Below are 72,089 nucleotides of genomic sequence, written 5' to 3' on the forward strand. Positions count from 1 at the left end.
TTAGCTCACATGGGTTTACCTGACAGCTAAGTATGTAGTATTTGGAGGCTGAAGGTACATTAGGCATTCACAGGATACAGAAGTAAGTGTCAGCCTGTATAGTCCCCAAAAATTAGCCCACATGGGTTTAACTGACAGCTAATAACGTAGTATTCTGTGGCTGAAGGTACATTAGGAATTCACAGGATACAGAAGTAAGTGTCAGCCTGTATAGGCCCCAAAAATTAGCTCACATGGGTTTAACTGACAGCAAAGAACGTACTGTATTTGATGGCTGGATGTACATTAGGCATTCACAGTATACAGAAGTGTCGGCCTGTATAGGCCCAAACAATTAGCTCACATGGGTTTAACTGACACCAAAGAACGTAGTGTATTTGATGGCTGGAGGTACATCAGGCATTGACAGTATACAGAAGTAAGTGTCGGCCTGTTTAGGCCCCAAAACGTAGCTCACATGGGTTTAACTGACAGCAAAGAACGTATTATTGGATGGCTAGAGGTACATCAGGCATTCACACAGTATACAGAAGTAAGTGTCGGCCTGTATAGGCCCCAAAAATTAGCTCACATGGGTTTACCTGACTGCTAAGACGTAGTATTCTGTGGCTAAAGGTACATTAGGCATTCACAGGATGCAGAAGCAAGTAGAAAATGATAGGTGCCGACCCTAAATGCCAGTAAGCCAAGAAAGGTCCTGCCACATCCCTAAGGACATATGAGAAAAAAGTGTATCAAGTAGTATTGGTGTTCCAATACACCAGAGCCTAAATGAGCCCCACAGGGAACTGTGTATTCTGAGGAAACACCCAACCTGGGACTTTGTAGGCAGGAGTTACTTGGCATGATAAATAGATAAATAGAAGATCAATTTAATATATAATGATTTTATTAATACATGTGTACAAAATTGTTAAAAAAGACACAGATGCAAAGGCATCAAAAGACAGTCAATATATAAAATATGTGATAAATAAAATAATGAACCATATCCTAGAGTAGTGGGGTCACCCAGGTCCAACATGTTTCGCCGACTCTGCAGACTCTGACTTAAAAAGGCTTTTTAGACACTTGGAGACCAAAATAGAGTCATTTTGACCAAAAACTTTTTTCAGGCCATTGGAGCCCAAATGGCCTGTTTTAGACAAATCAAGTCTAAAAACAGCTTTTTAAGGCTCTAAAAGACAAAAATACAGTCATTTTGACAAAAATAATTTTCAGACCTTTGGTGACCAAATGCCGTTATTTTGACTAACAAAGGGTTTTTAGACACTTGGAGACCAAAATAGAGTCATTTTGACCAAAACATTTTTTGCAGGCCATTGGAGCCAAATGTCTAAAATCTTGTCTAAAACCGGCTTTTTAAGGCTCTAAAAGACAAAAATATAGTCATTTTGACTAAATTTTTTTTCTGACCTTTGGTGACCAAATGCAGTTATTTTGACTAAAAAAGGATTTTAAGACACTTGGAGACCAAAATAGAGTAATTTTGACCGAAAATATCTTTTCAGGCCATTGGAACCCAAATGGCCAGTTTTAGACAAATCTTGTCTAAACCCAGCTTTTTAAGGCTCTAAAAGACAAAAATACAGTCATTTTGACAAAAAAAATATGTTCAGACCTTTGGTGACCAAATGCCGTTATTTTGACTAAAAAAGGATTTTTAGACACTTGGAGACCAAAATAGTCATTTTGACCAAAAAAATTTTCAGGCCATTGGAGAGCAAAATGCCGTTATCTTGTCTAAAACTGGCTTTTTAAGACTCTAAAACAGTGGTTCTTAACTTTGTTGGAGGTACTGAACCCCACCAGTTTCATATGCGCATTCACCGAACCCTTCTTGATTGGAAAAATAAAATATGATTTTTTCAAATTCAAAACACAGCTTGTTTTATGAGTGTTTCACCAATGGTGTGTGGTTTGCCCTGCTTTGCGATCAGGTAAGCAACTTCGTACGATGCTATGAGGATCGGTTTGTTGATGGGAACAGGCAGACTAGCCTTTTCATCGAATCTGGCTCTCCTCAGCTTGGATTCAGCGAGCGTTGTGTTCTTGTATTTTCCATCTCCATGCAGCTTAAGGAAGTGCTCTCTTAGTTTTGCCGGTGCTAGACTAGAATTGCTCAACTTGGCATTGCAAATCATGCAGTTAGGACGCTGGCTCCCATCACGTTCCGTTATACATGTGAATCCATATTGTGCATATTGGTCCGACCACTTTCTTTTTTTGCTCAACATAGTTAGTATGAAGGGATTAAAATATTAAGAAAGAAATCACACGACGTACCATCACGACAGCTACAATTCGACTACTGGGCGCGCCAAATTCCCTGCAGCACAGATAGGCCAAGTGATGTTGCATGATCCCCTGCAGCCAATGAGCGGGGCCTGTCATCACGAATCATATGAGTCGGATGTGTGTCTTGACCTCCGCCGAACCCCCGAGACTGACTCACCGAACCCCTGGGGTTCGATCGAACCCAGGTTAAGAACCACTGCTCTAAAAGATAAAAATACAGTCATTTTGACTAAAAAAGTTTTTCAAACCTTTGGTGACCAAATGCAGTTATTTTGACTAAAAAAGGCTTTTTAGACACTTGGAGACCAAAATAGAGTAATTTTGACCGAAAATTTCTTTTCAGGCCATTGGAGCCCAAATGGCCGGTTTTAGACAAATCTTGTCTTAAACCGGCTTTTTAAAGCTCTAAAAGACAAAAATACATTCATTTTGACTTAATTTTTTTCAGACCTTTGGTGACCAAATGCAGTTATTTTGACTAAAAAAGGCTTTTTAGACACTTGGAGACCAAAATAGAGCTCCAATAGAATGAAAAAAAGTTTTTTTGGTCAAAATTACTCTATTTTGGTCTCCAAGTGTTTAAAAAGCCTTTTTCTAGTCAAAATGCATTTGGTCACCAAAGGTCTGAAAAAAAATGTATTCAAATTGACTGTATTTTTGTCTTTTAGTGCTTTAAAAAGCCGGTTTTAGACAAGATTTTAGACATTTTGGCTCCAATGGCCTGAAATTTTTTTAGTCAAAATGACTCTATTTTGGTCTCCAAGTGTCTAAAGTGACTTTTTTATTATAAATAACTGCATTTGGTCACCAAAGGCCTGAAAAATAGATTTAGTCAAAATGAATGTATTTTTGTCTTTTAGAGCCTTAGAGATTTGTCTAAAACTGGCAATTTGGGCTCCAATCGCCTGAAAAAAAATTTTGGTCAAAATGGTCTGGAAAAAAAATGGCCTGAAAAAAAATGGCCTGAAAAAAAATTTTGGCCTGAAAATTTTTTTGGTCAAAATGACTCTGTTTTGGTCTCCTTTTGTAGTCAAAATAACTGCATTTGGTCACCAAAGGTCTGAAATTTTTTTTAGTCCAAATGACTATATTTTTGTCTTTTAGAGCATTAAAAAGCTGGTTTTAGACAAGATTTTAGACATTTGGCTCCAATGGCCTGAAAAACATTTTTTGGTCAAAATGACTCTATTCTGGTCTCCAAGTGTCTTAAAAGCCTTTTTTAGTCAAAATAACTGCATTTGGTCACCAAAGGTCTGAAAAAAATTAAGTCAAAATGAATGTATTTTTGTCTTTTAGAGCTTTAAAAAGCAGGTTTAAGACAAGATTTGTCTAAAACCGGCCATTTGGGCTCCAATGGCCTGAAAATAAATTTTCGGTCAAAATGACTCTATTTTGGTCTCCAAGTGTCTAAAAAGCCTTTTATAGTCAAAATAACTGCATTTGGTCACCAAAGGTCTGAAATTGTTTTTTTAGTCTAAATGACTATATTTTTTGTCTTTTAGAGCCTTAAAAGCCGGTTTTAGACAAGATTTTAGACATTTGGCTCCAATGGCCTAAAAAAAGTTTTTTGGTCAAAATGACTCTATATTGGTCTCCAAGTGTCTAAAAAGCCTTTTTCTAGTCAAAATAATTGCATTTGGTCACCAAAGGTCTGAAAAAAATTAGTCAAAATGAATGTATTTTTGTCTTTTAGTGTCTTAAAAAGCCAGTTTTAGACCAGATTTGTCTAAAACCGGCCATTTGGGCACCAATGGCCTGAAAAAAATGTTTTGGTCAAAATGACTATTTTTGTCTCCAAGTGTCTTAAAATCATTTTTTAGTCAAAATAACTGCATTTGGTCACCAAAGGTCAGAAAAAAATTTAGTCAAAAAGACTATATATTTGTCTTTTAGAGCCTTAAAAAGCCGGTTTTAGACAAGATTTTAGACATTTGGCTCCAATGGCCTGCAAAAAATGTTTTGGTCAAAATGACTCTATTTTGGTTTCCAAGTGTCTAAAAACCTTTTGTTAGTCAAAATAACGGCATTTGGTCACCAAAGGTCTGAAATTTTTTTTGTCAAAATGACTGTATTTTTGTCTTTTAGAGCCTTAAAAAGCCGTTTTTAGACTTGATTTGTCTAAAACAGGCCATTTGGACTCCAATGGCCTGAAAAAAGTTTTTGGTCAAAATGACTCTATTTTGGTCTCCAAGTGTCTAAAAAGCCTTTTTAAGTCAGAGTCTGCAGAGTCGGCGAAACATGTTGGACCTGGGTGACCCCACTACTCTAGGATATGGTTCATAATTTTATTTATCACATATTTTCTATATTGACTGTCTTTTGATGCCTTTGCATCTGTGTCTTTTTTAACAATTTTGTACACATGTATTAATAAAATCGTTATATATTAAATTGGTCTTCTATTTATCTATTCATTCCAAGTAACTCCTGCCTAGTGCCTACAAAGTCCCAGGTTGGGTGTTTCCTCAGAATACACAGTTCCCTGTGGGGCTCATTTAGGCTCTGGTGTATTGGAACACCAATACCACTTGATACACTTTTTTCTCATATGTCCTTAGGGATGTGGCAGGACCTTTCTTGGCTTACTGGCATTTAGGGTTGGCACCTTTTCTACTTACTTCTGCATCCTGTGAATGCCTAATGTACCTTTAGCCACAGAATACTACGTTCTTAGCAGTCAGGTAAACCCATGTGAGCTAATTTTTGGGGCCTATACAGGCCGACACTTACTTCTGTATCCTGTGAATGCCTAATGTACTTCCATCCTTTAAATACTACGTTCCTTGCTGTCAGTTAAACCTATGTGAGCTAATTTTTGTGGTCTACAAAGGCCGACACTTACTTCTGTATACTGGAAATGCCTAATGTACCTCCAGCCATCAAATACACTACGTTCTTTGCTGTCAGTTAAACCCATGTGAGCTAATTTTGGGGCCTATACAGGCCGACACTTCTGTATACTGTGAATTCCTAATGTACCTCCAGCCACAGAATACTACGTTATTAGCTGTCAGTTAAACCCATGTGGGCTAATATTTGGGGACTATACAGGCCGACACTTACTTCTGTATCCTGTGAATGCCTAATGTACCTCTAAACAAAACGATTCAGGATGCTCATAATTGTCCGTTATGTTCCGCGGAAAGACCTTCTCTTTGCCACAAGTTCTGGTCCTCTCCCTATATCACGACATTCTGGGACCAGGTACTGACCTTCATCGGGGAAGTGACGAAGTGGCACATACCCAAAGACCCTACACTGTGCTAGGGGTTAGGCGGGGCTATCTTATATACTGTGGGGCGTATTCACTTCTGATTGGAACCTGGTCTCCGTAGTCACTCCAATCACGTTCCCAGAAGACTCCTGCCCCCTCATTGGCTTTTGCTGATGTTTCTGGGCCAATCACGGGCTTTTAAAGCCCAGTTCCTGTACCCAGGGGCGGACTGAGCGGTCGGGCACTTCGGGCGTGGTCCGAGGGCCCGGCCGAGAGGGGGACCTGCCGCCCAGGTCAGCATTAATTCACCCGAAGTTTGTCCCAGTAACCGAACAGGAGCAATATATTTGGGTATGTGCCACTTCGTCACTTCCCCGATGAAGGTCAGTACCTGGTCCCAGAATGTCGTGATATAGGGACAAGTCATGTCGTGATATAGGGACAAGGCATTCACACAGTATACAGAAGTAAGTGTCGGCATGTATAGGCCCCAAAAATTAGCTCACATGGGTTTACCTGACAGCTAAGTATGTAGTATTTGGAGGCTGAAGGTACATTAGGCATTCACAGGATACAGAAGTAAGTGTCAGCCTGTATAGTCCCCAAAAATTAGCCCACATGGGTTTAACTGACAGCTAATAACGTAGTATTCTGTGGCTGAAGGTACATTAGGAATTCACAGGATACAGAAGTAAGTGTCAGCCTGTATAGGCCCCAAAAATTAGCTCACATGGGTTTAACTGACAGCAAAGAACGTACTGTATTTGATGGCTGGATGTACATTAGGCATTCACAGTATACAGAAGTGTCGGCCTGTATAGGCCCAAAAAATTAGCTCACATGGGTTTAACTGACACCAAAGAATGTAGTGTATTTGATGGCTGGAGGTACATCAGGCATTGACAGTATACAGAAGTAAGTGTCGGCCTGTTTAGGCCCCAAAACGTAGCTCACATGGGTTTAACTGACAGCAAAGAACGTATTATTGGATGGCTAGAGGTACATCAGGCATTCACACAGTATACAGAAGTAAGTGTCGGTCTGTATAGGCCCCAAAAATTAGCTCACATGGGTTTACCTGACTGCTAAGAACGTAGTATTCTGTGGCTAAAGGTACATTAGGCATTCACAGGATGCAGAAGCAACTAGAAAATGATAGGTGCCGACCCTAAATGCCAGTAAGCCAAGAAAGGTCCTGCCACATCCCTAAGGACATATGAGAAAAAAGTGTATCAAGTAGTATTGGTGTTCCAATACACCAGAGCCTAAATGAGCCCCACAGGGAACTGTGTATTCTGAGGAAACACCCAACCTGGGACTTTGTAGGCAGGAGTTACTTGGCATGATAAATAGATAAATAGAAGACCAATTTAATATATAATGATTTTATTAATACATGTGTACAAAATTGTTAAAAAAGACACAGATGCAAAGGCATCAAAAGACAGTCAATATATAAAATATGTGATAAATAAAATAATGAACCATATCCTAGAGTAGTGGGATCACCCAGGTCCAACATGTTTCGCCGACTCGGCAGACTCTGACTTAAAAAGGCTTTTTAGACACTTGGAGACCAAAATAGAGTCATTTTGACCAAAAACTTTTTTCAGGCCATTGGAGCCCAAATGGCCTGTTTTAGACAAATCAAGTCTAAAAACAGCTTTTTAAGGCTCTAAAAGACAAAAATACAGTCATTTTGACAAAAATAATTTTCAGACCTTTGGTGACCAAATGCCGTTATTTTGACTAACAAAAGGTTTTTAGACACTTGGAGACCAAAATAGAGTCATTTTGACCAAAACATTTTTTGCAGGCCATTGGAGCCAAATGTCTAAAATCTTGTCTAAAACCGGCTTTTTAAGGCTCTAAAAGACAAAAATATAGTCATTTTGACTAAATTTTTTTTCTGACCTTTGGTGACCAAATGCAGTTATTTTGACTAAAAAAGGATTTTAAGACACTTGGAGACCAAAATAGAGTAATTTTGACCGAAAATATCTTTTCAGGCCATTGGAGCCCAAATGGCCAGTTTTAGACAAATCTTGTCTAAACCCAGCTTTTTAAGGCTCTAAAAGACAAAAATACAGTCATTTTGACAAAAAAATATGTTTAGACCTTTGGTGACCAAATGCCGTTATTTTGACTAAAAAAGGATTTTTAGACACTTGGAGACCAAAATAGTCATTTTGACCAAAAAAATGTTCAGGCCATTGGAGAGCAAAATGCCGTTATCTTGTCTAAAACTGGCTTTTTAAGACTCTAAAAGACAAAAATACAGTCATTTTGACTAAAAAAGTTTTTCAAACCTTTGGTGACCAAATGCAGTTATTTTGACTAAAAAAGGCTTTTTAGACACTTGGAGACCAAAATAGAGTAATTTTGACCGAAAATTTCTTTTCAGGCCATTGGAGCCCAAATGGCCGGTTTTAGACAAATCTTGTCTTAAACCGGCTTTTTAAAGCTCTAAAAGACAAAAATACATTCATTTTGACTTAATTTTTTTCAGACCTTTGGTGACCAAATGCAGTTATTTTGACTAAAAAGGCTTTTTAGACACTTGGAGACCAAAATAGAGCTCCAATAGAATGAAAAAAAGTTTTTTTGGTCAAAATTACTCTATTTTGGTCTCCAAGTGTTTAAAAAGCCTTTTTCTAGTCAAAATGCATTTGGTCACCAAAGGTCTGAAAAAAAAAATGTATTCAAATTGACTGTATTTTTGTCTTTTAGTGCTTTAAAAAGCCGGTTTTAGACAAGATTTTAGACATTTTGGCTCCAATGGCCTGAAATTGTTTTGGTCAAAATGACTCTATTTTGGTCTCCAAGTGTCTAAAGTGACTTTTTTATTATAAATAACTGCATTTGGTCACCAAAGGCCTGAAAAATAGATTTAGTCAAAATGAATGTATTTTTGTCTTTTAGAGCCTTAGAGATTTGTCTAAAACTGGCCATTTGGGCTCCAATCGCCTGAAAAAATTTTTTGGTCAAAATGGTCTGGAAAAAAATGGCCTGAAAAAAAATGGCCTGAAAAAAAATTTTGGCCTGAAAAATTTTTTGGTCAAAATGACTCTGTTTTGGTCTCCTTTTGTAGTCAAAATAACTGCATTTGGTCACCAAAGGTCTGAAATTTTTTTAGTCCAAATGACTATATTTTTGTCTTTTAGAGCATTAAAAAGCAGGTTTAAGACAAGATTTGTCTAAAACCGGCCATTTGGGCTCCAATGGCCTGAAAATAAATTTTCGGTCAAAATGACTCTATTTTGGTCTCCAAGTGTCTAAAAAGCCTTTTATAGTCAAAATAACTGCATTTGGTCACCAAAGGTCTGAAATTGTTTTTTAGTCTAAATTACTATATTTTTTGTCTTTTAGAGCCTTAAAAGCCGGTTTTAGACATGATTTTAGACATTTGGCTCCAATGGCCTAAAAAAAGTTTTTTGGTCAAAATGACTCTATATTGGTCTCCAAGTGTCTAAAAAGCCTTTTTCTAGTCAAAATAACTGCATTTGGTCACCAAAGGTCTGAAAAAAAATTAGTCAAAATGAATGTATTTTTGTCTTTTAGTGTCTTAAAAAGCCAGTTTTAGACCAGATTTGTCTAAAACCGGCCATTTGGGCACCAATGGCCTGAAAAAAATGTTTTGGTCAAAATGACTATTTTTGTCTCCAAGTGTCTTAAAATCATTTTTTAGTCAAAATAACTGCATTTGGTCACCAAAGGTCAGAAAAAAAATTTAGTCAAAAAGACTATATATTTGTCTTTTAGAGCCTTAAAAAGCCGGTTTTAGACAAGATTTTAGACATTTGGCTCCAATGGCCTGCAAAAAATGTTTTGGTCAAAATGACTCTATTTTGGTCTCCAAGTGTCTAAAAACCTTTTGTTAGTCAAAATAACGGCATTTGGTCACCAAAGGTCTGAAATTTTTTTTGTCAAAATGACTGTATTTTTGTCTTTTAGAGCCTTAAAAAGCCGTTTTTAGACTTGATTTGTCTAAAACAGGCCATTTGGACTCCAATGGCCTGAAAAAAGTTTTTGGTCAAAATGACTCTATTTTGGTCTCCAAGTGTCTAAAAAGCCTTTTTAAGTCAGAGTCTGCAGAGTCGGCGAAACATGTTGGACCTGGGTGACCCCACTACTCTAGGATATGGTTCATAATTTTATTTATCACATATTTTCTATATTGACTGTCTTTTGATGCCTTTGCATCTGTGTCTTTTTTAACAATTTTGTACACATGTATTAATAAAATCGTTATATATTAAATTGGTCTTCTATTTATCTATTCATTCCAAGTAACTCCTGCCTAGTGCCTACAAAGTCCCAGGTTGGGTGTTTCCTCAGAATACACAGTTCCCTGTGGGGCTCATTTAGGCTCTGGTGTATTGGAACACCAATACCACTTGATACACTTTTTTCTCATATGTCCTTAGGGATGTGGCAGGACCTTTCTTGGCTTACTGGCATTTAGGGTCGGCACCTTTTCTACTTACTTCTGCATCCTGTGAATGCCTAATGTACCTTTAGCCACAGAATACTACGTTCTTAGCAGTCAGGTAAACCCATGTGAGCTAATTTTTGGGGCCTATACAGGCCGACACTTACTTCTGTATCCTGTGAATGCCTAATGTACTTCCATCCTTTAAATACTACGTTCCTTGCTGTCAGTTAAACCTATGTGAGCTAATTTTTGTGGTCTACAAAGGCCGACACTTACTTCTGTATACTGGAAATGCCTAATGTACCTCCAGCCATCAAATACACTACGTTCTTTGCTGTCAGTTAAACCCATGTGAGCTAATTTTGGGGCCTATACAGGCCGACACTTCTGTATACTGTGAATTCCTAATGTACCTCCAGCCACAGAATACTACGTTATTAGCTGTCAGTTAAACCCATGTGGGCTAATATTTGGGGACTATACAGGCCGACACTTACTTCTGTATCCTGTGAATGCCTAATGTACCTCTAAACAAAACGATTCAGGATGCTCATAATTGTCCGTTATGTTCCGCGGAAAGACCTTCTCTTTGCCACAAGTTCTGGTCCTCTCCCTATATCACGACATTCTGGGACCAGGTACTGACCTTCATCGGGGAAGTGACGAAGTGGCACATACCCAAAGACCCTACACTGTGCTAGGGGTTAGGCGGGGCTATCTTATATACTGTGGGGCGTATTCACTTCTGATTGGAACCTGGTCTCCGTAGTCACTCCAATCACGTTCCCAGAAGACTCCTGCCCCCTCATTGGCTTTTGCTGATGTTTCTGGGCCAATCACGGGCTTTTAAAGCCCAGTTCCTGTACCCAGGGGCGGACTGAGCGGTCGGGCACTTTGGGCGTGGTCCGAGGGCCCGGCCGGGAAGGAGGGCCCGGCCGAGAGGGGGACCTGCCGCCCAGGTCAGCATTAATTCACCCGAAGTTTGTCCCAGTAACCGAACAGGAGCAATATATTTGGGTATGTGCCACTTCGTCACTTCCCCGATGAAGGTCAGTACCTGGTCCCAGAATGTCGTGATATAGGGACAAGTCATGTCGTGATATAGGGACAAGGCATTCACACAGTATACAGAAGTAAGTGTCGGCATGTATAGGCCCCAAAAATTAGCTCACATGGGTTTACCTGACAGCTAAGTATGTAGTATTTGGAGGCTGAAGGTACATTAGGCATTCACAGGATACAGAAGTAAGTGTCAGCCTGTATAGTCCCCAAAAATTAGCCCACATGGGTTTAACTGACAGCTAATAACGTAGTATTCTGTGGCTGAAGGTACATTAGGAATTCACAGGATACAGAAGTAAGTGTCAGCCTGTATAGGCCCCAAAAATTAGCTCACATGGGTTTAACTGACAGCAAAGAACGTACTGTATTTGATGGCTGGATGTACATTAGGCATTCACAGTATACAGAAGTGTCGGCCTGTATAGGCCCAAAAAATTAGCTCACATGGGTTTAACTGACACCAAAGAATGTAGTGTATTTGATGGCTGGAGGTACATCAGGCATTGACAGTATACAGAAGTAAGTGTCGGCCTGTTTAGGCCCCAAAACGTAGCTCACATGGGTTTAACTGACAGCAAAGAACGTATTATTGGATGGCTAGAGGTACATCAGGCATTCACACAGTATACAGAAGTAAGTGTCGGTCTGTATAGGCCCCAAAAATTAGCTCACATGGGTTTACCTGACTGCTAAGAACGTAGTATTCTGTGGCTAAAGGTACATTAGGCATTCACAGGATGCAGAAGCAACTAGAAAATGATAGGTGCCGACCCTAAATGCCAGTAAGCCAAGAAAGGTCCTGCCACATCCCTAAGGACATATGTGAAAAAAGTGTATCAAGTAGTATTGGTGTTCCAATACACCAGAGCCTAAATGAGCCCCACAGGGAACTGTGTATTCTGAGGAAACACCCAACCTGGGACTTTGTAGGCAGGAGTTACTTGGCATGATAAATAGATAAATAGAAGACCAATTTAATATATAATGATTTTATTAATACATGTGTACAAAATTGTTAAAAAAGACACAGATGCAAAGGCATCAAAAGACAGTCAATATATAAAATATGTGATAAATAAAATAATGAACCGTATCCTAGAGTAGTGGGGTCACCCAGGTCCAACATGTTTCGCCGACTCTGCAGACTCTGACTTAAAAAGGCTTTTTAGACACTTGGAGACCAAAATAGAGTCATTTTGACCAAAAACTTTTTTCAGGCCATTGGAGCCCAAATGGCCTGTTTTAGACAAATCAAGTCTAAAAACAGCTTTTTAAGGCTCTAAAAGACAAAAATACAGTCATTTTGACAAAAATAATTTTCAGACCTTTGGTGACCAAATGCCGTTATTTTGACTAACAAAAGGTTTTTAGACACTTGGAGACCAAAATAGAGTCATTTTGACCAAAACATTTTTTGCAGGCCATTGGAGCCAAATGTCTAAAATCTTGTCTAAAACCGGCTTTTTAAGGCTCTAAAAGACAAAAATATAGTCATTTTGACTAAATTTTTTTTCTGACCTTTGGTGACCAAATGCAGTTATTTTGACTAAAAATGGATTTTAAGACACTTGGAGACCAAATTAGAGTAATTTTGACCGAAAATATCTTTTCAGGCCATTGGAGCCCAAATGGCCAGTTTTAGACAAATCTTGTCTAAACCCAGCTTTTTAAGGCTCTAAAAGACAAAAATACAGTCATTTTGACAAAAAAAATATGTTCAGACCTTTGGTGACCAAATGCCGTTATTTTGACTAAAAAAGGATTTTTAGACACTTGGAGACCAAAATAGTCATTTTGACCAAAAAAAATTTCAGGCCATTGGAGAGCAAAATGCCGTTATCTTGTCTAAAACTGGCTTTTTAAGACTCTAAAAGACAAAAATACGTAATACGTAATGATTTGGTCACCAAAGGTCTGAAAAATAGATTTAGTCAAAATGAATGTATTTTTGTCTTTTAGAGCCTTAGAGATTTGTCTAAAACTGGCCATTTGGGCTCCAATCGCCTGAAAAAATTTTTTGGTCAAAATGGTCTGGAAAAAAAATGGCCTGAAAAAAATGGCCTGAAAAAAAATTTTGGCCTGAAAAATTTTTTGGTCAAAATGACTCTGTTTTGGTCTCCTTTTGTAGTCAAAATAACTGCATGTGGTCACCAAAGGTCTGAAATTTTTTTAGTCCAAATGACTATATTTTTGTCTTTTAGAGCATTAAAAAGCTGGTTTTAGACAAGATTTTAGTCATTTGGCTCCAATGGCCTGAAAAACATTTTTTGGTCAAAATGACTCTATTCTGGTCTCCAAGTGTCTTAAAAGCCTTTTTTAATCAAAATAACTGCATTTGGTCACCAAAGGTCTAAAAAAAATTAAGTCAAAATGAATGTATTTTTTTCTTTTAGAGCTTTAAAAAGCCGGTTTAAGACAAGATTTGTCTAAAACCGGCCATTTGGGCTCCAATGGCCTGAAAATAAATTTCCGGTCAAAATGACTCTATTTTGGTCTCCAAGTGTCTAAAAAGCCTTTTATAGTCAAAATAACTGCATTTGGTCACCAAAGGTCTGAAATTGTTTTTTTAGTCTAAATGACTATATTTTTTGTCTTTTAGAGCCTTAAAAGCCGGTTTTAGACAAGATTTTAGACATTTGGCTCCAATGGCCTAAAAAAAGTTTTTTGGTCAAAATGACTCTATATTGGTCTCCAAGTGTCTAAAAAGCCTTTTTCTAGTCAAAATAACTGCATTTGGTCACCAAAGGTCTGAAAAAAAATTAGTCAAAATGAATGTATTTTTGTCTTTTAGTGTCTTAAAAAGCCAGTTTTAGACCAGATTTGTCTAAAACCGGCCATTTGGGCACCAATGGCCTGAAAAAAATGTTTTGGTCAAAATGACTCTATTTTTGTCTCCAAGTGTCTTAAAATCCTTTTTTAGTCAAAATAACTGCATTTGGTCACCAAAGGTCAGAAAAAAACATTTAGTCAAAAAGACTATATATTTGTCTTTTAGAGCTTTAAAAAGCCGGTTTTAGACAAGATTTTAGACATTTGGCTCCAATGGCCTGAAAAAATGTTTTGGTCAAAATGACTCTATTTTGGTCTCCAAGTGTCTAAAAACCTTTTGTTAGTCAAAATAACGGCATTTGGTCACCAAAGGTCTGAAATTTTTTTTGTCAAAATGACTGTATTTTTGTCTTTTAGAGCCTTAAAAAGCCGTTTTTAGACTTGATTTGTCTAAAACAGGCCATTTGGACTCCAATGGCCTGAAAAAAGTTTTTGGTCAAAATGACTCTATTTTGGTCTCCAAGTGTCTAAAAAGCCTTTTTAAGTCAGAGTCTGCAGAGTCGGCGAAACATGTTGGACCTGGGTGACCCCACTACTCTAGGATATGGTTCATAATTTTATTTATCACATATTTTCTATATTGACTGTCTTTTGATGCCTTTGCATCTGTGTCTTTTTTAACAATTTTGTACACATGTATTAATAAAATCATTATATATTAAATTGGTCTTCTATTTATCTATTCATGCCAAGTAACTCCTGCCTAGTGCCTACAAAGTCCCAGGTTGGGTGTTTCCTCAGAATACACAGTTCCCTGTGGGGCTCATTTAGGCTCTGGTGTATTGGAACACCAATACCACTTGATACACTTTTTTCTCATATGTCCTTAGGGATGTGGCAGGACCTTTCTTGGCTTACTGGCATTTAGGGTCGGCACCTAACATTTTCTACTTGCTTCTGCATCCTGTGAATGCCTAATGTACCTTTAGCCACAGAATACTACGTTCTTAGCAGTCAGGTAAACCCATGTGAGCTAATTTTTGGGGCCTATACAGGCCGACACTTACTTCTGTATCCTGTGAATGCCTAATGTACTTCCATCCTTTAAATACTACGTTCCTTGCTGTCAGTTAAACCTATGTGAGCTAATTTTTGTGGTCTACAAAGGCCGACACTTACTTCTGTATACTGGAAATGCCTAATGTACCTCCAGCCATCAAATACACTACGTTCTTTGGTGTCAGTTAAACCCATGTGAGCTAATTTTGGGGCCTATACAGGCCGACACTTCTGTATACTGTGAATTCCTAATGTACCTCCAGCCATCAAATACAGTACGTTCTTTGCTGTCAGTTAAACCCATGTGAGCTAATTTTTGGGGCCTATACAGGCTGACACTTACTTCTGTATCCTGTGAATGCCTAATGTACCTTCAGCCACAGAATACTACGTTATTAGCTGTCAGTTAAACCCATGTGGGCTAATATTTGGGGACTATACAGGCCGACACTTACTTCTGTATCCTGTGAATGCCTAATGTACCTCTAAACAAAATGATTCAGGATGCTCATAATTGTCCGTTATGTTCCGCGGAAAGACCTTCTCTTTGCCACAAGTTCTGGTCCTCTCCCTATATCACGACATTCTGGGACCAGGTACTGACCTTCATCGGGGAAGTGACGAAGTGGCACATACCCAAAGACCCTACACTGTGCTAGGGGTTAGGCGGGGCTATCTTATATACTGTGGGGCATATTCACTTCTGATTGGAACCTGGTCTCCGTAGTCACTCCAATCACATTCCCAGAAGACTCCTGCCCCCTCATTGGCTTTTGCTGATGTTTCTGGGCCAATCACGGGCTTTTAAAGCCCAGTTCCTGTACCCAGGGGCGGACTGAGCGGTCGGGCACTTCGGGCGTGGTCCGAGGGCCCGGCCGGGAAGGAGGGCCCGGCCGAGAGGGGGACCCGCCGCCCAGGTCAGCATTAATTCACCCGAAGTTTGTCCCAGTAACCGAGCAGGAGCAATATATTTGGGTATGTGCCACTTCGTCACTTCCCCGATGAAGGTCAGTACCTGGTCCCAGAATGTCGTGATATAGGGACAGGACCAGAACTTGTGGCAAAGAGAAGGTCTTTCCGCGGAACATAACGGACAATTATGATCATCCTGAATCGTTTTGTTTAGAGGTACATTAGGCATTCACACAGTATACAGAAGTAAGTGTCGGCATGTATAGGCCCCAAAAATTAGCTCACATGGGTTTACCTGACAGCTAAGTATGTAGTATTTGGAGGCTGAAGGTACATTAGGCATTCACAGGATACAGAAGTAAGTGTCAGCCTGTATAGTCCCCAAAAATTAGCCCACATGGGTTTAACTGACAGCTAATAACGTAGTATTCTGTGGCTGAAGGTACATTAGGAATTCACAGGATACAGAAGTAAGTGTCAGCCTGTATAGGCCCCAAAAATTAGCTCACATGGGTTTAACTGACAGCAAAGAACGTACTGTATTTGATGGCTGGATGTACATTAGGCATTCACAGTATACATAAGTGTCGGCCTGTATAGGCCCCAAAAATTAGCTCACATGGGTTTAACTGACAGCAAAGAACGTGGTGTATTTGATGGCTGGAGGTACATTACGCATTTCCAGTATACAGAAGTAAGTGTCGGCCTTTATAGACCCCAAAAATTAGCTCACATAGGTTTAACTGACAGCAAGGAACGTAGTATTTAAAGGATGGAAGTACATTAGGCATTCACAGGATACAGAAGTAAGTGTCGGCCTGTATAGGCCCAAAAAATTAGCTCACATGGGTTTAACTGACACCAAAGAATGTAGTGTATTTGATGGCTGGAGGTACATCAGGCATTGACAGTATACAGAAGTAAGTGTCGGCCTGTTTAGGCCCCAAAACGTAGCTCACATGGGTTTAACTGACAGCAAAGAACGTATTATTGGATGGCTAGAGGTACCTCAGGCATTCACACAGTATACAGAAGTAAGTGTCGGCCTGTATAGGCCCCAAAAATTAGCTCACATGGGTTTACCTGACTGCTAAGAACGTAGTATTATGTGCCTAAAGGTACATTAGGCATTCACAGGATGCAGAAGTAAGTAGAAAATGATAGGTGCCGACCCTAAATGCCAGTAAGCCAAGAAAGGTCCTGCCACATCCCTAAGGACATATGAGAAAAAAGTGTATCAAGTAGTATTGGTGTTCCAATACACCAGAGCCTAAATGAGCCCCACAGGGAACTGTGTATTCTGAGGAAACACCCAACCTGGGACTTTGTAGGCAGGAGTTACTTGGCATGATAAATAGAAGACCAATTTAATATATAATGATTTTATTAATACATGTGTACAAAATTGTTAAAAAAGACACAGATGCAAAGGCATCAAAAGACAGTCAATATATAAAATATGTGATAAATAAAATAATGAACCATATCCTAGAGTAGTGGGGTCACCCAGGTCCAACATGTTTCGCCGACTCTGCAGACTCTGACTTAAAAAGGCTTTTTAGACACTTGGAGACCAAAATAGAGTCATTTTGACCAAAAACTTTTTTCAGGCCATTGGAGCCCAAATGGCCTGTTTTAGACAAATCAAGTCTAAAAACAGCTTTTTAAGGCTCTAAAAGACAAAAATACAGTCATTTTGACAAAAATAATTTTCAGACCTTTGGTGACCAAATGCCGTTATTTTGACTAACAAAAGGTTTTTAGACACTTGGAGACCAAAATAGAGTCATTTTGACCAAAACATTTTTTGCAGGCCATTGGAGCCAAATGTCTAAAATCTTGTCTAAAACCGGCTTTTTAAGGCTCTAAAAGACAAAAATATAGTCATTTTGACTAAATTTTTTTTCTGACCTTTGGTGACCAAATGCAGTTATTTTGACTAATAAAGGATTTTAAGACACTTGGAGACCAAAATAGAGTAATTTTGACCGAAAATATCTTTTCAGGCCATTGGAGCCCAAATGGCCAGTTTTAGACAAATCTTGTCATTTTGACAAAAAAAATATGTTCAGACCTTTGGTGACCAAATGCCGTTATTTTGACTAAAAAAGGATTTTTAGACACTTGGAGACCAAAATAGTCATTTTGACCAAAAAAATTTTCAGGCCATTGGAGAGCAAAATGCCGTTATCTTGTCTAAAACTGGCTTTTTAAGACTCTAAAAGACAAAAATACAGTCATTTTGACTAAAAAAGTTTTTCAAACCTTTGGTGACCAAATGCAGTTATTTTGACTAAAAAAGGCTTTTTAGACACTTGGAGACCAAAATAGAGTAATTTTGACCGAAAATTTCTTTTCAGGCCATTGGAGCCCAAATGGCCGGTTTTAGACAAATCTTGTCTTAAACCGGCTTTTTAAAGCTCTAAAAGACAAAAATACATTCATTTTGACTTAATTTTTTTCAGACCTTTGGTGACCAAATGCAGTTATTTTGACTAAAAAAGGCTTTTTAGACACTTGGAGACCAAAATAGAGCTCCAATAGCCTGAAAAAAAGTTTTTTTGGTCAAAATACTCTATTTTGGTCTCCAAGTGTTTAAAAAGCCTTTTTCTAGTCAAAATGCATTTGGTCACCAAAGGTCTGAAAAAAAATGTATTCAAATTGACTGTATTTTTGTCTTTTAGTGCTTTAAAAAGCCGGTTTTAGACAAAATTTTAGACATTTTGGCTCCAATGGCCTGAAATTTTTTTTGGTCAAAATGACTCTATTTTGGTCTCCAAGTGTCTAAAGTGCCTTTTTTATCATAAATAACTGCATTTGGTCACCAAAGGTATAAAAAATAGATTTAGTCAAAATGAATGTATTTTTGTCTTTTAGAGCCTTAGAGATTTGTCTAAAACTGGCCATTTGGGCTCCAATCGCCTGAAAATTTTTTTTGGTCAAAATGGTCTGGAAAAAAAATGGCCTGAAAAAAAATGGCCTGAAAAAAAATTTTGGCCTGAAACATTTTTTGGTCAAAATGACTCTGTTTTGGTCTCCTTTTGTAGTCAAAATAACTGCATTTGGTCACCAAAGGTCTGAAATTTTTTTTAGTCCAAATGACTATATTTCTGTCTTTTAGAGCATTAAAAAGCTGGTTTTAGACAAGATTTTAGACATTTGGCTCCAATGGCCTGAAAAACATTTTTTGGCCAAAATGACTCTATTCTGGTCTCCAAGTGTCTTAAAAGCCTTTTTTAGTCAAAATAACTGCATTTGGTCACCAAAGGTCTAAAAAAAATTAAGTCAAAATGAATGTATTTTTGTCTTTTAGAGCTTTAAAAAGCCGGTTTAAGACAAGATTTGTCTAAAACCGGCCATTTGGGCTCCAATGGCCTGAAAATAAATTTTCGGTCAAAATGACTCTATTTTGGTCTCCAAGTGTCTAAAAAGCCTTTTATAGTCAAAATAACTGCATTTGGTCACCAAAGGTCTGAAATTGTTTTTTTAGTCTAAATGACTATATTTTTTGTCTTTTAGAGCCTTAAAAGCCGGTTTTAGACAAGATTTTAGACATTTGGCTCCAATGGCCTAAAAAAAGTTTTTTGGTCAAAATGACTCTATATTGGTCTCCAAGTGTCTAAAAAGCCTTTTTCTAGTCAAAATAACTGCATTTGGTCACCAAAGGTCTGAAAAAAATTAGTCAAAATGAATGTATTTTTGTCTTTTAGTGTCTTAAAAAGCCAGTTTTAGACCAGATTTGTCTAAAACCGGCCATTTGGGCACCAATGGCCTGAAAAAAATGTTTTGGTCAAAATGACTCTATTTTTGTCTCCAAGTGTCTTAAAATCCTTTTTTAGTCAAAATAACTGCATTTGGTCACCAAAGGTCAGAAAAAAAATGTAGTCAAAAATTTATATTTGTCTTTTAGAGCCTTAAAAAGCCGGTTTTAGACAAGATTTTAGACATTTGGCTCCAATGGCCTGAAAAAATGTTTTGGTCAAAATGACTATTTTGGTCTCCAAGTGTCTAAAAACCTTTTGTTAGTCAAAATAACGGCATTTGGTCACCAAAGGTCTGAAATTTTTTTTGTCAAAATGACTGTATTTTTGTCTTTTAGAGCCTTAAAAAGCCGTTTTTAGACTTGATTTGTCTAAAAAAGGCCATTTGGACTCCAATGGCCTGAAAAAAGTATTTGGTCAAAATGACTCTATTTTGGTCTCCAAGTGTCTAAAAAGCCTTTTTAAGTCAGAGTCTGCAGAGTCGGCGAAACATGTTGGACCTGGGTGACCCATCTACTCTAGGATATGGTTCATAATTTTATTTATCACATATTTTCTATATTGACTATCTTTTGATGCCTTTGCATCTGTGTCTTTTTTAACAATTTTGTACACATGTATTAATAAAATCATTATATATTAAATTGGTCTTCTATTTATCTATTCATGCCAAGTAACTCCTGCCTAGTGCCTACAAAGTCCCAGGTTGGGGGTTTCCTCAGAATACACAGTTCCCTGTGGGGCTCATTTAGGCTCTGGTGTATTGGAACACCAATACCACTTGATACACTTTTTTCTCATATGTCCTTAGGGATGTGGCAGGACCTTTCTTGGCTTACTGGCATTTAGGTTCGGCACCTAACATTTTCTACTTGCTTCTGCATCCTGTGAATGCCTAATGTACCTTTAGCCACAGAATACTACGTTCTTAGCAGTCAGGTAAACCCATGTGAGCTAATTTTTGGGGCCTATACAGGCCGACACTTACTTCTGTATCCTGTGAATGCCTAATGTACTTCCATCCTTTAAATACTACGTTCCTTGCTGTCAGTTAAACCTATGTGAGCTAATTTTTGTGGTCTACAAAGGCCGACACTTACTTCTGTATACTGGAAATGCCTAATGTACCTCCAGCCATCAAATACACTACGTTCTTTGGTGTCAGTTAAACCCATGTGAGCTAATTTTGGGGCCTATACAGGCCGACACTTCTGTATACTGTGAATTCCTAATGTACCTCCAGCCATCAAATACAGTACGTTCTTTGCTGTCAGTTAAACCCATGTGAGCTAATTTTTGGGGCCTATACAGGCTGACACTTAATTCTGTATCCTGTGAATGCCTAATGTACCTTCAGCCACAGAATACTACGTTATTAGCTGTCAGTTAAACCCATGTGGGTTGGGGACTATACAGGCCGACACTTACTTCTGTATCCTGTGAATGCCTAATGTACCTCTAAACAAAATGATTCAGGATGCTCATAATTGTCCGTTATGTTCCGCGGAAAGACCTTCTCTTTGCCACAAGTTCTGGTCCTGTCCCTATATCACGACATTCTGGGACCAGGTACTGACCTTCATCGGGGAAGTGACGAAGTGGCACATACCCAAAGACCCTACACTGTGCTAGGGGTTAGGCGGGGCTATCTTATATACTGTGGGGCGTATTCACTTCTGATTGGAACCTGGTCTCCGTAGTCACTCCAATCACATTCCCAGAAGACTCCTGCCCCCTCATTGGCTTTTGCTGATGTTTCTGGGCCAATCACGGGCTTTTAAAGCCCAGTTCCTGTACCCAGGGGCGGACTGAGCGGTCGGGCACTTCGGGCGTGGTCCGAGGGCCCGGCCGGGAAAGAGGGCCCGGCCGAGAGGGGGACCCGCCGCCCAGGTCAGCATTAATTCACCCGAAGTTTGTCCCAGTAACCGAACAGGAGCAATATATTTGGGTATGTGCCACTTCGTCACTTCCCCGATGAAGGTCAGTACCTGGTCCCAGAATGTCGTGATATAGGGACAGGACCAGAACTTGTGGCAAAGAGTGTCTTTCCGCGGAACATAACGGACAATTATGATCATCCTGAATCGTTTTGTTTAGAGGTACATTAGGCATTCACACAGTATACAGAAGTAAGTGTCGGCATGTATAGGCCCCAAAAATTAGCTCACATGGGTTTACCTGACAGCTAAGTATGTAGTATTTGGAGGCTGAAGGTACATTAGGCATTCACAGGATACAGAAGTAAGTGTCAGCCTGTATAGTCCCCAAAAATTAGCCCACATGGGTTTAACTGACAGCTAATAACGTAGTATTCTGTGGCTGAAGGTACATTAGGAATTCACAGGATACAGAAGTAAGTGTCAGCCTGTATAGGCCCCAAAAATTAGCTCACATGGGTTTAACTGACAGCAAAGAACGTACTGTATTTGATGGCTGGATGTACATTAGGCATTCACAGTATACATAAGTGTCGGCCTGTATAGGCCCCAAAAATTAGCTCACATGGGTTTAACTGACAGCAAAGAACGTGGTGTATTTGATGGCTGGAGGTACATTACGCATTTCCAGTATACAGAAGTAAGTGTCGGCCTTTATAGACCCCAAAAATTAGCTCACATAGGTTTAACTGACAGCAAGGAACGTAGTATTTAAAGGATGGAAGTACATTAAGACAAGATTTGTCTAAAACCGGCCATTTGGGCTCCAATGGCCTGAAAATAAATTTTCGGTCAAAATTACTCTATTTTGGTCTCCAAGTGTCTAAAAAGCCTTTTTTAGTCAAAATAACTGCATTTGGTCACCAAAGGTTTGAAAAACTTTTTTAGTCAAAATGACTGTATTTTTGTCTTTTAGAGTCTTAAAAAGCCAGTTTTAGACAAGATAACGGCATTTTGCTTTCCAATGGCCTGAAAATTTTTTTGGTCAAAATGACTATTTTGGTCTCCAAGTGTCTAAAAATCCTTTTTTAGTCAAAATAACGGCATTTGGTCACCAAAGGTCTGAACATATTTTTTTTGTCAAAATGACTGTATTTTTGTCTTTTAGAGCCTTAAAAAGCTGGGTTTAGACAAGATTTGTCTAAAACTGGCCATTTGGGCTCCAATGGCCTGAAAAGATATTTTCGGTCAAAATTACTCTATTTTGGTCTCCAAGTGTCTTAAAATCCTTTTTTAGTCAAAATAACTGCATTTGGTCACCAAAGGTCAGAAAAAAAATTTAGTCAAAATGACTATATTTTTGTCTTTTAGAGCCTTAAAAAGCCGGTTTTAGACAAGATTTTAGACATTTGGCTCCAATGGCCTGAAAAAATGTTTTGGTCAAAATGACTCTATTTTGGTCTCCAAGTGTCTAAAAACCTTTTGTTAGTCAAAATAACGGCATTTGGTCACCAAAGGTCTGAAAATTATTTTTGTCAAAATGACTGTATTGTTGTCTTTTAGAGCCTTAAAAAGCTGTTTTTAGACTTGATTTGTCTAAAACAGGCCATTTGGGCTCCAATGGCCTGAAAAAAGTTTTTGGTCAAAATGACTCTATTTTGGTCTCCAAGTGTCTAAAAAGCCTTTTTAAGTCAGAGTCTGCAGAGTCGGCGAAACATGTTGGACCTGGGTGACCCCACTACTCTAGGATATGGTTCATTATTTTATTTATCACATATTTTATATATTGACTGTCTTTTGATGCCTTTGCATCTGTGTCTTTTTTAACAATTTTGTACACATGTATTAATAAAATCATTATATATTAAATTGGTCTTCTATTTATCTATTTATCATGCCAAGTAACTCCTGCCTACAAAGTCCCAGGTTGGGTGTTTCCTCAGAATACACAGTTCCCTGTGGGGCTCATTTAGGCTCTGGTGTATTGGAACACCTACCAACACAGACTATCCCCCAATTTAACTGATCCCCAAAGGTTTTTGATTAAATAGCGGAATAGAAAATATGATCCAAAAAAAGTGTATGTATATCACACGTACACAACCACACTAGGCCCCAATTACTATTGTTTGTACCCCTAAAAGGCTAGATGAGGAGTAGGGGGGGTATGGAACAGGCAGCACCCTCAAACCTTCAGAAGTATGAGATGAACCCCAACAACTTGGAAAGGTGGATCTCTCTCACACGTACCAACACAGACTATCCCCCAATTTAACTGATCCCCAAAGGTTTTTGATTAAATAGCGGAATAGAAAATATGATCCAAAAAAAGTGTATGTATATCACACGTACACAACCACACTAGGCCCCAATTACTATTGTTTGTACCCCTAAAAGGCTAGATGAGGAGTAGGGGGGGGTATGGAACAGGCAGCACCCTCAAACCTTCAGAAGTATGAGATGAACCCCAACAACTTGGAAAGGTGGATCTCTCTCACACGTACCAACACAGACTATCCCCCAATTTAACTGATCCCCAAAGGTTTTTGATTAAATAGCGGAATAGAAAATATGATCCAAAAAAAGTGTATGTATATCACACGTACACAACCACACTGGGCCCCAATTACTATTGTTTGTACCCCTAAAAGGCTAGATGAGGAGTAGGGGGGGTATGGAACAGGCAGCACCCTCAAACCTTCAGAAGTATGAGATGAACCCCAACAACTTGGAAAGGTGGATCTCTCTCACACGTACCAACACAGACTATCCCCCAATTTAACTGATCCCCAAAGGTTTTTGATTAAATAGCGGAATAGAAAATATGATCCAAAAAAAGTGTATGTATATCACACGTACACAACCACACTAGGCCCCAATTACTATTGTTTGTACCCCTAAAAGGCTAGATGAGGAGTAGGGGGGGTATGGAACAGGCAGCACCCTCAAACCTTCAGAAGTATGAGATGAACCCCAACAACTTGGAAAGGTGGATCTCTCTCACACGTACCAACACAGACTATCCCCCAATTTAACTGATCCCCAAAGGTTTTTGATTAAATAGCGGAATAGAAAATATGATCCAAAAAAAGTGTATGTATATCACACGTACACAACCACACTAGGCCCCAATTACTATTGTTTGTACCCCTAAAAGGCTAGGAGTAGGGGGAGTATGGAACAGGCAGCACCCTCAAACCTTCAGAAGTATGAGATGAACCCCAACAACTTGGAAAGGTGGATCTCTCTCACACGTACCAACACAGACTATCCCCCAATTTAACTGATCCCCAAAGGTTTTTGATTAAATAGCGGAATAGAAAATATGATCCAAAAAAAGTGTATGTATATCACACGTACACAACCACACTAGGCCCCAATTACTATTGTTTGTACCCCTAAAAGGCTAGATGAGGAGTAGGGGGAGTATGGAACAGGCAGCACCCTCAAATCTTCAGAAGTATGAGATTGTGTTCACTGTACCCCACAAAGATTGAGTTCACTGCACCCCACAATGATTGTGTTCACTGCACCCCACAAAGATTGTGTTCACTGCACCTCACAAAGATTGTGTTCACTGTACCCCCCAAAGATTGTGTTCACTGCACCCCACAAAGATTCTGTTCACTGTACCCCACAAAGATTGTGTTCACTGCACCCTAAAAGGATGTTGTTCACTGCACCCCACAAAGATTGTGTTCACTGCACCCTAAAAGGATGTTGTTCACTGCACCCCAAAAAGATTGTGTTCACTGTACCCCCCCAAAGATTGTGTTCACTGCACCCCACAAAGATTGTGTTCACTGCACCCCAAAAAGATTGTGTTCACTGTACCCCCCAAAGATTGTGTTCACTGCACCCCAAAAAGATTGTGTTCACTGTACCCCCCAAAGATTGTGTTCACTGCACCCCACAAAGATTCTGTTCACTGTACCCCACAAAGATTGTGTTCACTGCACCCCAAAAAGATTGTGTTCACTGTACCCCCCCAAAGATTGTGTTCACTGCACCCCACAAAGATTCTGTTCACTGCACCCCACAAAGGATTTTGTTCACTGCACCCCAAAAAGATTGTGTTCACTGCACCTCAAAAAGGATTTTGATCACTGCACCCCAAAAAGGATGTTGTTCACTGCACCCCAAAAATGATTTTGTTCACTCCACCCCAAAAAGATTGTGTTCACTGCACCCCACAAAGATTGTGTTCACTGCACCCCAAAAAGATTGTGTTCACTGTACCCCCCAAAGATTGTGTTCACTGCACCCCACAAAGATTCTGTTCACTGTACCCCACAAAGATTGTGTTCACTGCACCCCAAAAAGATTGTGTTCACTGCACCCCAAAAAGGATGTTGTTCACTGCACCCCAAAAAGGATGTTGTTCACTCCACCCCAAAAAGATTGTGTTCACTGCACCCCACAAAGATTGTGTTCACTGCACCCCAAAAATGATTTTGTTCACTGCACCCCAAAAAGGATTTTGTTCACTGCACCCCAAAAAGGATGTTGTTCACTCCACCCCAAAAAGATTGTGTTCACTGCACCCCAAAAAGATTGTGTTCACTGCACCCCACAAAGGATTTTGTTCACTGCACCCCAAAAAGATTGTGTTCACTGCACCCCAAAAAGGATGTTGTTCACTGCACCCCAAAAAGGATTTTGTTCACTGCACCCCAAAAAGATTGTGTTCACTGCACCCCACAAAGGATTTTGTTCACTGCACCCCACAAAGATTGTGTTCACTGCACACCAAAAAGGATTGTGTTCACTGCACCCCAAAAAGATTTTGTTCACTGCACCCCAAAAAGATTGTGTTCACTGCAGCCCAAAAAGATTGTGTTCACTGCAGCCCAAAAAGATTGTGTTCACTGCAGCCCAAAAAGATTGTGTTCACTGCAGCCCAAAAAGATTGTGTTCACTGCAGCTCACACACAGAAAAATGGATGTGGATCACTGACACCTGCCTATCTCCAATCCCACACCACACAGCAATATCGATTGTAGTTTGTAGAACACAGTTTCCCTAAAATTCAGCAGACTCTGTCCCTAACAGGATTGAGAAGAGATCGTAGATCAGGATTGAGTGCAGATTCACCCCACCCCCCACACAGCAATATCGATTGTAGTTTGTAGAAGACACTGACCCTATAATTCAGCAGACTCTATCCCTAAAATGCCTACAACTCGCCCTGCCTAAACACTCCGACCTGTCCCTCAATTCTATCCGGACACAAATGGTTTTTTCCTGCCTATCTTTCCCTAATCAGCAGCCAGCACATTGATGTGTGCTCTGTCCCTTAGCTAAGCAGCAGAATGACGCTGCTGCGGCGGCTGCCTCGAACTTATAAAGACTTGGTCACATGCTTCAGACGGCCAATCACAGCTACTAAGACATTTGCAGGCATGGCTGGGATGGCTTAAGGCACACCAGTTAAACGATTGTTGATTGGCTGTTGAAAGCCCGCCATGAAAAGAGCGCCAAAGCATGCAAAACCCGGAAATAAAACGACCGAACACGGATTTTTACCCGAACATACAGTAAAGTGTCCGTGTCCGTGTTCGGGTAAAAAAAATCCAATTATTCGGTACGAACACGAATAATACAGTCCGTGTTCGCTCAACACTATTGGAGACCAAAATAGAGTCATTTTGACCAAAACATTTTTTCAGGCCATTGGAGCCAAATGTCTAAAATCTTGTCTAAAACCGGCTTTTTAAGGTTCTAAAAGACAAATATATAGTCTTTTTGACTAAATTTTTTTTCTGACCTTTGGTGACCAAATGCAGTTATTTTGACTAAAAAAGGATTTTAAGACACTTGGAGACAAAAATAGAGTCATTTTGACCAAAACATTTTTTTCAGGCCATTGGTGCCCAAATGGCCGGTTTTAGACAAATCTGGTCTAAAACTGGCTTTTTAAGACACTAAAAGACAAAAATACATTCATTTTGACTAATTTTTTTTCAGACCTTTGGTGACCAAATGCAGTTATTTTGACTAGAAAAAGGCTTTTTAGACACTTGGAGACCAATATAGAGTCATTTTGACCAAAAACCTTTTTTTAGGCCATTGGAGCCAAATGTCTAAAATCTTGTCTAAAACCCCCTTTTAAGGCTCTAAAAGACAAAAAATATAGTCATTTAGACTAAAAAAACAATTTCAGACCTTTGGTGACCAAATGCAGTTATTTTGACTATAAAAGGCTTTTTAGACACTTGGAGACCTAAATAGAGTCATTTTGACCGAAAATTTATTTTCAGGCCATTGGAGCCCAAATGGCCGGTTTTAGACAAATCTTGTCTTAAACCTGCTTTTTAATGCTCTAAAAGACAAAAATATAGTCATTTGGACTAAAAAATATTTCAGACCTTTGGTGACCAAATGCAGTTATTTTGACTACAAAAGGAGACCAAAACAGAGTCATTTTGACCAAAAAATTTTTCAGGCCAAAATTTTTTTTCAGGCCATTTTTTTTCAGGCCATTTTTTTTCCAGACCATTTTGACCAAAAAACTTTTTTCAGGCGATTGGAGCCCAAATGGCCAGTTTTAGACAAATCTCTAAGGCTCTAAAAGACAAAAATACATTCATTTTGACTAAATCTATTTTTCAGGCCTTTGGTGACCAAATGCAGTTATTTATAATAAAAAAGTCACTTTAGACACTTGGAGACCAAAATAGAGTCATTTTGACCAAAAAAATTTCAGGCCATTGGAGCCAAAATGTCTAAAATCTTGTCTAAAACCGGCTTTTTAAAGCACTAAAAGACAAAAATACAGTCAATTTGAATACATTTTTTTTCAGACCTTTGGTGACCAAATGCATTTTGACTAGAAAAAGGCTTTTTAAACACTTGGAGACCAAAATAGAGTAATTTTGACCAAAAAACTTTTTTTCATTCTATTGGAGCTCTATTTTGGTCTCCAAGTGTCTAAAAAGCCTTTTTTAGTCAAAATAACTGCATTTGGTCACCAAAGGTCTGAAAAAAATTAAGTCAAAATGAATGTATTTTTGTCTTTTAGAGCTTTAAAAAGCCGGTTTAAGACAAGATTTGTCTAAAACCGGCCATTTGGGCTCCAGTGGCCTGAAAAGAAATTTTCGGTCAAAATTACTCTATTTTGGTCTCCAAGTGTCTAAAAAGCCTTTTTTAGTCAAAATAACTGCATTTGGTCACCAAAGGTTTGAAAAACTTTTTTAGTCAAAATGACTGTATTTTTGTCTTTTAGAGTCTTAAAAAGCCAGTTTTAGACAAGATAACGGCATTTTGCTCTCCAATGGCCTGAAAATTTTTTGGGTCAAAATGACTATTTTGGTCTCCAAGTGTCTAAAAATACTTTTTTAGTCAAAATAACGGCATTTGGTCACCAAAGGTCTGAACATATTTTTTTTTGTCAAAATGACTGTATTTTTGTCTTTTAGAGCCTTAAAAAGCTGGGTTTAGACAAGATTTGTCTAAAACTGGCCATTTGGGCTCCAATGGCCTGAAAAGATATTTATTTTTCTCTATTTTGGTCTCCAAGTGTCTTAAAATCCTTTTTTAGTCAAAATAACTGCATTTGGTCACCAAAGGTCAGAAAAAAAATTTAGTCAAAATGACTATATTTTTGTCTTTTAGAGCCTTAAAAAGCCGGTTTTAGACAAGATTTTAGACATTTGGCTCCAATGGCCTGCAAAAAATGTTTTGGTCAAAATGACTCTATTTTGGTCTCCAAGTGTCTAAAAACCTTTTGTTAGTCAAAATAACGGCATTTGGTCACCAAAGGTCTGAAAATTATTTTTGTCAAAATGACTGTATTTTTGTCTTTTAGAGCCTTAAAAAGCTGTTTTTAGACTTGATTTGTCTAAAACAGGCCATTTGGGCTCCAATGGCCTGAAAAAAGTTTTTGGTCAAAATAACTCTATTTTGGTCTCCAAGTGTCTAAAAAGCCTTTTTAAGTCAGAGTCTGCAGAGTCGGCGAAACATGTTGGACCTGGGTGACCCCACTACTCTAGGATATGGTTCATTATTTTATTTATCACATATTTTATATATTGACTGTCTTTTGATGCCTTTGCATCTGTGTCTTTTTTAACAATTTTGTACACATGTATTAATAAAATCATTATATATTAAATTGGTCTTCTATTTATCTATTTATCATGCCAAGTAACTCCTGCCTACAAAGTCCCAGGTTGGGTGTTTCCTCAGAATACACAGTTCCCTGTGGGGCTCATTTAGGCTCTGGTGTATTGGAACACCAATACTACTTGATACACTTTTTTCTCATATGTCCTTAGGGATGTGGCAGGACCTTTCTTGGCTTACTGGCATTTAGGGTCGGCACCTATCATTTTCTACTTGCTTCTGCCTCCTGTGAATGCCTAATGTACCTTTAGCCACAGAATACTACGTTCTTAGCAGTCAGGTAAACCCATGTGAGCTAATTTTTGGGGCCTATACAGGCCGACACTTACTTCTGTATACTGTGTGAATGCCTGATGTACCTCTAGCCATCCAATAATACGTTCTTTGCTGTCAGTTAAACCCATGTGAGCTAAGTTTTGGGGCCTAAACAGGCCGACACTTACTTCTGTATACTGTCAATGCCTGATGTACCTCCAGCCATCAAATACACTACGTTCTTTGGTGTCAGTTAAACCCATGTGAGCTAATTTTTTGGGCCTATACAGGCCGACACTTACTTCTGTATCCTGTGAATGCCTAATGTACTTCCATCCTTTAATTACTACGTTCCTTGCTGTCAGTTAAACCTATGTGAGCTAATTTTTGGGGTCTATAAAGGCCGACACTTACTTCTGTATAATGGAAATGCGTAATGTACCTCCAGCCATCAAATACACCACGTTCTTTGCTGTCAGTTAAACCCATGTGAGCTAATTTTTGGGGCCTATACAGGCCGACACTTCTGTATACTGTGAATGCCTAATGTACATCCAGCCATCAAATACAGTACGTTCTTTGCTGTCAGTTAAACCCATGTGAGCTAATTTTTGGGGCCTATACAGGCTGACACTTACTTCTGTATCCTGTGAATTCCTAATGTACCTTCAGCCACAGAATACTACGTTATTAGCTGTCAGTTAAACCCATGTGGGCTAATTTTTGGGGACTATACAGGCTGACACTTACTTCTGTATCCTGTGAATGCCTAATGTACCTTCAGCCTCCAAATACTACATACTTAGCTGTCAGGTAAACCCATATGAGCTAATTTTTGGGGCCTATACATGCCGACACTTACTTCTGTATACTGTGTGAATGCCTAATGTACCTCTAAACAAAGCGATTCAGGATGATCATAATTGTCCGTTATGTTCCGCGGAAAGACACTCTTTGCCACAAGTTCTGGTCCTGTCCCTATATCACGACATTCTGGGACCAGGTACTGACCTTCATCGGGGAAGTGACGAAGTGGCACATACCCAAATATATTGCTCCTGTTCGGTTACTGGGACAAACTTCGGGTGAATTAATGCTGACCTGGGCGGCGGGTCCCCCTCTCGGCCGGGCCCTCTTTCCCGGCCAGGCCCTCGGACCACGCCCGAAGTGCCCGACCACTCAGTCCGCCCCTGGGTACAGGAACTGGGCTTTAAAAGCCCGTGATTGGCCCAGAAACATCAGCAAAAGCCAATGAGGGGGCAGGAGTCTTCTGGGAATGTGATTGGAGTGACTACGGAGACCAGGTTCCAATCAGAAGTGAATACGCCCCACAGTATATAAGATAGCCCCGCCTAACCCCTAGCACAGTGTAGGGTCTTTGGGTATGTGCCACTTTGTCACTTCCCCCATGAAGGTCAGTACCTGGTCCCAGAATGTCGTGATATAGGGAGAGGACCAGAACTTGTGGCAAAAAGAAGGTCTTTCCGCGGAACATAACGGACAATTATGAGCATCCTGAATCATTTTGTTTAGAGGTACATTAGGCATTCACAGGATACAGAAGTAAGTGTCGGCCTGTATAGTCCCCAAATATTAGCCCACATGGGTTTAACTGACAGCTAATAACGTAGTATTCTGTGGCTGAAGGTACATTAGGCATTCACAGGATACAGAAGTAAGTGTCAGCCTGTATAGGCCCCAAAAATTAGCTCACATGGGTTTAACTGACAACAAAGAACGTACTGTATTTGATGGCTGGAGGTACATTAGGAATTCACAGTATACAGAAGTGTCGGCCTGTATAGGCCCCAAAATTAGCTCACATGGGTTTAACTGACACCAAAGAACGTAGTGTATTTGATGGCTGGAGGTACATTAGGCATTTCCAGTATACAGAAGTAAGTGTCGGCCTTTGTAGACCACAAAAATTAGCTCACATAGGTTTAACTGACAGCAAGGAACGTAGTATTTAAAGGATGGAAGTACATTAGGCATTCACAGGATACAGAAGTAAGTGTCGGCCTGTATAGGCCCCAAAAATTAGCTCACATGGGTTTACCTGACTGCTAAGAACGTAGTATTCTGTGGCTAAAGGTACATTAGGCATTCACAGGATGCAGAAGCAAGTAGAAAATGTTAGGTGCCGACCCTAAATGCCAGTAAGCCAAGAAAGGTCCTGCCACATCCCTAAGGACATATGAGAAAAAAGTGTATCAAGTGGTAGTGGTGTTCCAATACACCAGAGCCTAAATGAGCCCCACAGGGAACTGTGTATTCTGAGGAAACACCCAACCTGGGACTTTGTAGGCACTAGGCAGGAGTTACTTGGCATGAATAGATAAATAGAAGACCAATTTAATATATAATGATTTTATTAATACATGTGTACAAAATTGTTAAAAAAGACACAGATGCAAAGGCATCAAAAGACAGTCAATATAGAAAATATGTGATAAATAAAATTATGAACCATATCCTAGAGAAGTGGGGTCACCCAGGTCCAACATGTTTCGCCGACTCTGCAGACTCTGACTTAAAAAGGCTTTTTAGACACTTGGAGACCAAAATAGAGTCATTTTGACCAAAAACTTTTTTCAGGCCATTGGAGTCCAAATGGCCTGTTTTAGACAAATCAAGTCTAAAAACGGCTTTTTAAGGCTCTAAAAGACAAAAATACAGTCATTTTGACAAAAAAATTTCAGACCTTTGGTGACCAAATGCCGTTATTTTGACTAACAAAAGGTTTTTAGACACTTGGAGACCAAAATAGAGTCATTTTGACCAAAACATTTTTTCAGGCCATTGGAGCCAAATGTCTAAAATCTTGTCTAAAACCGGCTTTTTAAGGCTCTAAAAGACAAATATATAGTGTTTTTGACTAAATTTTTTTTCTGACCTTTGGTGACCAAATGCAGTTATTTTGACTAAAAAAGGATTTTAACCACTTAAGCCCCGGAGGATTTGGCTGCTAAAGGACCAGGGTTTTTTTTGCGATTTTTTACTGCGTGACTTTAACGGACAATTGCGCGGTCGTGCGACGCTGTACCTAAACGAATTTGATGTCCTTTTTTTCCCACAAACAGAGCTTTCTTTTGGTGGTATTTGATCACCTGTGCGATTTTTTGATCATGCGCTATAAACAAAAAAAGAGCGTAAATTTTGCAAAAATAACAATATTTTTCACATTTTTTTATATGAAATTCCCCCCCAAAAAAAGTAAAAATCAAAATTTTTTAACATTTTTCGGCCAATTTGTTTTATGCTACCTATGTTTGGTCAAAAAAATCGCAAAAAGCGTATTTTGATTGGTTTGCGCAAAAGTTATCGCGTTTACTAACAAAGGGAAAGATTTTTGTCATTTTTGGTGTTTTTCTTTTTAACGCGTAATGGCCGCGATCTGCGATTTTTTTTCGGTACTGCGACATTGCGGCGGACAGATCGGACCCTTGACTGACATTTTTGACACTTTTGGGGTTACCAGTGACATTACTGCAGTAATCAGTGCTATACATATGCACTGTTACTGCAAAAATGACACTGGCAGGGAAGGGGTTAACTTTATTGGACAGGGAGGGGTTAAGTGTGTCCTAGGGGCATGATTCTAACTGTGTAGGGACATTCCTATTGGTGTAAAAGCAAAGATCAACCGTTCTACATAGTAGAACGGACAGATCTTCACTTTTACACAGGGAGAACTGACAGGCAGCTTGTTTACACAAGCTGCTCTGTCTTTCTCCCTTCACAGGAGCGATCGCAGTGTGACTGGTGGACATCGAGTCCGCCGGTCACACGCACTGACTTGCCTGTGAACGAGCCGCGGCGGGCGCGTGCCCGCCCGCGATAGGCTCGCAAGTCAGTGACAGGCGAGTGACGTACCGATACGTCACTCTGCCTGGCCGGGGCTGACCGCCGCAGTATATAGTCATGCGGCGGTCGGCAACCGGTTAAGACACTTGGAGACAAAAATAGAGTCATTTTGACCAAAACATTTTTTTCAGGCCATTGGTGCCCAAATGGCCGGTTTTAGACAAATCTGGTCTAAAACTGGCTTTTTAAGACACTAAAAGACAAAAATACATTCATTTTGACTAATTTTTTTTCAGACCTTTGGTGACCAAATGCAGTTATTTTGACTAGAAAAAGGCTTTTTAGACACTTGGAGACCAATATAGAGTCATTTTGACCAAAAAACTTTTTTTAGGCCATTGGAGCCAAATGTCTAAAATCTTGTCTAAAACCGGCTTTTAAGGCTCTAAAAGACAAAAAATATAGTCATTTAGACTAAAAAAACAATTTCAGACCTTTGGTGACCAAATGCAGTTATTTTGACTATAAAAGGCTTTTTAGACACTTGGAGACCAAAATAGAGTCATTTTGACCGAAAATTTATTTTCAGGCCATTGGAGTCCAAATGGCCGGTTTTAGACAAATCTTGTCTTAAACCGGCTTTTTAAAGCTCTAAAAGACAAAAATACATTCATTTTGACTTAATTTTTTTCAGACCTTTGGTGACCAAATGCAGTTATTTTGACTAAAAAAGGCTTTTAAGACACTTGGAGACCAGAATAGAGTCATTTTGACCAAAAAATGTTTTTCAGGCCATTGGAGCCAAATGTCTAAAATCTTGTCTAAAACCAGCTTTTTAATGCTCTAAAAGACAAAAATATAGTCATTTGGACTAAAAAAAATTTCAGACCTTTGGTGACCAAATGCAATTATTTTGACTACAAAAGGAGACCAAAGCAGAGTCATTTTGACCAAAAAATTTTTCAGGCCAAAATTTTTTTTCAGGCCATTTTTTTTCAGGCCATTTTTTTCCAGACCATTTTGACCAAAAAAATTTTTCAGGCGATTGGAGCCCAAATGGCCAGTTTTAGACAAATCTCTAAGGCTCTAAAAGACAAAAATACATTCATTTTGACTAAATCTATTTTTCAGACCTTTGGTGATCAAATGCAGTTATTTATGATAAAAAAAGGCACTTTAGACACTTGGAGACCAAAATAGAGTCATTTTGACCAAAAAAAATTTTAGGCCATTGGAGCCAAAATGTCTAAAATCTTGTCTAAAACCGGCTTTTTAAAGCACTAAAAGACAAAAATACAGTCAATTTGAATACATTTTTTTTCAGACCTTTGGTGACCAAATGCATTTTGACTAGAAAAAGGCTTTTTAAACACTTGGAGACCAAAATAGAGTATTTTGACCAAAAAAACTTTTTTTCAGGCTATTGGAGCTCTATTTTGGTCTCCAAGTGTCTAAAAAGCCTTTTTTAGTCAAAATAACTGCATTTGGTCACCAAAGGTCTGAAAAAAATTAAGTCAAAATGAATGTATTTTTGTCTTTTAGAGCTTTAAAAAGCCGGTTTAAGACAAGATTTGTCTAAAACCGGCCATTTGGGCTCCAATGGCCTGAAAAGAAATTTTCGGTCAAAATTACTCTATTTTGGTCTCCAAGTGTCTAAAAAGCCTTTTTTAATCAAAATAACTGCATTTGGTCACCAAAGGTTTGAAAAACTTTTTTAGTCAAAATGACTGTATTTTTGTCTTTTAGAGTCTTAAAAAGCCAGTTTTAGACAAGATAACGGCATTTTGCTCTCCAATGGCCTGAAAATTTTTTTGGTCAAAATGACTATTTTGGTCTCCAAGTGTCTAGAAATCCTTTTTTAGTCAAAATAACGGCATTTGGTCACCAAAGGTCTGAACATATTTTTTTTGTCAAAATGACTGTATTTTTGTCTTTTAGAGCCTTAAAAAGCTGGGTTTAGACAAGATTTGTCTAAAACTGGCCATTTGGGCTCCAATGGCCTGAAAAGATATTTTCGGTCAAAATTACTCTATTTTGGTCTCCAAGTGTCTTAAAATCCTTTTTTAGTCAAAATAACTGCATTTGGTCACCAAAGGTCAGAAAATTTTTTTTGTCAAAATGACTATATTTTTGTCTTTTAGAGCCTTAAAAAGCCGGTTTTAGACAAGATTTTAGACATTTGGCTCCAATGGCCTGCAAAAAATGTTTTGGTCAAAATGACTCTATTTTGGTCTCCAAGAGTCTAAAAACCTTTTGTTAGTTAAAATAACGGCATTTGGTCACCAAAGGTCTGAAAATTATTTTTGTCAAAATGACTGTATTTTTGTCTTTTAGAGCCTTAAAAAGCTGTTTTTAGACTTGATTTGTCTAAAACAGGCCATTTGGGCTCCAATGGCCTGAAAAAAGTTTTTGGTCAAAATGACTCTATTTTGGTCTCCAAGTGTCTAAAAAGCCTTTTTAAGTCAGAGTCTGCAGAGTCGGCGAAACATGTTGGACCTGGGTGACCCCACTACTCTAGGATATGGTTCATTATTTTATTTATCACATATTTTATATATTGACTGTCTTTTGATGCCTTTGCATCTGTGTCTTTTTTAACAATTTTGTACACATGTATTAATAAAATCATTATATATTAAATTGGTCTTCTATTTATCTATTTATCATGCCAAGTAACTCCTGCCTACAAAGTCCCAGGTTGGGTGTTTCCTCAGAATACACAGTTCCCTGTGGGGCTCATTTAGGCTCTGGTGTATTGGAACACCAATACTACTTGATACACTTTTTTCTCATATGTCCTTAGGGATGTGGCAGGACCTTTCTTGGCTTACTGGCATTTAGGGTCGGCACCTATCATTTTCTACTTGCTTCTGCATCCTGTGAATGCCTAATGTACCTTTAGCCACAGAATACTACGTTCTTAGCAGTCAGGTAAACCCATGTGAGCTAATTTTTGGGGCCTATACAGGCCGACACTTACTTCTGTATACTGTGTGAATGCCTGATGTACCTCTAGCCATCCAATAATACGTTCTTTGCTGTCAGTTAAACCCATGTGAGCTACGTTTTGGGGCCTAAACAGGCCGACACTTACTTCTGTATACTGTCAATGCCTGATGTACCTCCAGCCATCAAATACACTACGTTCTTTGGTGTCAGTTAAACCCATGTGAGCTAATTTTTTGGGCCTATACAGGCCGACACTTCTGTATACTGTGAATGCCTAATGTACATCCAGCCATCAAATACAGTACATTCTTTGCTGTCAGTTAAACCCATGTGAGCTAATTTTTGGGGCTTATACAGGCTGACACTTACTTCTGTATCCTGTGAATGCCTAATGTACCTTCAGCCACAGAATACTACGTTATTAGCTGTCAGTTAAACCCATGTGGGCTAATTTTTGGGGACTATACAGGCTGACACTTACTTCTGTATCCTGTGAATGCCTAATGTACCTTCAGCCTCCAAATACTACATACTTAGCTGTCAGGTAAACCCATGTGAGCTAATTTTTGGGGCCTATACATGCCGACACTTACTTCTGTATACTGTGTGAATGCCTAATGTACCTCTAAACAAAACGATTCAGGATGATCATAATTGTCCGTTATGTTCCGCGGAAAGACCTTCTCTTTGCCACAAGTTCTGGTCCTGTCCCTATATCACGACATTCTGGGACCAGGTACTGACCTTCATCGGGGAAGTGACGAAGTGGCACATACCCAAATATATTGCTCCTGTTCGGTTACTGGGACAAACTTCGGGTGAATTAATGCTGACCTGGGCGGCAGGTCCCCCTCTCGGCCGGGCCCTCCTTCCCGGCCGGGCCCTCGGACCACGCCCGAAGTGCCCGACCGCTCAGTCCGCCCCTGGGTACAGGAACTGGGCTTTAAAAGCCCGTGATTGGCCCAGAAACATCAGCAAAAGCCAATGAGGGGGCAGGAGTCTTCTGGGAACGTGATTGGAGTGACTACGGAGACCAGGTTCCAATCAGAAGTGAATACGCCCCACAGTATATAAGATAGCCCCGCCTAACCCCTAGCACAGTGTAGGGTCTTTGGGTATGTGCCACTTCGTCACTTCCCCGATGAAGGTCAGTACCTGGTCCCAGAATGTCGTGATATAGGGAGAGGACCAGAACTTGTGGCAAAGAGAAGGTCTTTCCGCGGAACATAACGGACAATTATGAGCATCCTGAATCGTTTTGTTTAGAGGTACATTAGGTATTCACAGGATACAGAAGTAAGTGTCGGCCTGTATAGTCCCCAAATATTAGCCCACATGGGTTTAACTGACAGCTAATAACGTAGTATTCTGTGGCTGAAGGTACATTAGGCATTCACAGGATACAGAAGTAAGTGTCAGCCTGTATAAGCCCCAAAAATTAGCTCACATGGGTTTAACTGACAGCAAAGAACGTACTGTATTTGATGGCTGGAGGTACATTAGGAATTCACAGTATACAGAAGTGTCGGCCTGTATAGGCCCCAAAATTAGCTCACATGGGTTTAACTGACAGCAAAGAACGTAGTGTATTTGATGGCTGGAGGTACATTAGGCATTTCCAGTATACAGAAGTAAGTGTCGGCCTTTGTAGACCACAAAAATTAGCTCACATAGGTTTAACTGACAGCAAGGAACGTAGTATTTAAAGGATGGAAGTACATTAGGCATTCACAGGATACAGAAGTAAGTGTCGGCCTGTATAGGCCCCAAAAATTAGCTCACATGGGTTTACCTGACTGCTAAGAACGTAGTATTCTGTGGCTAAAGGTACATTAGGCATTCACAGGATGCAGAAGCAAGTAGAAAATGTTAGGTGCCGACCCTAAATGCCAGTAAGCCAAGAAAGGTCCTGCCACATCCCTAAGGACATATGAGAAAAAAGTGTATCAAGTGGTATTGGTGTTCCAATACACCAGAGCCTAAATGAGCCCCACAGGGAACTGTGTATTCTGAGGAAACACCCAACCTGGGACTTTGTAGGCACTAGGCAGGAGTTACTTGGCATGAATAGATAAATAGAAGACCAATTTAATATATAATGATTTTATTAATACATGTGTACAAAATTGTTAAAAAAGACACAGATGCAAAGGCATCAAAAGACAGTCAATATAGAAAATATGTGATAAATAAAATTATGAACCATATCCTAGAGTAGTGGGGTCACCCAGGTCCAACATGTTTCGCCGACTCTGCAGACTCTGACTTAAAAAGGCTTTTTAGACACTTGGAGACCAAAATAGAGTCATTTTGACCAAAAACTTTTTTCAGGCCATTGGAGTCCAAATGGCCTGTTTTAGACAAATCAAGTCTAAAAACGGCTTTTTAAGGCTCTAAAAGACAAAAATACAGTCATTTTGACAAAAAAAAATTTCAGACCTTTGGTGACCAAATGCCGTTATTTTGACTAACAAAAGGTTTTTAGACACTTGGAGACCAAAATAGAGTCATTTTGACCAAAACATTTTTTCAGGCCATTGGAGCCAAATGTCTAAAATCTTGTCTAAAACTGGCTTTTTAACCACTTTACCACCGGAGGATTTTCCTGCTAAAAGACCAGGGGTTATTTTGCGATTTTTTACTGCGTGACTTTAACGGACAATCGCGCGGTCGTGCGACGCTGTACCTAAACGAATTTCACGTCCTTTTTTTCCCACAAACAGAGCTTTCTTTTGGTGGTATTTGATCACCTGTGCGATTTTTTGATCACGCGCTATAAACAAAAAAAGAGCGTAATTTTTGCAAAAACAACAATATTTTTCACTTTTTTTTATATGAAATTCCCCCAAAAAAATGTAAAAATCAAAATTTTTTAAAATTTTCGGCCAATTTGTTTTACGCTACCTATGTTTGGTAAAAAAAATCGCAAAAAGCGTATTTTGATTGGTTTGCGCAAAAGTTATCGCGTTTACTAACAAAGGGAAAGATTTTTGTCATTTTTGGTGTTTTTTTTTTAACGAGTAATGGCGGCGATCTGCGATTTTTTTTGCGGTACTGCGACATTGCGGCGGACAGATCGGACCCTTGACTGACATTTTTGACACTTTTGGGGGTACCAGTGACATTACTGCAGTAATCAGTGCTATATATATGCACTGTTACTACAAAAATGACACTGGCAGGGAAGGGGTTAACAGTATTGGACAGGGAGGGGTTAAGTGTGTCCTAGGGGCGTGTTTCTAACTGTGCAGGGACAGGTCTACTAGTGTAAAAACAAAGATCAACAGTTCTACATAGCAGAACTGTTTGATCTTCACTTTTACACAGGGAGAACTGACAGGCGGCTTGTTTACACAAGCCGCTCTGTCTTTCTCCCGCTGTCCTGACGATCGTAGTGTGACCGGCGGACATCGGGTCCACCAGTCACACTCCCGCACTCCTCCGTGAATGAGCCGAGGCGGGCGCACGCCTCAGCGGGCGCGCACCCGCCCGCTATTGGCTCTGGAAGGAGTGACAGGCGAGCGACGTAGACCTACGTCACTCTGCCTGGCCGGGGCCGACTGCCGCAGTAAATATACTGTGCGCAGTCGGCAAGCGGTTAAGGCTCTAAAAGACAAATATATAGTCTTTTTGACTAAATTTTTTTTCTGACCTTTGGTGACCAAATGCAGTTATTTTGACTAAAAAAGGATTTTAAGACACTTGGAGACAAAAATAGAGTCATTTTGACCAAAACATTTTTTTCAGGCCATTGGTGCCCAAATGGCCGGTTTTAGACAAATCTGGTCTAAAACTGGCTTTTTAAGACACTAAAAGACAAAAATACATTCATTTTGACTAATTTTTTTTCAGACCTTTGGTGACCAAATGCAGTTATTTTGACTAGAAAAAGGCTTTTTAGACACTTGGAGACCAATATAGAGTCATTTTGACCAAAAAACTTTTTTTAGGCCATTGGAGCCAAATGTCTAAAATCTTGTCTAAAACCGGCTTTTAAGGCTCTAAAAGACAAAAAATATAGTCATTTAGACTAAAAAGACAATTTCAGACCTTTGGTGACCAAATGCAGTTATTTTGACTATAAAAGGCTTTTTAGACACTTGGAGACCAAAATAGAGTCATTTTGACCGAAAATTTATTTTCAGGCCATTGGAGCCCAAATGGCCGGTTTTAGACAAATCTTGTCTTAAACCTGCTTTTTAAAGCTCTAAAAGACAAAAATACATTCATTTTGACTCAATTTTTTTCAGACCTTTGGTGACCAAATGCAGTTATTTTGACTAAAAAAGGCTTTTAAGACACTTGGAGACCAGAATAGAGTCATTTTGACCAAAAAATGTTTTTCAGGCCATTGGAGCCAAATGTCTAAAATCTTGTCTAAAACCAGCTTTTTAATGCTCTAAAAGACAAAAATATAGTCATTTGGACTAAAAAAACATTTCAGACCTTTGGTGACCAAATGCAGTTATTTTGACTACAAAAGGAGACCAAAACAGAGTCATTTTGACCAAAAAATTTTTCAGGCCAAAATTTTTTTTCAGGCCATTTTTTTTCCAGACCATTTTGACCAAAAACATTTTTCAGGCGATTGGAGCCCAAATGGCCAGTTTTAGACAAATCTCTAAGGCTCTAAAAGACAAAAATACATTCATTTTGACTAAATCCATTTTCAGGCCTTTGGTGACCAAATGCAGTTATTTATAATAAAAAAGTCACTTTAGACACTTGGAGACCAAAATAGAGTCATTTTGACCAAAAAAAATTCAGGCCATTGGAGCCAAAATGTTTAAAATCTTGTCTAAAACCGGCTTTTTAAAGCACTAAAAGACAAAAATACAGTCAATTTGAATACATTTTTTTTCAGACCTTTGGTGACCAAATGCAGTTATTTTGACTAGAAAAAGGCTTTTTAAACACTTGGAGACCAAAATAGAGTAATTTTGACCAAAAAAACTTTTTTTCATTCTATTGGAGCTCTATTTTGGTCTCCAAGTGTCTAAAAAGCCTTTTTTAGTCAAAATAACTGCATTTGGTCACCAAAGGTCTGAAAAAAATTAAGTCAAAATGAATGTATTTTCGTCTTTTAGAGCTTTAAAAAGCCGGTTTAAGACAAGATTTGTCTAAAACCGGCCATTTGGGCTCCAATGGTCTGAAAAGAAATTTTCGGTCAAAATTACTCTATTTTGGTCTCCAAGTGTCTAAAAAGCCTTTTTTAGTCAAAATAACTGCATTTGGTCACCAAAGGTTTGAAAAACTTTTTTAGTCAAAATGACTGTATTTTTGTCTTTTAGAGTCTTAAAAAGCCAGTTTTAGACAAGATAACGGCATTTTGCTTTCCAATGGCCTGAAAATTTTTTTGGTCAAAATGACTATTTTGGTCTCCAAGTGTCTAAAAAGCCTTTTTTAGTCAAAATAACGGCATTTGGTCACCAAAGGTCTGAACATATTTTTTTTGTCAAAATGACTGTATTTTTGTCTTTTAGAGCCTTAAAAAGCTGGGTTTAGACAAGATTTGTCTAAAACTGGCCATTTGGGCTCCAATGGCCTGAAAAGATATTTTCGGTCAAAATTACTCTATTTTGGTCTCCAAGTGTCTTAAAATCCTTTTTTAGTCAAAATAACTGCATTTGGTCACCAAAGGTCAGAAAAAAAATTTAGTCAAAATGACTATATTTTTGTCTTTTAGAGCCTTAAAAAGCCGGTTTTAGACAAGATTTTAGACATTTGGCTCCAATGGCCTGAAAAAATGTTTTGGTCAAAATGACTCTATTTTGGTCTCCAAGTGTCTAAAAACCTTTTGTTAGTCAAAATAACGGCATTTGGTCACCAAAGGTCTGAAAATTATTTTTGTCAAAATGACTGTATTGTTGTCTTTTAGAGCCTTAAAAAGCTGTTTTTAGACTTGATTTGTCTAAAACAGGCCATTTGGGCTCCAATGGCCTGAAAAAAGTTTTTGGTCAAAATGACTCTATTTTGGTCTCCAAGTGTCTAAAAAGCCTTTTTAAGTCAGAGTCTGCAGAGTCGGCGAAACATGTTGGACCTGGATGACCCCACTACTCTAGGATATGGTTCATTATTTTATTTATCACATATTTTATATATTGACTGTCTTTTGATGCCTTTGCATCTGTGTCTTTTTTAACAATTTTGTACACATGTATTAATAAAATCATTATATATTAAATTGGTCTTCTATTTATCTATTTATCATGCCAAGTAACTCCTGCCTACAAAGTCCCAGGTTGGGTGTTTCCTCAGAATACACAGTTCCCTGTGGGGCTCATTTAGGCTCTGGTGTATTGGAACACCAATACTACTTGATACACTTTTTTCTCATATGTCCTTAGGGATGTGGCAGGACCTTTCTTGGCTTACTGGCATTTAGGGTCGGCACCTATCATTTTCTACTTGCTTCTGCATCCTGTGAATGCCTAATGTACCTTTAGCCACAGAATACTACGTTCTTAGCAGTCAGGTAAACCCATGTGAGCTAATTTTTGGGGCCTATACAGGCCGACACTTACTTCTGTATACTGTGTGAATGCCTGATGTACCTCTAGCCATCCAATAATACGTTCTTTGCTGTCAGTTAAACCCATGTGAGCTACGTTTTGGGGCCTAAACAGGCCAACACTTACTTCTGTATACTGTCAATGCCTGATGTACCTCCAGCCATCAAATACACTACGTTCTTTGGTGTCAGTTAAACCCATGTGAGCTAATTTTTTGGGCCTATACAGGCCGACACTTCTGTATACTGTGAATGCCTAATGTACATCCAGCCATCAAATACAGTACGTTCTTTGCTGTCAGTTAAACCCATGTGAGCTAATTTTTGGGGCCTATACAGGCTGACACTTACTTCTGTATCCTGTGAATTCCTAATGTACCTTCAGCCACAGAATACTACGTTATTAGCTGTCAGTTAAACCCATGTGGGCTAATTTTTGGGGACTATACAGGCTGACACTTACTTCTGTATCCTGTGAATGCCTAATGTACCTTCAGCCTCCAAATACTACATACTTAGCTGTCAGGTAAACCCATGTGAGCTAATTTTTGGGGCCTATACATGCCGACACTTACTTCTGTATACTGTGTGAATGCCTAATGTACCTCTAAACAAAATGATTCAGGATGATCATAATTGTCCGTTATGTTCCGTGGAAAGACCTTCTCTTTGCCACAAGTTCTGGTCCTGTCCCTATATCACGACATTCTGGGACCAGGTACTGACCTTCATCGGGGAAGTGACGAAGTGGCACATACCCAAATATATTGCTCCTGTTCGGTTACTGGGACAAACTTCGGGTGAATTAATGCTGACCTGGGCGGCGGGTCCCCCTCTCGGCCGGGCCCTCCTTCCCGGCCGGGCCCTCGGACCACGCCCGAAGTGCCCGACTGCTCAGTCCGCCCCTGGGTACAGGAACTGGGCTTTAAAAGCCCGTGATTGGCCCAGAAACATCAGCAAAAGCCAATGAGGGGGCAGGAGTCTTCTGGGAACGTGATTGGAGTGACTACGGAGACCAGGTTCCAATCAGAAGTGAATACGCCCCACAGTATATAAGATAGCCCCGCCTAACCCCTAGCACAGTGTAGGGTCTTTGGGTATGTGCCACTTCGTCACTTCCCCGATGAAGGTCAGTACCTGGTCCCAGAATGTCGTGATATAGGGAGAGGACCAGAACTTGTGGCAAAGAGAAGGTCTTTCCACGGAACATAACGGACAATTATGAGCATCCTGAATCGTTTTGTTTAGAGGTACATTAGGCATTCACAGGATACAGAAGTAAGTGTCGGCCTGTATAGTCCCCAAATATTAGCCCACATGGGTTTAACTGACAGCTAATAACGTAGTATTCTGTGGCTGAAGGTACATTAGGCATTCACAGGATACAGAAGTAAGTGTCAGCCTGTATAAGCCCCAAAAATTAGCTCACATGGGTTTAACTGACAGCAAAGAACGTACTGTATTTGATGGCTGGAGGTACATTAGGAATTCACAGTATACAGAAGTGTCGCCTGTATAGGCCCCAAAATTAGCTCACATGGGTTTAACTGACAGCAAAGAACGTAGTGTATTTGATGGCTGGAGGTACATTAGGCATTTCCAGTATACAGAAGTAAGTGTCGGCCTTTGTAGACCACAAAAATTAGCTCACATAGGTTTAACTGACAGCAAGGAACGTAGTATTTAAAGGATGGAAGTACATTAGGCATTCACAGGATACAGAAGTAAGTGTCGGCCTGTATAGGCCCCAAAAATTAGCTCACATGGGTTTACCTGACTGCTAAGAACGTAGTATTCTGTGGCTAAAGGTACATTAGGCATTCACAGGATGCAGAAGTAAGTAGAAAATGTTAGGTGCCAACCCTAAATGCCAGTAAGCCAAGAAAGGTCCTGCCACATCCCTAAGGACATATGAGAAAAAAGTGTATCAAGTGGTATTGGTGTTCCAATACACCAGAGCCTAAATGAGCCCCACAGGGAACTGTGTATTCTGAGGAAACACCCAACCTGGGACTTTGTAGGCACTAGGCAGGAGTTACTTGGAATGAATAGATAAATAGAAGACCAATTTAATATATAATGATTTTATTAATACATGTGTACAAAATTGTTAAAAAAGACACAGATGCAAAGGCATCAAAAGACAGTCAATATAGAAAATATGTGATAAATAAAATTATGAACCATATCCTAGAGTAGTGGGGTCACCCAGGTCCAACATGTTTCGCCGACTCTGCAGACTCTGACTTAAAAAGGCTTTTTAGACACTTGGAGACCAAAATAGAGTCATTTTGACCAAAAACTTTTTTCAGGCCATTGGAGTCCAAATGGCCTGTTTTAGACAAATCAAGTCTAAAAACGGCTTTTTAAGGCTCTAAAAGACAAAAATACAGTCATTTTGACAAAAAAAATTTCAGACCTTTGGTGACCAAATGCCGTTATTTTGACTAACAAAAGGTTTTTAGACACTTGGAGACCAAAATAGAGTCATTTTGACCAAAACATTTTTTCAGGCCATTGGAGCCAAATGTCTAAAATCTTGTCTAAAACCGGCTTTTTAAGGCTCTAAAAGACAAATATATAGTCTTTTTGACTAAATTTTTTTTCTGACCTTTGGTGACCAAATGCAGTTATTTTGACTAAAAAAGGATTTTAAGACACTTGGAGACAAAAATAGTCATTTTGACCAAAACATTTTTTTCAGGCCATTGGTGCCCAAATGGCCGGTTTTAGACAAATCTGGTCTAAAACTGGCTTTTTAAGACACTAAAAGACAAAAATACATTCATTTTGACTAATTTTTTTTCAGACCTTTGGTGACCAAATGCAGTTATTTTGACTAGAAAAAGGCTTTTTAGACACTTGGAGACCAATATAGAGTCATTTTGACCAAAAAACTTTTTTTAGGCCATTGGAGCCAAATGTCTAAAATCTTGTCTAAAACCGGCTTTTAAGGCTCTAAAAGACAAAAAATATAGTCATTTAGACTAAAAAAACAATTTCAGACCTTTGGTGACCAAATGCAGTTATTTTGACTATAAAAGGCTTTTTAGACACTTGGAGACCAAAATAGAGTCATTTTGACAGAAAATTTATTTTCAGGCCATTGGAGCCCAAATGGCCGGTTTTAGACAAATCTTGTCTTAAACCTGCTTTTTAATGCTCTAAAAGACAAAAATATAGTCATTTGGACTAAAAAAATTTCAGACCTTTGGTGACCAAATGCAGTTATTTTCACTACAAAAGGAGACCAAAACAGAGTAATTTTGACCAAAAAATTTTTCAGGCCAAAATTTTTTTTCAGGCCATTTTTTTTCAGGCCATTTTTTTCCAGACCATTTTGACCAAAATTTTTTTTCAAGCGATTGGAGCCCAAATGGCCAGTTTTAGACAAATCTCTAAGGCTCTAAAAGACAAAAATACATTCATTTTGACTAAATCTATTTTTCAGGCCTTTGGTGACCAAATGCAGTTATTTATAATAAAAAAGTCACTTTAGACACTTGGAGACCAAAATAGAGTCATTTTGACAAAAAAAATGTCAGGCCATTGGAGCCAAAATGTCTAAAATCTTGTCTAAAACCGGCTTTTTAAAGCACTAAAAGACAAAAATACAGTCAATTTGAATACATTTTTTTTTCAGACCTTTGGTGACCAAATGCATTTTGACTAGAAAAAGGCTTTTTAAACACTTGGAGACCAAAATAGAGTAATTTTGACCAAAAAAACTTTTTTTCATTCTATTGGAGCTCTATTTTGGTCTCCAAGTGTCTAAAAAGCCTTTTTTAGTCAAAATAACTGCATTTGGTCACCAAACGTCTGAAAAAAATTAAGTCAAAATGAATGTATTTTTGTCTTTTAGAGCTTTAAAAAGCCGGTTTAAGACAAAATTTGTCTAAAACCGGCCATTTGGGCTCCAATGGCCTGAAAAGAAATTTTCGGTCAAAATTACTCTATTTTGGTCTCCAAGTGTCTAAAAAGCCTTTTTTAGTCAAAATAACTGCATTTGGTCACCAAAGGTTTGAAAAACTTTTTTAGTCAAAATGACTGTATTTTTGTCTTTTAGAGTCTTAAAAAGCCAGTTTTAGACAAAATAACGGCATTTTGCTCTCCAATGGCCTGAAAATTTTTTTGGTCAAAATGACTATTTTGGTCTCCAAGTGTCTAAAAATCCTTTTTTACTCAAAATAACGGCATTTGGTCACCAAAGGTCTGAACATATTTTTTTGTCAAAATGACTGTATTTTTGTCTTTTAGAGCCTTAAAAAGCTGGGTTTAGACAAGATTTGTCTAAAACTGGCCATTTGGGCTCCAATGGCCTGAAAAGATATTTTCGGTCAAAATTACTCTATTTTGGTCTCCAAGTGTCTTAAAATCCTTTTTTAGTCAAAATAACTGCATTTGGTCACCAAAGGTCAGAAAAAAAATTTAGTCAAAATGACTATATTTTTGTCTTTTAGAGCCTTAAAAAGCCGGTTTTAGACAAGATTTTAGACATTTGGCTCCAATGGCCTGCAAAAAATGTTTTGGTCAAAATGACTCTATTTTGGTCTCCAAGTGTCTAAAAACCTTTTGTTAGTCAAAATAACGGCATTTGGTCACCAAAGGTCTGAAAATTATTTTTGTCAAAATGACTGTATTTTTGTCTTTTAGAGCCTTAAAAAGCTGTTTTTAGACTTGATTTGTCTAAAACAGGCCATTTGGGCTCCAATGGCCTGAAAAAAGTTTTTGGTCAAAATGACTCTATTTTGGTCTCCAAGTGTCTAAAAAGCCTTTTTAAGTCAGAGTCTGCAGAGTCGGCGAAACATGTTGGACCTGGGTGACCCCACTACTCTAGGATATGGTTCATTATTTTATTTATCACATATTTTATATATTGACTGTCTTTTGATGCCTTTGCATCTGTGTCTTTTTTAACAATTTTGTACACATGTATTAATAAAATCATTATATATTAAATTGGTCTTCTATTTATCTATTTATCATGCCAAGTAACTCCTGCCTACAAAGTCCCAGGTTGGGTGTTTCCTCAGAATACACAGTTCCCTGTGGGGCTCATTTAGGCTCTGGTGTATTGGAACACCAATACTACTTGATACACTTTTTTCTCATATGTCCTTAGGGATGTGGCAGGACCTTTCTTGGCTTACTGGCATTTAGGGTCGGCACCTATCATTTTCTAGTTGCTTCTGCATCCTGTGAATGCCTAATGTACCTTTAGCCACAGAATACTACGTTCTTAGCAGTCAGGTAAACCCATGTGAGCTAATTTTTGGGGCCTATACAGGCCGACACTTACTTCTGTATACTGTGTGAATGCCTGATGTACCTCTAGCCATCCAATAATACGTTCTTTGCTGTCAGTTAAACCCATGTGAGCTACGTTTTGGGGCCTAAACAGGCCGACACTTACTTCTGTATACTGTCAATGCCTGATGTACCTCCAGCCATCAAATACACTACGTTCTTTGGTGTCAGTTAAACCCATGTGAGCTAATTTTTTGGGCCTATACAGGCCGACACTTCTGTATACTGTGAATGCCTAATGTACATCCAGCCATCAAATACAGTACGTTCTTTGCTGTCAGTTAAACCCATGTGAGCTAATTTTTGGGGCCTATACAGGCTGACACTTACTTCTGTATCCTGTGAATTCCTAATGTACCTTCAGCCACAGAATACTACGTTATTAGCTGTCAGTTAAACCCATGTGGGCTAATTTTTGGGGACTATACAGGCTGACACTTACTTCTGTATCCTGTGAATGCCTAATGTACCTTCAGCCTCCAAATACTACATACTTAGCTGTCAGGTAAACCCATGTGAGCTAATTTTTGGGGCCTATACATGCCGACACTTACTTCTGTATACTGTGTGAATGCCTAATGTACCTCTAAACAAAACGATTCAGGATGATCATAATTGTCCGTTATGTTCCGCGGAAAGACCTTCTCTTTGCCACAAGTTCTGGTCCTGTCCCTATATCACGACATTCTGGGACCAGGTACTGACCTTCATCGGGGAAGTGACGAAGTGGCACATACCCAAATATATTGCTCCTGTTCGGTTACTGGGACAAACTTCGGGTGAATTAATGCTGACCTGGGCGGCAGGTCCCCCTCTCGGCCGGGCCCTCCTTCCCGGCCGGGCCCTCGGACCACGCCCGAAGTGCCCGACCGCTCAGTCCGCCCCTGGGTACAGGAACTGGGCTTTAAAAGCCCGTGATTGGCCCAGAAACATCAGCAAAAGCCAATGAGGGGGCAGGAGTCTTCTGGGAACGTGATTGGAGTGACTACGGAGACCAGGTTCCAATCAGAAGTGAATACGCCCCACAGTATATAAGATAGCCCCGCCTAACCCCTAGCACAGTGTAGGGTCTTTGGGTATGTGCCACTTCGTCACTTCCCCGATGAAGGTCAGTACCTGGTCCCAGAATGTCGTGATATAGGGAGAGGACCAGAACTTGTGGCAAAGAGAAGGTCTTTCCGCGGAACATAACGGACAATTATGAGCATCCTGAATCGTTTTGTTTAGAGGTACATTAGGCATTCACAGGATACAGAAGTAAGTGTCGGCCTGTATAGTCCCCAAATATTAGCCCACATGGGTTTAACTGACAGCTAATAACGTAGTATTCTGTGGCTGAAGGTACATTAGGCATTCACAGGATACAGAAGTAAGTGTCAGCCTGTATAAGCCCCAAAAATTAGCTCACATGGGTTTAACTGACAGCAAAGAATGTACTGTATTTGATGGCTGGAGGTACATTAGGAATTCACAGTATACAGAAGTGTCGGCCTGTATAGGCCCCAAAATTAGCTCACATGGGTTTAACTGACAGCAAAGAACGTAGTGTATTTGATGGCTGGAGGTACATTAGGCATTTCCAGTATACAGAAGTAAGTGTCGGCCTTTGTAGACCACAAAAATTAGCTCACATAGGTTTAACTGACAGCAAGGAACGTAGTATTTAAAGGATGGAAGTACATTAGGCATTCACAGGATACAGAAGTAAGTGTCGGCCTGTATAGGCCCCAAAAATGAGCTCACATGGGTTTACCTGACTGCTAAGAACGTAGTATTCTGTGGCTAAAGGTACATTAGGCATTCACAGGATGCAGAAGCAAGTAGAAAATGTTAGGTGCCGACCCTAAATGCCAGTAAGCCAAGAAAGGTCCTGCCACATCCCTAAGGACATATGAGAAAAAAGTGTATCAAGTGGTATTGGTGTTCCAATACACCAGAGCCTAAATGAGCCCCACAGGGAACTGTGTATTCTGAGGAAACACCCAACCTGGGACTTTGTAGGCACTAGGCAGGAGTTACTTGGCATGAATAGATAAATAGAAGACCAATTTAATATATAATGATTTTATTAATACATGTGTACAAAATTGTTAAAAAAGACACAGATGCAAAGGCATCAAAAGACAGTCAATATAGAAAATATGTGATAAATAAAATTATGAACCATATCCTAGAGTAGTGGGGTCACCCAGGTCCAACATGTTTCGCCGACTCTGCAGACTCTGACTTAAAAAGGCTTTTTAGACACTTGGAGACCAAAATAGAGTCATTTTGACCAAAAACTTTTTTCAGGCCATTGGAGTCCAAATGGCCTGTTTTAGACAAATCAAGTCTAAAAACGGCTTTTTAAGGCTCTAAAAGACAAAAATACAGTCATTTTGACAAAAAAAATTTCAGACCTTTGGTGACCAAATGCCGTTATTTTGACTAACAAAAGGTTTTTAGACACTTGGAGACCAAAATAGAGTCATTTTGACCAAAACATTTTTTCAGGCCATTGGAGCCAAATGTCTAAAATCTTGTCTAAAACCGGCTTTTTAACCACTTTACCACCGGAGGATTTTCCTGCTAAAAGACCAGGGGTTATTTTGCGATTTTTTACTGCGTGACTTTAACGGACAATCGCGCGGTCGTGCGACGCTGTACCTAAACGAATTTCACGTCCTTTTTTTCCCACAAACAGAGCTTTCTTTTGGTGGTATTTGATCACCTGTGCGATTTTTTGATCACGCGCTATAAACAAAAAAAGAGCGTAATTTTTGCAAAAACAACAATATTTTTCACTTTTTTTTATATGAAATTCCCCCAAAAAAATGTAAAAATCAAAATTTTTTAAAATTTTCGGCCAATTTGTTTTACGCTACCTATGTTTGGTAAAAAAAATCGCAAAAAGCGTATTTTGATTGGTTTGCGCAAAAGTTATCGCGTTTACTAACAAAGGGAAAGATTTTTGTCATTTTTGGTGTTTTTTTTTTTAACGAGTAATGGCGGCGATCTGCGATTTTTTTTGCGGTACTGCGACATTGCGGCGGACAGATCGGACCCTTGACTGACATTTTTGACACTTTTGGGGGTACCAGTGACATTACTGCAGTAATCAGTGCTATATATATGCACTGTTACTACAAAAATGACACTGGCAGGGAAGGGGTTAACAGTATTGGACAGGGAGGGGTTAAGTGTGTCCTAGGGGCGTGTTTCTAACTGTGCAGGGACAGGTCTACTAGTGTAAAAACAAAGATCAACAGTTCTACATAGTAGAACTGTTTGATCTTCACTTTTACACAGGGAGAACTGACAGGCGGCTTGTTTACACAAGCCGCTCTGTCTTTCTCCCGCTGTCCTGACGATCGTAGTGTGACCGGCGGACATCGGGTCCACCAGTCACACTCCCGCACTCCTCCGTGAATGAGCCGAGGCGGGCGCACGCCTCAGCGGGCGCGCACCCGCCCGCTATTGGCTCTGGAAGGAGTGACAGGCGAGCGACGTAGACCTACGTCACTCTGCCTGGCCGGGGCCGACTGCCGCAGTAAATATACTGTGCGCAGTCGGCAAGCGGTTAAGGCTCTAAAAGACAAATATATAGTCTTTTTGACTAAATTTTTTTTCTGACCTTTGGTGACCAAATGCAGTTATTTTGACTAAAAAAGGATTTTAAGACACTTGGAGACAAAAATAGAGTCATTTTGACCAAAACATTTTTTTCAGGCCATTGGTGCCCAAATGGCCGGTTTTAGACAAATCTGGTCTAAAACTGGCTTTTTAAGACACTAAAAGACAAAAATACATTCATTTTGACTAATTTTTTTTCAGACCTTTGGTGACCAAATGCAGTTATTTTGACTAGAAAAAGGCTTTTTAGACACTTGGAGACCAATATAGAGTCATTTTGACCAAAAAACTTTTTTTAGGCCATTGGAGCCAAATGTCTAAAATCTTGTCTAAAACCGGCTTTTAAGGCTCTAAAAGACAAAAAATATAGTCATTTAGACTAAAAAGACAATTTCAGACCTTTGGTGACCAAATGCAGTTATTTTGACTATAAAAGGCTTTTTAGACACTTGGAGACCAAAATAGAGTCATTTTGACCGAAAATTTATTTTCAGGCCATTGGAGCCCAAATGGCCGGTTTTAGACAAATCTTGTCTTAAACCTGCTTTTTAAAGCTCTAAAAGACAAAAATACATTCATTTTGACTCAATTTTTTTCAGACCTTTGGTGACCAAATGCAGTTATTTTGACTAAAAAAGGCTTTTAAGACACTTGGAGACCAGAATAGAGTCATTTTGACCAAAAAATGTTTTTCAGGCCATTGGAGCCAAATGTCTAAAATCTTGTCTAAAACCAGCTTTTTAATGCTCTAAAAGACAAAAATATAGTCATTTGGACTAAAAAAACATTTCAGACCTTTGGTGACCAAATGCAGTTATTTTGACTACAAAAGGAGACCAAAACAGAGTCATTTTGACCAAAAAATTTTTTAGGCCAAAATTTTTTTTCAGGCCATTTTTTTTCCAGACCATTTTGACCAAAAACATTTTTCAGGCGATTGGAGCCCAAATGGCCAGTTTTAGACAAATTTCTAAGGCTCTAAAAGACAAAAATACATTCATTTTGACTAAATCCATTTTCAGGCCTTTGGTGACCAAATGCAGTTATTTATAATAAAAAAGTCACTTTAGACACTTGGAGACCAAAATAGAGTCATTTTGACCAAAAAAATTTCAGGCCATTGGAGCCAAAATGTTTAAAATCTTGTCTAAAACCGGCTTTTTAAAGCACTAAAAGACAAAAATACAGTCAATTTGAATACATTTTTTTTCAGACCTTTGGTGACCAAATGCAGTTATTTTGACTAGAAAAAGGCTTTTTAAACACTTGGAGACCAAAATAGAGTAATTTTGACCAAAAAAACTTTTTTTCATTCTATTGGAGCTCTATTTTGGTCTCCAAGTGTCTAAAAAGCCTTTTTTAGTCAAAATAACTGCATTTGGTCACCAAAGGTCTGAAAAAAATTAAGTCAAAATGAATGTATTTTCGTCTTTTAGAGCTTTAAAAAGCCGGTTTAAGACAAGATTTGTCTAAAACCGGCCATTTGGGCTCCAATGGTCTGAAAAGAAATTTTCGGTCAAAATTACTCTATTTTGGTCTCCAAGTGTCTAAAAAGCCTTTTTTAGTCAAAATAACTGCATTTGGTCACCAAAGGTTTGAAAAACTTTTTTAGTCAAAATGACTGTATTTTTGTCTTTTAGAGTCTTAAAAAGCCAGTTTTAGACAAGATAACGGCATTTTGCTTTCCAATGGCCTGAAAATTTTTTTGGTCAAAATGACTATTTTGGTCTCCAAGTGTCTAAAAAGCCTTTTTTAGTCAAAATAACGGCATTTGGTCACCAAAGGTCTGAACATATTTTTTTTGTCAAAATGACTGTATTTTTGTCTTTTAGAGCCTTAAAAAGCTGGGTTTAGACAAGATTTGTCTAAAACTGGCCATTTGGGCTCCAATGGCCTGAAAAGATATTTTCGGTCAAAATTACTCTATTTTGGTCTCCAAGTGTCTTAAAATCCTTTTTTAGTCAAAATAACTGCATTTGGTCACCAAAGGTCAGAAAAAAAATTTAGTCAAAATGACTATATTTTTGTCTTTTAGAGCCTTAAAAAGCCGGTTTTAGACAAGATTTTAGACATTTGGCTCCAATGGCCTGAAAAAATGTTTTGGTCAAAATGACTCTATTTTGGTCTCCAAGTGTCTAAAAACCTTTTGTTAGTCAAAATAATGGCATTTGGTCACCAAAGGTCTGAAAATTATTTTTGTCAAAATGACTGTATTGTTGTCTTTTAGAGCCTTAAAAAGCTGTTTTTAGACTTGATTTGTCTAAAACAGGCCATTTGGGCTCCAATGGCCTGAAAAAAGTTTTTGGTCAAAATGACTCTATTTTGGTCTCCAAGTGTCTAAAAAGCCTTTTTAAGTCAGAGTCTGCAGAGTCGGCGAAACATGTTGGACCTGGATGACCCCACTACTCTAGGATATGGTTCATTATTTTATTTATCACATATTTTATATATTGACTGTCTTTTGATGCCTTTGCATCTGTGTCTTTTTTAACAATTTTGTACACATGTATTAATAAAATCATTATATATTAAATTGGTCTTCTATTTATCTATTTATCATGCCAAGTAACTCCTGCCTACAAAGTCCCAGGTTGGGTGTTTCCTCAGAATACACAGTTCCCTGTGGGGCTCATTTAGGCTCTGGTGTATTGGAACACCAATACTACTTGATACACTTTTTTCTCATATGTCCTTAGGGATGTGGCAGGACCTTTCTTGGCTTACTGGCATTTAGGGTCGGCACCTATCATTTTCTACTTGCTTCTGCATCCTGTGAATGCCTAATGTACCTTTAGCCACAGAATACTACGTTCTTAGCAGTCAGGTAAACCCATGTGAGCTAATTTTTGGGGCCTATACAGGCCGACACTTACTTCTGTATACTGTGTGAATGCCTGATGTACCTCTAGCCATCCAATAATACGTTCTTTGCTGTCAGTTAAACCCATGTGAGCTACGTTTTGGGGCCTAAACAGGCCAACACTTACTTCTGTATACTGTCAATGCCTGATGTACCTCCAGCCATCAAATACACTACGTTCTTTGGTGTCAGTTAAACCCATGTGAGCTAATTTTTTGGGCCTATACAGGCCGACACTTCTGTATACTGTGAATGCCTAATGTACATCCAGCCATCAAATACAGTACGTTCTTTGCTGTCAGTTAAACCCATGTGAGCTAATTTTTGGGGCCTATACAGGCTGACACTTACTTCTGTATCCTGTGAATTCCTAATGTACCTTCAGCCACAGAATACTACGTTATTAGCTGTCAGTTAAACCCATGTGGGCTAATTTTTGGGGACTATACAGGCTGACACTTACTTCTGTATCCTGTGAATGCCTAATGTACCTTCAGCCTCCAAATACTACATACTTAGCTGTCAGGTAAACCCATGTGAGCTAATTTTTGGGGCCTATACATGCCGACACTTACTTCTGTATACTGTGTGAATGCCTAATGTACCTCTAAACAAAATGATTCAGGATGATCATAATTGTCCGTTATGTTCCGTGGAAAGACCTTCTCTTTGCCACAAGTTCTGGTCCTGTCCCTATATCACGACATTCTGGGACCAGGTACTGACCTTCATCGGGGAAGTGACGAAGTGGCACATACCCAAATATATTGCTCCTGTTCGGTTACTGGGACAAACTTCGGGTGAATTAATGCTGACCTGGGCGGCGGGTCCCCCTCTCGGCCGGGCCCTCCTTCCCGGCCGGGCCCTCGGACCACGCCCGAAGTGCCCGACCGCTCAGTCCGCCCCTGGGTACAGGAACTGGGCTTTAAAAGCCCGTGATTGGCCCAGAAACATCAGCAAAAGCCAATGAGGGGGCAGGAGTCTTCTGGGAACGTGATTGGAGTGACTACGGAGACCAGGTTCCAATCAGAAGTGAATACGCCCCACAGTATATAAGATAGCCCCGCCTAACCCCTAGCACAGTGTAGGGTCTTTGGGTATGTGCCACTTCGTCACTTCCCCGATGAAGGTCAGTACCTGGTCCCAGAATGTCGTGATATAGGGAGAGGACCAGAACTTGTGGCAAAGAGAAGGTCTTTCCACGGAACATAACGGACAATTATGAGCATCCTGAATCATTTTGTTTAGAGGTACATTAGGCATTCACAGGATACAGAAGTAAGTGTCGGCCTGTATAGTCCCCAAATATTAGCCCACATGGGTTTAACTGACAGCTAATAACGTAGTATTCTGTGGCTGAAGGTACATTAGGCATTCACAGGATACAGAAGTAAGTGTCAGCCTGTATAAGCCCCAAAAATTAGCTCACATGGGTTTAACTGACAGCAAAGAACGTACTGTATTTGATGGCTGGAGGTACATTAGGAATTCACAGTATACAGAAGTGTCGGCCTGTATAGGCCCCAAAATTAGCTCACATGGGTTTAACTGACAGCAAAGAACGTAGTGTATTTGATGGCTGGAGGTACATTAGGCATTTCCAGTATACAGAAGTAAGTGTCGGCCTTTGTAGACCACAAAAATTAGCTCACATAGGTTTAACTGACAGCAAGGAACGTAGTATTTAAAGGATGGAAGTACATTAGGCATTCACAGGATACAGAAGTAAGTGTCGGCCTGTATAGGCCCCAAAAATGAGCTCACATGGGTTTACCTGACTGCTAAGAACGTAGTATTCTGTGGCTAAAGGTACATTAGGCATTCACAGGATGCAGAAGCAAGTAGAAAATGTTAGGTGCCGACCCTAAATGCCAGTAAGCCAAGAAAGGTCCTGCCACATCCCTAAGGACATATGAGAAAAAAGTGTATCAAGTGGTATTGGTGTTCCAATACACCAGAGCCTAAATGAGCCCCACAGGGAACTGTGTATTCTGAGGAAACACCCAACCTGGGACTTTGTAGGCACTAGGCAGGAGTTACTTGGCATGAATAGATAAATAGAAGACCAATTTAATATATAATGATTTTATTAATACATGTGTACAAAATTGTTAAAAAAGACACAGATGCAAAGGCATCAAAAGACAGTCAATATAGAAAATATGTGATAAATAAAATTATGAACCATATCCTAGAGTAGTGGGGTCACCCAGGTCCAACATGTTTCGCCGACTCTGCAGACTCTGACTTAAAAAGGCTTTTTAGACACTTGGAGACCAAAATAGAGTCATTTTGACCAAAAACTTTTTTCAGGCCATTGGAGTCCAAATGGCCTGTTTTAGACAAATCAAGTCTAAAAACGGCTTTTTAAGGCTCTAAAAGACAAAAATACAGTCATTTTGACAAAAAAAATTTCAGACCTTTGGTGACCAAATGCCGTTATTTTGACTAACAAAAGGTTTTTAGACACTTGGAGACCAAAATAGAGTCATTTTGACCAAAACATTTTTTCAGGCCATTGGAGCCAAATGTCTAAAATCTTGTCTAAAACCGGCTTTTTAACCACTTTACCACCGGAGGATTTTCCTGCTAAAAGACCAGGGGTTATTTTGCGATTTTTTACTGCGTGACTTTAACGGACAATCGCGCGGTCGTGCGACGCTGTACCTAAACGAATTTCACGTCCTTTTTTTCCCACAAACAGAGCTTTCTTTTGGTGGTATTTGATCACCTGTGCGATTTTTTGATCACGCGCTATAAACAAAAAAAGAGCGTAATTTTTGCAAAAACAACAATATTTTTCACTTTTTTTTATATGAAATTCCCCCAAAAAAATGTAAAAATCAAAATTTTTTAAAATTTTCGGCCAATTTGTTTTACGCTACCTATGTTTGGTAAAAAAAATCGCAAAAAGCGTATTTTGATTGGTTTGCGCAAAAGTTATCGCGTTTACTAACAAAGGGAAAGATTTTTGTCATTTTTGGTGTTTTTTTTTTAACGAGTAATGGCGGCGATCTGCGATTTTTTTTGCGGTACTGCGACATTGCGGCGGACAGATCGGACCCTTGACTGACATTTTTGACACTTTTGGGGGTACCAGTGACATTACTGCAGTAATCAGTGCTATATATATGCACTGTTACTACAAAAATGACACTGGCAGGGAAGGGGTTAACAGTATTGGACAGGGAGGGGTTAAGTGTGTCCTAGGGGCGTGTTTCTAACTGTGCAGGGACAGGTCTACTAGTGTAAAAACAAAGATCAACAGTTCTACATAGTAGAACTGTTTGATCTTCACTTTTACACAGGGAGAACTGACAGGCGGCTTGTTTACACAAGCCGCTCTGTCTTTCTCCCGCTGTCCTGACGATCGTAGTGTGACCGGCGGACATCGGGTCCACCAGTCACACTCCCGCACTCCTCCGTGAATGAGCCGAGGCGGGCGCACGCCTCAGCGGGCGCGCACCCGCCCGCTATTGGCTCTGGAAGGAGTGACAGGCGAGCGACGTAGACCTACGTCACTCTGCCTGGCCGGGGCCGACTGCCGCAGTAAATATACTGTGCGCAGTCGGCAAGCGGTTAAGGCTCTAAAAGACAAATATATAGTCTTTTTGACTAAATTTTTTTTCTGACCTTTGGTGACCAAATGCAGTTATTTTGACTAAAAAAGGATTTTAAGACACTTGGAGACAAAAATAGAGTCATTTTGACCAAAACATTTTTTTCAGGCCATTGGTGCCCAAATGGCCGGTTTTAGACAAATCTGGTCTAAAACTGGCTTTTTAAGACACTAAAAGACAAAAATACATTCATTTTGACTAATTTTTTTTCAGACCTTTGGTGACCAAATGCAGTTATTTTGACTAGAAAAAGGCTTTTTAGACACTTGGAGACCAATATAGAGTCATTTTGACCAAAAAACTTTTTTTAGGCCATTGGAGCCAAATGTCTAAAATCTTGTCTAAAACCGGCTTTTAAGGCTCTAAAAGACAAAAAATATAGTCATTTAGACTAAAAAGACAATTTCAGACCTTTGGTGACCAAATGCAGTTATTTTGACTATAAAAGGCTTTTTAGACACTTGGAGACCAAAATAGAGTCATTTTGACCGAAAATTTATTTTCAGGCCATTGGAGCCCAAATGGCCGGTTTTAGACAAATCTTGTCTTAAACCTGCTTTTTAAAGCTCTAAAAGACAAAAATACATTCATTTTGACTCAATTTTTTTCAGACCTTTGGTGACCAAATGCAGTTATTTTGACTAAAAAAGGCTTTTAAGACACTTGGAGACCAGAATAGAGTCATTTTGACCAAAAAATGTTTTTCAGGCCATTGGAGCCAAATGTCTAAAATCTTGTCTAAAACCAGCTTTTTAATGCTCTAAAAGACAAAAATATAGTCATTTGGACTAAAAAAACATTTCAGACCTTTGGTGACCAAATGCAGTTATTTTGACTACAAAAGGAGACCAAAACAGAGTCATTTTGACCAAAAAATTTTTCAGGCCAAAATTTTTTTTCAGGCCATTTTTTTTCCAGACCATTTTGACCAAAAACATTTTTCAGGCGATTGGAGCCCAAATGGCCAGTTTTAGACAAATCTCTAAGGCTCTAAAAGACAAAAATACATTCATTTTGACTAAATCCATTTTCAGGCCTTTGGTGACCAAATGCAGTTATTTATAATAAAAAAGTCACTTTAGACACTTGGAGACCAAAATAGAGTCATTTTGACCAAAAAAATTTCAGGCCATTGGAGCCAAAATGTTTAAAATCTTGTCTAAAACCGGCTTTTTAAAGCACTAAAAGACAAAAATACAGTCAATTTGAATACATTTTTTTTCAGACCTTTGGTGACCAAATGCAGTTATTTTGACTAGAAAAAGGCTTTTTAAACACTTGGAGACCAAAATAGAGTAATTTTGACCAAAAAAACTTTTTTTCATTCTATTGGAGCTCTATTTTGGTCTCCAAGTGTCTAAAAAGCCTTTTTTAGTCAAAATAACTGCATTTGGTCACCAAAGGTCTGAAAAAATTAAGTCAAAATGAATGTATTTTCGTCTTTTAGAGCTTTAAAAAGCCGGTTTAAGACAAGATTTGTCTAAAACCGGCCATTTGGGCTCCAATGGCCTGAAAAGAAATTTTCGGTCAAAATTACTCTATTTTGGTCTCCAAGTGTCTAAAAAGCCTTTTTTAGTCAAAATAACTGCATTTGGTCACCAAATGTTTGAAAAACTTTTTTAGTCAAAATGACTGTATTTTTGTCTTTTAGAGTCTTAAAAAGCCAGTTTTAGACAAGATAACGGCATTTTGCTTTCCAATGGCCTGAAATTTTTTTTGGTCAAAATGACTATTTTGGTCTCCAAGTGTCTAAAAAGCCTTTTTTAGTCAAAATAACGGCATTTGGTCACCAAAGGTCTGAACATATTTTTTTTGTCAAAATGACTGTATTTTTGTCTTTTAGAGCCTTAAAAAGCTGGGTTTAGACAAGATTTGTCTAAAACTGGCCATTTGGGCTCCAATGGCCTGAAAAGATATTTTCGGTCAAAATTACTCTATTTTGGTCTCCAAGTGTCTTAAAATCCTTTTTTAGTCAAAATAACTGCATTTGGTCACCAAAGGTCAGAAAAAAAATTTAGTCAAAATGACTATATTTTTGTCTTTTAGAGCCTTAAAAAGCCGGTTTTAGACAAGATTTTAGACATTTGGCTCCAATGGCCTGAAAAAATGTTTTGGTCAAAATGACTCTATTTTGGTCTCCAAGTGTCTAAAAACCTTTTGTTAGTCAAAATAACGGCATTTGGTCACCAAAGGTCTGAAAATTATTTTTGTCAAAATGACTGTATTGTTGTCTTTTAGAGCCTTAAAAAGCTGTTTTTAGACTTGATTTGTCTAAAACAGGCCATTTGGGCTCCAATGGCCTGAAAAAAGTTTTTGGTCAAAATGACTCTATTTTGGTCTCCAAGTGTCTAAAAAGCCTTTTTAAGTCAGAGTCTGCAGAGTCGGCGAAACATGTTGGACCTGGATGACCCCACTACTCTAGGATATGGTTCATTATTTTATTTATCACATATTTTATATATTGACTGTCTTTTGATGCCTTTGCATCTGTGTCTTTTTTAACAATTTTGTACACATGTATTAATAAAATCATTATATATTAAATTGGTCTTCTATTTATCTATTTATCATGCCAAGTAACTCCTGCCTACAAAGTCCCAGGTTGGGTGTTTCCTCAGAATACACAGTTCCCTGTGGGGCTCATTTAGGCTCTGGTGTATTGGAACACCAATACTACTTGATACACTTTTTTCTCATATGTCCTTAGGGATGTGGCAGGACCTTTCTTGGCTTACTGGCATTTAGGGTCGGCACCTATCATTTTCTACTTGCTTCTGCATCCTGTGAATGCCTAATGTACCTTTAGCCACAGAATACTACGTTCTTAGCAGTCAGGTAAACCCATGTGAGCTAATTTTTGGGGCCTATACAGGCCGACACTTACTTCTGTATACTGTGTGAATGCCTGATGTACCTCTAGCCATCCAATAATACGTTCTTTGCTGTCAGTTAAACCCATGTGAGCTACGTTTTGGGGCCTAAACAGGCCAACACTTACTTCTGTATACTGTCAATGCCTGATGTACCTCCAGCCATCAAATACACTACATTCTTTGGTGTCAGTTAAACCCATGTGAGCTAATTTTTTGGGCCTATACAGGCCGACACTTACTTCTGTATCCTCTGAATGCCTAATGTACTTCCATCCTTTAAATACTACGTTCCTTGCTGTCAGTTAAACCTATGTGAGCTAATTTTTGGGGTCTATAAAGGCCGACACTTACTTCTGTATACTGGAAATGCGTAATGTACCTCCAGCCATCAAATACACCACGTTCTTTGCTGTCAGTTAAACCCATGTGAGCTAATTTTTGGGGCCTATACAGGCCGACACTTCTGTATACTGTGAATGCCTAATGTACATCCAGCCATCAAATACAGTACGTTCTTTGCTGTCAGTTAAACCCATGTGAGCTAATTTTTGGGGCCTATACAGGCTGACACTTACTTCTGTATCCTGTGAATTCCTAATGTACCTTCAGCCACAGAATACTACGTTATTAGCTGTCAGTTAAACCCATGTGGGCTAATTTTTGGGGACTATACAGGCTGACACTTACTTCTGTATCCTGTGAATGCCTAATGTACCTTCAGCCTCCAAATACTACATACTTAGCTGTCAGGTAAACCCATGTGAGCTAATTTTTGGGGCCTATACATGCCGACACTTACTTCTGTATACTGTGTGAATGCCTAATGTACCTCTAAACAAAACGATTCAGGATGATCATAATTGTCCGTTATGTTCCGCGGAAAGACCTTCTCTTTGCCACAAGTTCTGGTCCTGTCCCTATATCACGACATTCTGGGAACAGGTACTGACCTTCATTGGGGAAGTGACGAAGTGGCACATCCCCAAATATATTGCTCCTGTTCGGTTACTGGGACAAACTTCGGGTGAATTAATGCTGACCTGGGCGGCGGGTCTTCCTCTCGGCCGGGCCCTCCTTCCCGGCCGGGCCCTCGGACCACGCCCGAAGTGCCCGACCGCTCAGTCCGCCCCTGGGTACAGGAACTGGGCTTTAAAAGCCCGTGATTGGCCCAGAAACATCAGCAAAAGCCAATGAGGGGGCAGGAGTCTTCTGGGAACATGATTGGAGTGACTACGGAGACCAGGTTCCAATCAGAAGTGAATACGCCCCACAGTATATAAGATAGCCCCGCCTAACCCCTAGCACAGTCTTTGGGTATGTGCCACTTTGTCACTTCCCCTATGAAGGTCAGTACCTGGTCCCAGAATGTCGTGATATAGGGAGAGGACCAGAACTTGTGGCAAAGAGAAGGTCTTTCCGCGGAACATAACGGACAATTATGAGCATCCTGAATCATTTTGTTTAGAGGTACATTAGGCATTCACAGGATACAGAAGTAAGTGTCGGCCTGTATAGTCCCCAAATATTAGCCCACATGGGTTTAACTGACAGCTAATAACGTAGTATTCTGTGGCTGAAGGTACATTAGGCATTCACAGGATACAGAAGTAAGTGTCAGCCTGTATAGGCCCCAAAAATTAGCTCACATGGGTTTAACTGACAGCAAAGAACGTACTGTATTTGATGGCTGGAGGTACATTAGGAATTCACAGTATACAGAAGTGTCGGCCTGTATAGGCCCCAAAATTAGCTCACATGGGTTTAACTGACACCAAAGAACTTAGTGTATTTGATGGCTGGAGGTACATTAGGCATTTCCAGTATACAGAAGTAAGTGTCGGCCTTTGTAGACCACAAAAATTAGCTCACATAGGTTTAACTGACAGCAAGGAACGTAGTATTTAAAGGATGGAAGTACATTAGGCATTCACAGGATACAGAAGTAAGTGTCGGCCTGTATAGGCCCCAAAAATTAGCTCACATGGGTTTACCTGACTGCTAAGAACGTAGTATTCTGTGGCTAAAGGTACATTAGGCATTCACAGGATGCAGAAGCAAGTAGAAAATGTTAGGTGCCGACCCTAAATGCCAGTAAGCCAAGAAAGGTCCTGCCACATCCCTAAGGACATATGAGAAAAAAGTGTATCAAGTGGTATTGGTGTTCCAATACACCAGAGCCTAAATGAGCCCCACAGGGAACTGTGTATTCTGAGGAAACACCCAACCTGGGACTTTGTAGGCACTAGGCAGGAGTTACTTGGCATGAATAGATAAATAGAAGACCAATTTAATATATAATGATTTTATTAATACATGTGTACAAAATTGTTAAAAAAGACACAGATGCAAAGGCATCAAAAGACAGTCAATATAGAAAATATGTGATAAATAAAATTATGAACCATATTCTAGAGTAGTGGGGTCACCCAGGTCCAACATGTTTCGCCGACTCTGCAGACTCTGACTTAAAAAGGCTTTTTAGACACTTGGAGACCAAAATAGAGTCATTTTGACCAAAAACTTTTTTCAGGCCATTGGAGTCCAAATGGCCTGTTTTAGACAAATCAAGTCTAAAAACGGCTTTTTAAGGCTCTAAAAGACAAAAATACAGTCATTTTGACAAAAAAAATTTCAGACCTTTGGTGACCAATTGCCGTTATTTTGACTAACAAAAGGTTTTTAGACACTTGGAGACCAAAATAGAGTCATTTTGACCAAAACATTTTTTCAGGCCATTGGAGCCAAATGTCTAAAATCTTGTCTAAAACCGGCTTTTTAAGGCTCTAAAAGACAAATATATAGTCTTTTTGACTAAATTTTTTTTCTGACCTTTGGTGACCAAATGCAGTTATTTTGACTAAAAAAGGATTTTAGACACTTGGAGACAAAAATAGAGTCATTTTGACCAAAACATTTTTTTCAGGCCATTGGTGCCCAAATGGCCGGTTTTAGACAAATCTGGTCTAAAACTGGCTTTTTAAGACACTAAAAGACAAAAATACATTCATTTTGACTAATTTTTTTTCAGACCTTTGGTGACCAAATGCAGTTATTTTGACTAGAAAAAGGCTTTTTAGACACTTGGAGACCAATATAGAGTCATTTTGACCAAAAAACTTTTTTTAGGCCATTGGAGCCAAATGTCTAAAATCTTGTCTAAAACCGGCTTTTAAGGCTCTAAAAGACAAAAAATATAGTCATTTAGACTAAAAAAACAATTTCAGACCTTTGGTGACCAAATGCAGTTATTTTGACTATAAAAGGCTTTTTAGACACTTGGAGACCAAAATAGAGTAATTTTGACCGAAAATTTCTTTTCAGGCCATTGGAGCCCAAATGGCCGGTTTTAGACAAATCTTGTCTTAAACCGGCTTTTAAAAGCTCTAAAAGACAAAAATACATTCATTTTGACTTAATTTTTTTCAGACCTTTGGTGACCAAATGCAGTTATTTTGACTAAAAAAGGCTTTTAAGACACTTGGAGACCAGAATAGAGTCATTTTGACCAAAAAATGTTTTTCAGGCCATTGGAGCCAAATGTCTAAAATCTTGTCTAAAACCAGCTTTTTAATGCTCTAAAAGACAAAAATATAGTCATTTGGACTAAAAAAAAATTCAGACCTTTGGTGACCAAATGCAGTTATTTTGACTACAAAAGGAGACCAAAACAGAGTCATTTTGACCAAAAAATTTTTCAGGCCAAAATTTTTTTTCAGGCCATTTTTTTTCAGGCCATTTTTTTTCCAGACCATTTTGACCAAAAAAAATTTTCAGGCGATTGGAGCCCAAATGGCCAGTTTTAGACAAATCTCTAAGGCTCTAAAAGACAAAAATACATTCATTTTGACTAAATCTATTTTTCAGACCTTTGGTGACCAAATGCAGTTATTTATGATAAAAAAGGCACTTTAGACACTTGGAAACCAAAATAGAGTCATTTTGACCAAAAAAAATTTCAGGCCATTGGAGCCAAAATGTCTAAAATCTTGTCTAAAACCGGCTTTTTAAAGCACTAAAAGACAAAAATACAGTCAATTTGAATACATTTTTTTTCAGACCTTTGGTGACCAAATGCATTTTGACTAGAAAAAGGCTTTTTAAACACTTGGAGACCAAAATAGAGTATTTTGACCAAAAAAACTTTTTTTCAGGCTATTGGAGCTCTATTTTGGTCTCCAAGTGTCTAAAAAGCCTTTTTTAGTCAAAATAACTGCATTTGGTCACCAAAGGTCTGAAAAATATTAAGTCAAAATGAATGTATTTTTGTCTTTTAGAGCTTTAAAAAGCCGGTTTAAGACAAGATTTGTCTAAAACCGGCCATTTGGGCTCCAATGGCCTGAAAAGAAATTTTCGGTCAAAATTACTCTATTTTGGTCTCCAAGTGTCATAAAAGCCTTTTTTAGTCAAAATAACTGCATTTGGTCACCAAAGGTTTGAAAAACTTTTTTAGTCAAAATGACTGCATTTTTGTCTTTTAGAGTCTTAAAAAGCCAGTTTTAGACAAGATAACGGCATTTTGCTCTCCAATGGCCTGAAATTTTTTTTGGTCAAAATGACTATTTTGGTCTCCAAGTGTCTAAAAATCCTTTTTTAGTCAAAATAACGGCATTTGGTCACCAAAGGTCTGAACATATTTTTTTTGTCAAAATGACTGTATTTTTGTCTTTTAGAGCCTTAAAAAGCTGGGTTTAGACAAGATTTGTCTAAAACTGGCCATTTGGGCTCCAATGGCCTGAAAAGATATTTTCGGTCAAAATTACTCTATTTTGGTCTCCAAGTGTCTTAAAATCCTTTTTTAGTCAAAATAACTGCATTTGGTCACCAAAGGTCAGAAAAAAAATTTAGTCAAAATGACTATATTTTTGTCTTTTAGAGCCTTAAAAAGCCGGTTTTAGACAAGATTTTAGACATTTGGCTCCAATGGCCTGCAAAAAATGTTTTGGTCAAAATGACTCTATTTTGGTCTCCAAGTGTCTAAAAACCTTTTGTTAGTCAAAATAGCGGCATTTGGTCACCAAAGGTCTGAAAATTATTTTTGTCAAAATGACTGTATTGTTGTCTTTTAGAGCCTTAAAAAGCTGTTTTTAGACTTGATTTGTCTAAAACAGGCCATTTGGGCTCCAATGGCCTAAAAAAGGTTTTTGGTCAAAATGACTCTAGTTTGGTCTCCAAGTGTCTAAAAAGCCTTTTTAAGTAAGAGTCTGCAGAGTCGGCGAAACATGTTGGACCTGGGTGACCCCACTACTCTAGGATATGGTTCATTATTTTATTTATCACATATTTTATATATTGACTGTCTTTTGATGCCTTTGCATCTGTGTCTTTTTTAACAATTTTGTACACATGTATTAATAAAATCATTATATATTAAATTGGTCTTCTATTTATCTATTTATCATGCCAAGTAACTCCTGCCTACAAAGTCCCAGGTTGGGTGTTTCCTCGGAATACACAGTTCCCTGTGGGGCTCATTTAGGCTCTGGTGTATTGGAACACCAATACTACTTGATACACTTTTTTCTCATATGTCCTTAGGGATGTGGCAGGACCTTTCTTGGCTTACTGGCATTTAGGGTCGGCACCTATCATTTTCTACTTGCTTCTGCATCCTGTGAATGCCTAATGTACCTTTAGCCACAGAATACTACGTTCTTAGCAGTCAGGTAAACCCATGTGAGCTAATTTTTGGGGCCTATACAGGCCGACACTTACTTCTGTATACTGTGTGAATGCCTGATGTACCTCTAGCCATCCAATAATACGTTCTTTGCTGTCAGTTAAACCCATGTGAGCTACGTTTTGGGGCCTAATCAGGCCGACACTTACTTCTGTATACTGTCAATGCCTGATGTACCTCCAGCCATCAAATACACTACGTTCTTTGGTGTCAGTTAAACCCATGTGAGCTAATTTTTTGGGCCTATACAGGCCGACACTTCTGTATACTGTGAATGCCTAATGTACATCCAGCCATCAAATACAGTACGTTCTTTGCTGTCAGTTAAACCCATGTGAGCTAATTTTTGGGGCTTATACAGGCTGACACTTACTTCTGTATCCTGTGAATGCCTAATGTACCTTCAGCCACAGAATACTACGTTATTAGCTGTCAGTTAAACCCATGTGGGCTAATATTTGGGGACTATACAGGCCGACACTTACTTCTGTATCCTGTGAATGCCTAATGTACCTCTAAACAAAACGATTCAGGATGCTCATAATTGTCCGTTATGTTCCGCGGAAAGACCTTCTCTTTGCCACAAGTTCTGGTCCTCTCCCTATATCACGACATTCTGGGACCAGGTACTGACCTTCATCGGGGAAGTGACGAAGTGGAAGGGGAAGGGGAAGAGGAAGTGGCCTGTATAGTCCCCAAAAATTAGCCCACATGGGTTTAACTGACAGCTAATAACGTAGTATTCTGTGGCTGAAGGTACATTAGGAATTCACAGGATACAGAAGTAAGTGTCAGCCTGTATAGGCCCCAAAAATTAGCTCACATGGGTTTAACTGACAGCAAAGAACGTACTGTATTTGATGGCTGGATGTACATTAGGCATTCACAGTATACAGAAGTGTCGGCCTGTATAGGCCCAAAAAATTAGCTCACATGGGTTTAACTGACACCAAAGAACGTAGTGTATTTGATGGCTGGAGGTACATCAGGCATTGACAGTATACAGAAGTAAGTGTCGGCCTGTTTAGGCCCCAAAACGTAGCTCACATGGGTTTAACTGACAGCAAAGAACGTATTATTGGATGGCTAGAGGTACATCAGGCATTCACACAGTATACAGAAGTAAGTGTCGGCCTGTATAGGCCCCAAAAATTAGCTCACATGGGTTTACCTGACTGCTAAGAACGTAGTATTCTGTGGCTAAAGGTACATTAGGCATTCACAGGATGCAGAAGCAACTAGAAAATGATAGGTGCCGACCCTAAATGCCAGTAAGCCAAGAAAGGTCCTGCCACATCCCTAAGGACATATGAGAAAAAAGTGTATCAAGTAGTATTGGTGTTCCAATACACCAGAGCCTAAATGAGCCCCACAGGGAACTGTGTATTCTGAGGAAACACCCAACCTGGGACTTTGTAGGCAGGAGTTACTTGGCATGATAAATAGATAAATTGAAGACCAATTTAATATATAATGATTTTATTAATACATGTGTACAAAATTGTTAAAAAAGACACAGATGCAAAGGCATCAAAAGACAGTCAATATATAAAATATGTGATAAATAAAATAATGAACCATATCCTAGAGTAGTGGGGTCACCCAGGTCCAACATGTTTCGCCGACTCTGCAGACTCTGACTTAAAAAGGCTTTTTAGACACTTGGAGACCAAAATAGAGTCATTTTGACCAAAAACTTTTTTCAGGCCATTGGAGCCCAAATGGCCTGTTTTAGACAAATCAAGTCTAAAAACAGCTTTTTAAGGCTCTAAAAGACAAAAATACAGTCATTTTGACAAAAATAATTTTCAGACCTTTGGTGACCAAATGCCGTTATTTTGACTAACAAAAGGTTTTTAGACACTTGGAGACCAAAATAGAGTCATTTTGACCAAAACATTTTTTGCAGGCCATTGGAGCCAAATGTCTAAAATCTTGTCTAAAACCGGCTTTTTAAGGCTCTAAAAGACAAAAATATAGTCATTTTGACTAAATTTTTTTTCTGACCTTTGGTGACCAAATGCAGTTATTTTGACTAAAAAAGGATTTTAAGACACTTGGAGACCAAAATAGAGTAATTTTGACCGAAAATATCTTTTCAGGCCATTGGAGCCCAAATGGCCAGTTTTAGACAAATCTTGTCTAAACCCAGCTTTTTAAGGCTCTAAAAGACAAAAATACAGTCATTTTGACAAAAAAATATGTTCAGACCTTTGGTGACCAAATGCCGTTATTTTGACTAAAAAAGGATTTTTAGACACTTGGAGACCAAAATAGTCATTTTGACCAAAAAAATTTTCAGGCCATTGGAGAGCAAAATGCCGTTATCTTGTCTAAAACTGGCTTTTTAAGACTCTAAAAGACAAAAATACAGTCATTTTGACTAAAAAAGTTTTTCAAACCTTTGGTGACCAAATGCAGTTATTTTGACTAAAAAAGGATTTTAAGACACTTGGAGACCAAAATAGAGTAATTTTGACCGAAAATATCTTTTCAGGCCATTGGAGCCCAAATGGCCAGTTTTAGACAAATCTTGTCTAAACCCAGCTTTTTAAGGCTCTAAAAGACAAAAATACAGTCATTTTGACAAAAAAATATGTTCAGACCTTTGGTGACCAAATGCCGTTATTTTGACTTAAAAAGGATTTTTAGACACTTGGAGACCAAAATAGTCATTTTGACCAAAAAAATTTTCAGGCCATTGGAGAGCAAAATGCCGTTATCTTGTCTAAAACTGGCTTTTTAACCTTCCTAGCGGTATTCCCGAGTGTGACTCGGGGTAAGATTTTTGAGCCAAAAGCGGTAACCCCGAGTCACACTCGGGGTAGCGCTGGGAAGATCGCTGGATCCTGGTGGAGGTTTCACTTACCTTTTCTCCGGGATCCAGCGATGTATGAGAGCGGTGTCCGGCGGCGGATGTTCCTCTCGATCGTCTGTAAGCCCCGGCTTCCGTCTCCGGCGACGTGACGTCCACCGGGGGGTGGAACCGGCGGCAAATTCAAAAAGTATAAACACCAAACACACTGACACACTGTAATCCTATTGGATTACATTCCCAAAATATAATAAAGTGACCTTTTTATGCCCCCCAGTGCTTTCTCCATTGCACTTCCTGCATTATTTCCATACTTTGTATCTGGATTATTGCAGAGCGACCATGGCCTCAAGCAAGCGTGCCGCAACATCAAAAGCGATGTATGACCTGCTGGGCGATAGCGACAGCGATCCCGAATCGCACGGAGAGTGGAGTGACAGCGATGCATGGGAAAGCTCATCATCCGACGAAAGTGAGTTTAGTGATGATGATGTGCCGAGCGATGTGCGTACGTGGTGCGTGATCGACTGCGGTATGGAGCACGTAGCGCCCCCAAGGTTCCCGTATACCGGAACGCCTGGTCTCAAAGTGGATGTTGAGGAGGATAACCCCTTGGCGTATCTGCAGCTTTTTTTGACCGATGAGGTCATCGAAAAAATTGTTGTGGAGACCAACCGGTACCAGCAACAACAAACCGCAGCACATCGGCGGTTTTCCAGGAGCAGGATGTGGGAACCCGTTACCAGTGCGGATATCTGGAGATTCCTGGGCCTTATTATTCTGCAGGGAGTGGTGGGGAAACCCCTGCAGAAGTGGTATTGGACCACCAACAAATTATTGGCCACTCCTTTTTTTGGAACCATAATGTCGGAGTACAAATTTTCCCTTATAATGCGATATTTGCACTTTGCCAACAATGAGGAGTTTGATGAAACATCTCATCCGGCTCCGAAGCTGAAAAAAATCTGGGACATTTATCAATTAATTTTGAAAAACTTCCAGCGGTCCTATGTCCCAGAAAGAGACATTTGCATTGACGAAAGTCTTATGGCGTATAAAGGGAGACTTAGCTGGATCCAATATATTGCGTCCAAGCGAGCACGCTTTGGAATAAAATCCTTTATGCTGTGTGAATCCAGCTCTGGATATATTTGGAACTCGGTCCTATATACCGGAAGAGGAACTAAGTTTAACCCAAGGTTCAGCAGCTATGGGATGGCAACTGCTTCAGTTCTGACGCTGATTGAGCCTCTGCTGGATCAGGGGTACTGTGTCACTACAGACAATTTTTACACCTCCCCAGAACTGTTTGAGTTCCTCCTACAGCACAAGACGGATGCTTATGGGACCGTCAGAGCAAACCGGCGTGACATGCCCCCCAGCTTTGCCAACAAAAAACTCAAGCCTGGAGAGTTAGTTGCCTGGCAGAAAGGCAAAATGTTGGCACTTAGATGGCGCGACAAAAAAGATGTCTGCCTGATGAGCACCATCCATAGCACCGCCACTGTCATGGTCCATACAAAAGGGGGAAAAGATGTGCTGAAACCGCAACTGGCCCTGGATTACAATAACACCATGGGAGGTGTGGACAGAGCTGACCAGGCCATGACCTTCTATCCAGCAATGCGGAAACAGCAGAAGAAATACTATAAAAAAATTTTCAGACACCTCCTGGAGCAGTGTTTATGGAATGCCTTCATTCTGCTGAAAAAGAAAAGCGACCGGCCTATGATCCATGCGGACTTTGTGTGGAAAATTGCGGAGCTGATTTTTCTCAGGCACCAGACACCAACTGTAAGTCGATCCGGACGCCGTGCGGCTGGTGTCGTGAACCCCGAACGACTGACCGGTCGTCATTTTATGGACCTCATTCCGCCGACGGAGAAGAAGGCTGCACCCACAAGAATGTGTGTGGTGTGCTGTTCCAAGCACGACGACACCGGGCGGAAAATAAGAAAAGAAACACGGTACTACTGTCCAGACTGTGATGTTGGACTTTGCGCTGTACCCTGTTTCAAAATTTTCCACACCCGGGACGTTTATTGAAGCAGTATGAAGAGTAATATTGCATCCTTTTTGGGAAAAAAAAAATATATTGCATCCTTGATTGACAAAAAAAAATGTCAGTGTTTTTGATTACATGATTTACTATCATTTATTGAATAAAAAGTGTTATTTTTTGGAAAAAAAAAAGTGTTATTATTATATTATTATTTTATAGTTATTTATTATATTATAATTTAGGATTTTGTGTTTCAAACTTTATCATACTCGGGATGTTATAAAGAAGA

This window comes from Pelophylax lessonae, assembly GCF_965119305.1.
Source record: "Pelophylax lessonae genome assembly, chromosome: 3".
In the NCBI taxonomy this organism is placed as follows: domain Eukaryota; kingdom Metazoa; phylum Chordata; class Amphibia; order Anura; family Ranidae; genus Pelophylax; species Pelophylax lessonae.